This window comes from Aegilops tauschii, chromosome 5, assembly GCF_002575655.3.
Source record: "Aegilops tauschii subsp. strangulata cultivar AL8/78 chromosome 5, Aet v6.0, whole genome shotgun sequence".
Taxonomy (NCBI): domain Eukaryota; kingdom Viridiplantae; phylum Streptophyta; class Magnoliopsida; order Poales; family Poaceae; genus Aegilops; species Aegilops tauschii.
Genome location: NC_053039.3, coordinates 348533670 through 348603597, shown reverse-complemented (window position 1 = coordinate 348603597; position 69928 = coordinate 348533670). Strand labels below are relative to the sequence as shown.

Below are 69928 nucleotides of genomic sequence, written 5' to 3'. Positions count from 1 at the left end.
GATGGTTAGACCAGGTGGTCGTGGTCGTGGTGGCGATGCCCCACCACCACCTGAGTACATGGCTGGTATGATCCAACAGTTTGAACTGAACCGCCAATTCATGGAAAATATGATGGCTCAGTTTCCTCGCCCCAATATGAACCAGCAGCCAGCCCAAGTGACTCTTCAAGATTTCATACGCCTCAACCCAACCATCTACCGCAGCTCAACTCAGCCTCTGGATGCTGATGACTGGCTCTGTGACATCACCTATGAGATGGAGTCTGCTGATGTAGCCCCTGCCAGCTATGTCACCTTTGCTTCCTTCTTCTTGAAGGGACCCGCAGCTCAATGGTGGGACAGCCACAGGCATACTCTGCCAGCTGGAACAATCATCACATGGCCAGACTTCCAAGCTGCTTTCTGTGCCCGCTTCATTCCTCAGGGAGTCATGGACCGGAAGAAGCGTGAGTTCCGCAACCTCACCCAAGGCAACAAAACTGTCGAAGCTTATCAGCGGGAGTTTCTGGACTTGTCCCGCTATGCTGAAGAAGACATTGCAACTGATGCACGCAGACAGGAGAAGTTCCGTGATGGCCTTCAAGCTGACATCAAGCTCGCACTTCTAGTGCATGACTTTGCTGATTTCGCCACCTTGGTGAACAAGGCCATCAATGTCGAAACTGGTCTGCAGGAATACCAGAGCTCTCACAAGCGCAACCGTGACACGGGCTCATCTTCGGGCCCGCCCTCACAGAAGCGTAAGATATGGATCCCGAATAGCATGTACCGTCCAAATGCACCTGCCCCAAGGCAGACATATGCTGCACCTCGTCTGCCTCCACCACCATCTAGGCAGTCAAGACTTCCAGCTCCACCATCCCAAGCTCCTGTTCCCACTCCGAATAATGGCTTGTGCTTCAGGTGTGGTCAACCAGGACACCGTGCTAAAGAATGCAACCAGAACCAGAATCAACTGGCCCTTCCAGCAACTGGCCGCGGTAACAATCAGCCCCGCAACAACAATGCTAAGTCTTATGGTCGTGCTCATGCCAACCACGTTGATCTCAACGAGGCTCAAGACCAGCCTGCTACTGTGATGGGTACACTCCTCGTAAATTCAGTACCAGCATCCGTTTTATTTGATACAGGTGCATCGCATTCATTCATGTCAGAAGATTTTGCATACAAGCACGACGTTAAATGTGAGGAGATGAACACCTCTGTATTGGTCAAAACCCCCGTGGGACAGTGTCAAACCTCCTTGGTTGGCATCGATGTCCTAGTGGAAATCGAAGGGCTGGAATTCTATGCCTCTCCCATTATCCTGAAGTCGTCTAACATCGACCTCATTTTGGGTATGGATTGGTTGAAAGCGCATACTGCTTCTATAGTTTGCGCCACTAAGACCGTCCATCTGCTACACCCTTCAGATGAAATAGTTGCTTACCAAGCTCATCTGGTGCAAAATGCCGAGGCAAGGCTCTATGCATTGAATGCATTGAACGCTGCACCACTAGAGGGCATTGAAAACATTCCCGTCGTGCGTGAATTCCTCGACGTCTTCCCTGAAGAACTTCCAGGGATTCCCCCTGCTAGAGCTGTCGAATTCATCATCGACTTGAAACCAGGCACCACTCCTATAGCCAAGCGACCCTACAAAATGCCGCCGCATGAACTCCTTGAGCTTAAGGCGGAAATCGACAAATCTCTTCGCAAAGGATTCATTCGCCCAAGTTGCTCTCCTTGGGGAGCACCTTCTCTCTTTGTCAAGAAGAAGGATGGGACTAACCGATTGGTTCAAGACTACCGTCCTATAAACCAAGCTACCATTCAGAATAAATACCCTCTTCGTCGGATCAATGATCTGTATGATCAACTGGCGGGTTCGTCAGTGTTCTCTAAGCTCGAATTGAGGTTGGGCTACCATCAGATCCGTGTTCGCGAAGAGGATATCCCAAAGACCGCCTTCGTGACTCGCTATGGTTCATACGAGTACACCGTCATGTCTTTCGGTTTAACCAATGCTCCAGCCACCTTCTCTCGTCTGATGAACTATATATTCATGGATTACCTCGACAAGTTCGTCGTGGTTTATCTGGATGATATCCTGGTATTCTCAAAGAACGAAGAAGAACATGCTGAACATCTTCGACTTGTGCTGGAAAAGCTACGAGAACATCAATTATATGCCAAGTTCTCCAAATGTGAATTCTGGCTACCGGAAGTAACCTATCTTGGTCATGTCATCTCTAAGGATGGTATTGCCGTCAACCCCGAGCGAGTTCAGGCTATTCTTGATTGGACTCCTCCCAAGAACATTAAGCAAGTCAGAAGTTTTCTCGGTCTCGCCAGCTATTGCCGTCGATTCATCGAGAACTTCTCCAAGATCGCCAGGCCTCTGACTAACCTGTTACATAAGGGCGTCAAGTTCCAATGGACAGACAAATGTCAGGAAAGTTTCCAAGCACTCAAAGACAAGTTGACTTCTGCTCCAGTTCTAGCTCCACCTGATACTAAGAAGGACTTCGTCATTTACTGCGACGCTTCCCGTCAAGGATTAGGCTGTGTCCTAATGCAAGACCGCAAAGTGATTGCTTATGCCTATCGGCAATTGCGCCCTCACGAAGAGAACTACCCAGTTCATGACCTCGAACTTGCTGCTGTCATTCATGCGCTGAAGCAGTGGCGACATTACCTTCTCGGTAATCGTTGCGGGATCTTCACTGACCACCAAAGTCTGAAGTATCTGTTTACGCAGCCAGATCTGAACCTCCGTCAACAGAGATGGATGGAGCTTGTTGCAGACTTTGACTTGGGTATTTCCTATACGCCAGGCAAGGCTAATGTAATGGCTGATGCCTTGAGCCGCAAGTCTTACTGCAACCACCTCCAAGTTCATAAAGTTCAGCCCTTGCTTGTTGAAGAATTCAGGAAGCTGAACCTCCATATTGTTCCTTCGGGTGCACTCACTCCCCCTCCTAAGGAGTTTGGCAAGGTGAACCTCCACGTTGTTACCCAGGGTTCCCTCAATACCCTAGTTGCTAAACCAGATCTCGTGGATAGCATCAAAAGGCTACAGAAGTATGACTCTGAAGCCCACAAGATTAAGCGCTACCTCGTAGAAGGAAAGCCCTCATTCTTCACCATTGCTGAAGATGGCACCCTATACTTCAAGGGCCGCCTAGTGGTGCCATGTGCAGAGAAAAACCTGGATATGACACAGGAAGTTATGAAAGAAGCTCATGATACACCTCTGTGTATCCATCCTGGTAGTACAAAGATGTATCAAGACATCCGTCAGAGATTCTGGTGGTCTAATATGAAGCAAGACATTGCTCGTTATGTTGCTGAATGTGACGTTTGCCGTCGTATCAAAGCAGAACATCAAAGGCCTGCTGGAACTCTGCAACCTATCTCTATTCCTGAATGGAAATGGGACCATGTTGAGATGGACTTCGTCACTGGATTTCCCAAATCACAGAAAGGTAATGATGCTATTCTTGTCGTCATTGACCGGCTTTCCAAAGTTGCACATTTTCTGGCAGTCAAAGAAACGATCACTGCTAGCCAGTTGGCAACGCTCTATATGACCAGGATTGTTTCACTCCACGGTATTCCATTGGTTATCAGCTCAGACCATGGCAGCTTATTCACTTCAAGATTCTGGGCAAGTTTCCAAGAAGCTATGGGAACTCATCTGTCATTCAGTACTGCGTTTCATCCTCAATCGCAAGGACAAGTTGAACGCGTCAACCAAGTTCTCGAAGACATGCTTCGAGCTTGCGTTATTTCCTTCGGCAAGAAATGGGAGGAATCTCTCCCGTATGCTGAGTTCTCTTATAATAATAGCTATCAAGCTAGTCTGAAGATGGCCCCCTTCGAAGTGTTATATGGACGAAAGTGCCGAACCCCTCTGAACTGGTCAGAAACTGGGGAACGTCCACTCTTCGGTCCGGATATTATCCAAGATGCCGAAGAACAAGTCCGCATTATTCGTGAGAATCTCAAGACTGCTCAGTCACATCAGAAGAGTCAGTATGACCGTCATCATAAAGACATGGTCTATCAACCTGGCGAAAAGGCTTATCTTCGAGTCACACCTATGAAGGGTGCTCACCGCTTCGGGATCAAGGGCAAACTAGCTCCTCGCTATATTGGCCCATTCACTATTCTCGAAAGGCGTGGAAAAGTGGCATACCAACTGGAGCTACCGCCGAACCTTTCTCAGGTTCACGATGTGTTCCATGTGTCACAGCTCCGCCGTTGCTTCAAGGATCCAATCCGAGCTGTGGATCATGAAGTGCTCGAATTGCAGCAAGACCTCTCCTATAAGGAGCATCCGGTCCGCATTCTCGACCAAGCTGAACGCCGCACACGTCAGAAGGCGATCAAGTTTCTCAAAGTCCAGTGGTCGCACCATTCTGAAGATGAGGCCACTTGGGAACGAGAGGATCGTCTGCGCGAAGAATACCCCGCACTGTTTCCTTCTACCTCCTAAATTTTGGGACGAGATTTCTTGTAGTGGAGGAGATTTGTAACACCCCGAGAATCATGCTACAGTAACTCCCTGTGATTAAGCTAATCATGTTGCTAAACAGGGCTTGATCACATTTGAATCACATTCCTTTTCAAACTCCTAATTCAAACTTCAATTAAATTTAAAAGTGGAAAATAAAAGTTTTCAAAAATTTAAACAAAAATGTTCGGGCCCTGCCAGAAATTGCACTGATAATTATTGTGGAGAAAACACATTTTTATAAAATGCCTAAATACTTTTAAATGAAATAAAACAGAAAAGAAAATAAACAAATAAAAAAACAGAAAACAGAACAGACAAAGAAAAAAAAAGAGAAGGCCCTCCCCCCCACTGGACCCCTGGCCCAACTGGGCCGACCCCCGGCCCAGCCGGCCTAGCCCATCTCCCACTCCCCCTCGCCCCCTTCCCTGTTCCCCCGACCGGGGTCGGAACAGGGGCCGTCCCCGCCGCACCCCCTCGCCGACGACGGGGAGGATAAGGACGCCAGCCCCCCCGCCTCCTCGGGCCCCTCTCCCACTCACCCCCCGCTCTCCCTCTCGGCCGCTGCGCCTCCCCCGTCAGATCCACCTCCCTCTCCCCTTCGATCCCCACTGCCCGAGCGTGCTCGCCGCCGTTCACCGTCGTTCCCGCGGCCACCGAGCCCCAATCGCCACTTCGCCGTGTCGTACGTCGTCGCCGCCCTCGACTACACCACCTCCACCTCTCCGTTGGAGCTCCGAGCCACTGCAACGGCCTCCCCGAGCTCGTCTTCCCCGCACGGCCGCCGTCGATCGCCGTCCCGTTTCGCCGCCTCGAGCCTCCCCGAGCACGCTGCCGTCCCCCTACAGCCTCGCCGTGAGCCTCTCCCCCTCCTCCCCTGTCCTTTCTCTCTCGCGCGCCCCCTAGCGGCTTCCCCACGCGCGCCCGAACGCCGCGCCGCGGAGCTCGCCGCCGGCAAGGCTCCGGTGACCTTTTGGTCACGGGCTCAAGCCCGTTGCACTCCCCACCTCGCGTAGATGCCCCCCAGCCCCTCCGCTTGCTCGATAGCCCGCCGTAGCCTCGTTTCCGTCGGGCACCCGTGCGCGCCGCCGCCTCCGACGCTCGCCGGCGCCGATTCCGGCCAAGTCCGGCGAAGCCCCGGCCACCCCTGGATGCGGCGCTGCGAGCCCTTTCGAATGGGCCTAGCCCCCCTCCTCCCCGAGCCCCGTAGCGCGATTCCGGCCAACTCTGGCGAGGGGCCGCCGCTGTTTTGGTCGCCGGAGTTGCTCCGGCGCCGGCCGCCGACGTGGCCGGCCTGGGGCCACCCCAGGGCCACTGCCAGTGGGCCCCGTGGGTCCCAGTTGACTGGGTTGACCCAGTCAACTGCTGACTGGGCAGGCCCAGCCACTGACATGCGGGCCCCGCCGCAAAATTAAAAAAAAGAGAAAAGAAAAATGTTTTTATAATTAAAACTAATTAATTAATCTAATCACTCACTAACAGGTGGGCCCAGTAGTTAATTAACTAAAAATTAATTAGTTTAATCTTCTGTTAGCCCACTGTCTATGACAGGTGGGGCCCACTGGTCAGTTTGACCTGGTCAGCCGCTCTGTTGACCTGATGACGTCAGCATTGCCTTATGCTGACGTCATAATTCATTTTTGCTTAATTCAAATAATTCCAGAAATTCAAATAAACTTTGAAAATTCATATCTTTTAAACCGTAGCTCGGATGATAATGTTTTCTATATGAAAGTTGCTCAGAACGACGAGACAAATCCGAATACGCAGTCCGTTCGTCCACCACACCTCCCTAACCTATCGAACTAGCAACTTTCCCCCTCCGGTCCGTCTGTCCGAAAACGCGAAACATCGGGAATACCTCCCGGATGTTCCCCCCCTTCACCGGTATCACCTACTGTCGCGTTAGGACACACCTAGCACCGCTCATTGTCATGTCACGCATCGTCATGCTTATGTTTGCATTGTATTTACTGTTTCTTCCCCCCTCTTCTCTCCGGTAGACTACGAGACCGACACTGCTGCTGTCCAGTTCGACTACGGAGTTGACGACCCCTCCTACTTGCCAGAGCAACCAGGCAAGCCTCCCCCTTGATCACCAGATATCGCCTACTCTTCTCTATTCTGCTTGCATTAGAGTAGTGTAGCATGTTACTGCTTTCCGATATCCTATCCTGATGCATAGCCTATCCTTGCTACTACTGTTGTTACCTTTACCTGCAATCCTACATGCTTAGTATAGGATGCTAGATTTCCATCAGTGGCCCTACATTCTTGTCCGTCTGTTGTGCTATACTATCGGGCCGTGATCACCTGGGCGGTGATCACGGGTATATACTTATATACTTTATACATGACACATGTGATGACTAAAGTCGGGTCGGCTCGTAGGAGTACCCGCAAGTGGATCTTTGTGGCGGAGCGACAGGGCAGGTTGAGACCACCCAGGTGAGAGGTGGGCCTGGCCCTGGTCGGCGTTCGCGGTTACTTAACACGCTTAACGAGATCTTGGTATTTGATCTGAGTCTGGCCATTTGGTCTATACGCACTAGGCATCTACGCGGGAGTAGTTATGGGTATCCCGGCGTCGTGGTATCAGCCGAAGCCTTCTTGACGTCAGCGACTGAGTGGCGCGCGCCGGATTGGACTGGAACGCCACTAGGCTAGGTCTGCTTCCGGCCGCGTACGCAACGTGCAGGTGTGCATAGGGCGATGGGCCCAGACCCCTGCGCGCATAGGGTTAGACCGGCGTGCTGACCGCTCTGTTGTGCTTAGGTGGGGCTGCGACGTGTTGATCTTACGAGGCCGGGCATGACCCAGAAAAGTGTGTCCGGCCAAATGGGATCGAGCGTGTTGGGTTATGTGGTGCACCCCTGCAGGGAAGTTTATCTATTCGAATAGCCGTGTCCCTCGGTAAAAGGACAACCCGGAGTTGTACCTTGACCTTATGACAACTAGAACTGGATACTAAATAAAATACACCCTTCCAAGTGCCAGATACAACCCGGTGATCGCTCTCTAACAGGGCGACGAGGAGGGGATCGCCGGGTAGGATTATGCTATGCGATGCTACTTGGAGGACTTCAATCTACTCTCTTCTACATGCTGCAAGATGGAGATGACCAGAAGCGTAGTCTTCGACAGGACTAGCTATCCCCCTTTTATTCTGGCATTCTGCAGTTCAGTCCACTGATATGCCCCTTTTCACATATACCCATGCATATGTAGTGTAGCTCCTTGCTTGCGAGTACTTTGGATGAGTACTCACGGTTGCTTCTCTCCCTCTTTTCCCCCTTTTCTTTTCTATCTGGTTGTCACAACCAGATGCTGGAGTCCAGGAGCCATACGCCACCGTCGACGACGACACCTACGACACTGGAGGTGCCTACTACTACGTGCAGGCCGCTGACGACGACCAGGAGTAGTTAGGAGGATCCCAGGCAGGAGGCCTGCGCCTCGTTCGATCTGTATCCCAGTTTGTGCTAGCCTTCTTAAGGCAAACTTGTTTAACTTATGTCTGTACTCAGATATTGATGCTTCCGCTGACTCGTCTGTGATCGAGCACCATTATTCGAGCCCTCGAGGCCCCTGGCTTGTATTATGATGCTTGTATGACTTATTTATGTTTTAGAGTTGTGTTGTGATATCTTCCCGTGAGTCCCTGATCTTGGTCGTACACATTTGCGTGCATGATTAGTGTACGGTCAAATCGGGGGCGTCACCTGTAAGCAGCTTCACCGAGGTCTTTCTTTGAAAAACTCCTTTCAAACACTCCTTTATGCTTTCCATAAAATTCTACATCATTTCCGATCAACAATATGTCTTTCACATATACTTATCAGAAAGGCTGCAGTGCTCCCACTCACTTTCTTGTAAATACAGGCTTCACCGCAAGTCTGTATAAAACTGTATGCTTTGATCAACTCATCAAAGTGTATATTCCAACTCCGAGATGCTTGCACCAGTCCATAGATGGATCGCTGGAGGTTGCACACTTTGTTAGCACCTTTAGGATTGACAAAACCTTCTTGTTGTATAATATACAACTCTTCTTTAAGAAATCCATTAAGGAATGCAGTTTTGACATCCATTTGCCAGATTTCATAAAATGTGGCAATTGCTAACATGATTCGGACAGACTTAAGCATCGCTACGAGTGAGAAAATCTCATCGTAGTCAACACCTTGAACTTGTCAAAAACTTTTTGCGACAATTCGAGCTTTGTAGATAGTAACACTACTATTAGCGTCCGTCTTTCTCTTGAAGATCCATTTATTCTCAATGGCTTGCCGATCATCGGGCAAGTCAACCAAAGTCCATACTTTGTTCTCATACATGGATCCCATCTCAGATTTCATGGCCTCAAGCCATTTTGCGGAATCTGGGCTCATCATCGCTTCCTCATAGTTCGTAGGTTCGTCATGGTCTAGTAACATGACTTCCAGAAAGGATTACTGTACCACTCTGGTGCGGACCATAATCTGGTTGACCTACGAGGTTCAGTAGTAACTTGATCTGAAGTTTCATGATCATCATCATTAACTTCCTCACTAATTGGTGTAGGAATCACTGGAACTTATTTCTGTGATGAACTACTTTCCAATGAGGGAGTAGGTACAATTACCTCATCAAGTTCTACTTTCCTCCCACTCACTTCTTTCGAGAGAAACTCCTTCTCTAGAAAGGATCCATTCTTAGCAACAAAAATCTTGCCTTCGGATCTGTGATAGAAGGTGTACCCAACCGTTTCCTTTGGGTATCCTATGAAGACACATTTCTCCGATTTTGGTTTGAGCTTATCAGGTTGAAGCTTTTTCACATAAGCATCGCAGCCCCAAACTTTAAGAAACGACAGTTTAGGTTTCTTGCCAAACCACAGTTCATATGGTGTCGTCTCAACGGATGTAGATGGTGCCCTATTTAACGTGAATGCAGTTGTCTCTAATGCATAACCCCAAAACGATAGTGATAAATTGGTAAGAGACATCATAGATCGCACCATATCTAATAAAGTACGGTTATGACGTTCGGACACACCATTACGCTGTGGTGTTCCAGGTGGCGTGAGTTGTGAAACTATTCCACATCATTTCAAATGAAGACCAAACTCGTAACTCAAATATTCGTCTCCGCGATCAGATCGTAGAAACTTTATTTTCTTGTTATGATGATTTTCCACTTCACTCTGAAATTCTTTGAACTTTTCAAATGTTTCAGACTTATGTTTCATCAAGTAGATATACCCATATCTGCTCAAATCATCTGTGAAGGTCAGAAAATAACGATACCCGCCGCGAGCCTCAACACTCATCGGATCGCATACATCAGTATATATTATTTCCAATAAGTTAGTTGCTCGCTCCATTGTTCCGGAGAACAAAGTCTTAGTCATCTTGCCCATGAGCCATGGTTCGCAAGCATCAAGTGATTCATAATCAAGTGATTCCAAAAGCCCATCAGCATGGAGTTTCTTCATGCGCTTTACACCAATATGACCTAAACGGCAGTGCCACAAATATGTTGCACTATCATTATCAACTTTGCATCTTTTGGCATCACTATTATGAATATGTGTATCACTACGATCGAGATTCAATAAACCATTCACCTTGGGTGTATGACCACAGAAGGTTTTATTCATGTAAACAGAATAACAATTATTCTTTGAATTAAATGAATAACCGTATTGCAATAAACATGATCCAATCATATTATGCTCAACGCAAACACCAAATAACATTTATTTTAGGTTCAACACTAATCCCGAAGGTAAAGGGAGTATGTGATGGTGATCTTATCAACCTTGGAATCACTTCCAAAACACATCGTCACCTTGCCCTCAACTAGTCTTTGTTCATTTTGTAACTCCTGTTTCGAATTACTAATCATAGCAACTAAACCAGTATCAAATACCCAGGGGCTACTATCAACACTAGTAAAGTACACATCAATAACATGTATATCATATATACTTTTGTTCACTTTGCCATCCTTCTTATCCGCCAAGTATTTGGGGCAGTTCCGCTTCCAGTGACCATTTCCTTCGCGGTAGAAGCACTCAGTTTCAGGCTTTGGGCTAGCTTTGGGCTTTTTCATGGGAGTGGCAACTTGCTTGCCATTCTTCTTGAAGTTCCCTTTCTTTCCCTTGCCCTTTTACTTGAAACTAGTGGTCTTGTCAACCATCAACATTTGATGCTTTTCTTGATTTCTACCTTCGTCGATTTCAGCATCACGAAGAGCTCGGGAATCGTTTTCGTCATCCCTTGCATATTATAGTTCATCACGAAGTTCCAGTTACTTGGTGATAGTGACTAGAGAACTCTGTCAATCACTATTTTATCTGGAAGATTAACTCCCACTTGATTCAAGCGATTGTAGTACTCAGACAATCTGAGCACATGCTCACTGGTTGAGCTATTCTCCTCCATCTTGTAGGCAAAGTACTTGTCAGAGGTCTCATACCTCTCGACTCGGGCATGAGTCTGAAATACCAATTTCAGCTCTTGGAACATCTTATATGCTCCGTGGCTTTCAAAACATTTTTGAAGTCCCGGTTCTAAGCCTTAAAGCATGGCGCACTAAACTATCAAGTAGTTATCATACCGAGCTTGCCAAACGTTCATAACGTCTGCATCTGCTCCTGCAATAGGTCCGTCACCTAGCGGTGCATCAAGGACATAATTCTTATGTGCAGCAATGAGGATAATCCTCAGATCATGGACCTAGTCCGCATCATTGCTACGATCATCTTTCAACATAGTTTTTCTCTAGGAACATATCAAAAATAAACGGGGAGCTACATCGCGAGCTATTGATCTACAACATAGTTATGCAAATACTATCAGGACTAAGTTCATGATAAATTAAAGTTCAATTAATCATTTTACTTAAGAACTCCCACTTAGAAAGACATCCCTCTAATCATCTAAGTGATCACGTGATCCATATCAAGTAAACCATGTCCGATCATCACGTGAGATGGAGTAGTTTTCAATGGTTAATATCACTATGTTGATCATATCTACTATATGATTCACGCTCGACCTTTCGGTCTCAGTGTTCCGAGGCCATATCTGCATATGCTAGGCTTGTCAAGTTTAACCCGAGTATTCTGCGTGTGCAAAACTGGCTTGCACCCGTTGTATGTGAACGTAGAGCTTATCACACCCGATCATCACGTGGTGTCTCGGCACGATGAACTGTCGCATCGGTGCATACTCAGGGAGAACACTTATACCTTGAAATTTAGTGAGATGTCATCTTATAATGCCACCGCTGAACTAAGCAAAATAAGATGCATAAAGGATAAACATCACCTGCAATCAATATAAGTGATATGATATGGCCATCATCATCTTGTGCCTTTGATCTCCATCTCCAAAGCACCGTCATGATCACCATCGTCACCGGCTTAACACCTTGATCTCCATCGAAGCATCGTTGTCGTCTCGCCAACTATTGCTATCACGACTATTGCTACTGCTTAGTGATAAAGTAAAGCAATTACATGGCGATTGCATTTCATACAATAAAGCGACAACCATAAGGCTCCTGCCAGTTGCTGATAACTTTGTTACAAAACATGATCATCTCATACAATAAAATTTAGCATCATGTCTTGACCATATCACATCACAGCAAGCCCTGCAAAAACCAGTTAGACATCCTCTACTTTGTTGTTGCAAGTTTTACGTGGCTGCTACGGGCTTAGCAAGAACCTTTCTTACCTACGCATCAAAAACCAAAACAATTTTTCGTCAAGTGTGCTGTTTTAACCTTCAACAAGGACCGAGCGTAGCCACACTCGATTCAACTAAAGCTGGAGAAACAGACACCCACTAGCCACCTGTGTGCGAAGCACGTCGGTAGAACCAGTCTCGCCTAAGCGTACGCGTAATGTCGGTCTGGGCCGCTTCATCCAACAATACTGCTGAATCAAAGTATGACATGCTGGTAAGCAGTATGACTATTATCGCCCACAACTCTTTGTGTTGTGCTCGTGCATATTACATCTACGCATAGACCTAGCTCCGATACCACTGTTGGGGAATGTAGTATTTCAAAAAAATTCCTACGATATGCAAGATCTATCTAGGAGAAGCATAGCAACGAGAGGGGAGAGTGTTGTCCACGTACCCTCGTAGACCGAAAGCGGAAGCGTTATGACAACACGGTTGATGTAGTCGTACGTCTTCACGATCGACTGATCCTACTACCGAAAGTACGACACCTCCGTGATCTGCACACGTTCAGCTTGGTGACGTCCCACGAACTCTAGATCCAGCTGAGTGTCGAGGGAGAGCTTCGTGAGCACGACGGCGTGATGACGGTGATGATGAAGTTACCGACGCAGGGCTTCGCCTAAGCACTACAACGATATGACCGAGGTGGAAATCTGTGGAGGGGGCACCGCACACGGCTAAACAATCAACTTGTGTGTCTATGGGGTGCCCCCCTCCCTCGTATATAAAGGAGGGAAGGAGGGGAGGGCCAGCCCTCTCTATGGCGCGCCCTAGGGGAGTCCTACTCCGACCTGGAGTAGGATTCCCCCCCTTCCCTAGTTGGAGTAGGAGAGGAAGGAAGGAGGAGAGAGGGAGAAGGAAAGGGGGGGCCCCCCTTCCCAATTCGGATTGGGCTTGGGGGGGCGCCCCCACCTTGACCTCCTCCTCCTCTCTCCCACTAAGGCCCATTAAGGCCCATGTACTCCCCGGGGGGTTCCAGTAACCCCCCGGTACTCCGGTAAATGCCCGAACTCACCCGAAACCCTTCCATGTCCAAACATAGCATTCCAATATACCAATCTTTATGTCTTGACCGTTTCGAGACTCCTCGTCATGTCCGTGATCTCATCCGGGACTCCGAACAACCTTCGGTACATCAAAGCACATAAACTCATTATACTGATCGTCACCGAACGTTAAGCTTGCGGACCCTACGGGTTCGAGAACTATGTAGACATGACTGATACACATCTCCGGTCAATAACCAATAGCGGAACCTGGATGCTCATATTGGCTCCTACATATTCTACGAAGATCTTTATCGGTCAAACCGCATAACAGCATACGTTGTTCCCTTTGTCATCGGTATGTTACTTGCCCGAGATTCGATCGTCGGTATCACCATACCTAGTTCAATCTCGTTACCAGCAAGTCTCTTTACTCATTCTGTAATGCATCATCCCGCAACTAACTCATTAGTCACATTGCTTGCAAGGCTTATAGTGATGTGCATTACCGAGAGGGCCCAGAGATACCTCTCCGGTACACGGAGTGACAAATCCTAATATCGATCTATGCCAACCCAACAAATACCTTCGGAGACACCTGTAGAGCATCTTTATAATCACCCAGTTACGTTGTGACGTTTGATAGCACACAAAGTGTTCTTCCGGTATTCGGGAGTTGCATAATCTCATAGTCATAGGAACATGTATAAGTCATGAAGAAAGCAATAGCAAGAAACTAAACGATCATCGTGCTAAGCTAACGGACGGGTCTTGTCAATCACATCATTCTCTAATGATGTGATCCCGTTCATCAAATGACAACTCGTGTCTATGGCTAGGAAACTTAACCATCTTTGATTAACGAGCTAGTCAAGTAGAGGCATACTAGTGACACTCTGTTTGTCTATGTATTCACACATGTACTAAGTTTCCGGTTAATACAATTCTAGCATGAATAATAAACATTTATCATGATATAAGGAAATATAAATAACAACTTTATTATTGCCTCTAGGGCATATTTCCTTCAGCACCGCACACGACTAAACAATCAACTTATGTGTCTATGGGGTGCCCCCTCCCCCGTATATAAAGGAGTGGAGGAGGGGGAGGGCCGGCCTCATCGGGCGCGCCCAAGGGGGGGATTCCTACTCCTAGTAGGAGTAGGTTTCCCCCCTTCCCTAGTTTGAGTAGGAGAAGAAGGAAGAGGGAGAGGGAGAGAAGGAAAGGCCCCCCCCCCCAATTCGGATTGGGCTTGGGGGGCGCGTGCCTCCCACTTGGACGCCTCCTCCTCTCTTCCACCATGGCCCATTAAGGCCCATTAACTCCCCGGGGGGTTCCGGTAACCCCCTAGTACTCCAGAAAATGCCCGAACTCATCCGAAACCTTTCCGGTGTCCAAACATAACCTTCCAATATATCAATCTTCATGTCTCGACCATTTCGAGACTCCTCGTCATGTCCGTGATCACATCCGGGACTCCGAACAACCTTCGGTACATCAAAACACATAAACTCATAATACCGATCGTCACCGAACGTTAAGCGTGCGGACCCTACGGGTTCGAGAACTATGTAGACATGACCGAGACTCATCTCTGGTCAATAACCAATAGCGGAACCTGGATGCTCATATTGGCTCCCACATATTCTACGAAGATCTTTATCGGTCAAACCGCATAACAACATACGTTGTTCCCTTTGTCATCGGTATGTTACTTGCCCGAGATACGATCGTCGGTATCTCAATACCTAATTCAATCTCGTTATCGGCAAGTCTCTTTACTCGTTCCGTAATGCATCATCCCGCAACTAACTCATTAGTCACATTGCTTGCAAGGCTTATAGTGATGTGCATTACCGAGAGGGCCTAGAGATACCTCTCCGACAATCGGAGTGACAAATCCTAATCTCGATCTCAACAAACACCATCGGAGACTCCTGTAGAGCATCTCTATAATCACCCAGTTACATTGTGATGTTTGATAGCACACTAAGTGTTCCTCTGGTATTCGGGAGTTGCATAATCTCATAGTCATAGGAACATGTATAAGTTATGAAGAAAGCAATAGCAGCAAACTAAACGATCATCGTGCTAAGCTAACGGATGGGTCTTGTCAATCACATCATTCTCTAATGATGTGATCTCGTTAATCAAATGACAACTCATGTCTATGGCTAGGAAACTTAACCATCTTTGATTAACGAGCTAGTCAAGTAGAGGCATACTAGTGACACTCTGTTTGTCTATGTATTCACACATGTACTAAGTTTTCGGTTAATACAATTCTAGCATGAATAATAAACATTTATCATGATATAAGGAAATATAAATAACAACTTTATTATTGCCTCTAGGGCATATTTCCGTCAGCTGCTACTTTCCAAAGGTTTTTGATGCTGCATGTGAAACTTGGTGCTGCTGTGTAATGGCGTAACTGAGTGCCAAAGCTATCTGATATAATTCGATTATAAAATCCTGGTTGCTTTTATACTGATATGAAATATCTAGCGTGTTTTATAAGAAATATCAGTTTGATTAGTACATGGATTATCAATAATAGGCTAATTACCCTGCTTATTGGGGTTTTCTATTGCAAACGGTTACTCCGACGGCACCGTGGGGGATGAACTCAAACAACCCGCATGGTTTCTAAAAAGTAGGCATGTTCGATCAACTAACAATCACACACGGATTCCGGCAGCGAACTATTTGCGTTAGGCCACCTTGCACAAACGTTTCCACACAAAGAACTGTGCGGGATGTACATACCTACGGAAATGATTTTCTGGGATTCACCGTGTGGGATGTACATACCTACGGAAATGATTTCTGGGATTCACCGTGTGGGATGTACATACCTACGGAAATGATTTCTGGGATTCACCGTGTGGAATGTACATATACCTACGGAAATGATTGGGTTTCGATGCCTCGCCCGATCGCACACGCCCCAACCTGGGTCCCAGGAGGGCCTATCCCCGACGATTTCTGGGTCGTGTGGGAAGGCCCCCCTATCGCCCACACTCACTTGGCGACGGTTCCAAATGCCGTCGCGGAAAGGGGTTAAAAACCGTTTGTTTAGCACGTTGTTGTACTAGTGATAGACATGCAAAATACTATCAGGTACTAAGTTCATGATAAATTAAAGTTCAATTAATCATCTTACTTAAGAACTCCCACTTAGATAGACATCCCTCTAATCATGTAAGTGAACACGTGATCCATATCAACTAAACCATGTCCGATCATCACGTGAGATGGAGTAGTTTTTAATGGTGAATATCACTATGTTGATCATATCTACTATATGATTCATGCTCGACCTTTCGGTCTCAGTGTTTCGAGGCCATATCTGCATATGCTAGGCTCGTCAAGTTTAACCCGAGTATTCTGCGCGTGCAAAATTGGCTTGCACCCGTTGTATGTGAACGTAGAGCTTATCACACCCGATCATCACGTGGTGTCTCGACACGACGAACTGTCGCAACGGTGCATACTCAGGGAGAACACTTGTACCTTGAAATTTAGTGAGAGATCATCTTATAATGCTACCGCCGTACTAAGCAAAATAAGATGCATAAAAGATAAACATCACATGCAATCAAAATAAGTGATATGATATGGCCATCATCATCTTGTGCCTTTGATCTCCATCTCCAAAGCACTGTCATGATCACCATCGTCACCGGCTTGACACCTTGATCTCCATCGAAGCATCGTTGTCGTCTCGCCAACTATTGCTTCTATGACTATCGCTATCGCTTAGTGATAAAGTAAAGCAATTACATGGCGATTGCATTTCATACAATAAAGCGACAACCATATGGCTCCTGCCAGTTGTCGATAACTGTTACAACACATGATCATCTCATACAACAATTTATATATCATCACTAGCCCTGCAAAAACAAGTTAGACGTCCTCTACTTTGTTGTTGCAAGTTTTACGTGGCTGCTACGGGCTTAGCAAGAACCGTTCTTACCTACGCATCAAAACCACAACGATTTTTCGTCAAGTGTGTTGTTTTAACCTTCAACAAGGACCGGGCGTAGTCACACTCGATTCAACTAAAGTTGGAGAAACAAACACCCACTAGCCACCTGTGTGCGAAGCACGGCGGTAGAACCAGTCTCATGAACGCAATCATGTAATGTCGGTCTGGGCCGCTTCATCCAACAATACCGCCGAATCAAAGTATGACATGCTGGTAAGTAGTATGACTATTATCGCCCACAACTATTTGTGTTCTACTCGTGCATATAACATCTACGCATAGACCTGGCTTTGATACCACTGTTGGGGAACGTAGTATTTCAAAAATTTCCTACGATCACGCAAGATCTATCTAGGAGAAGCATAGCAACGAGCGGGGAGAGTGTGTCCATGTACCCTCGTAGACCAAAAGCGGAAGCGTTAAGTAACACGGTTGATGTAGTCGGACGTCTTCGCGATCCAACCGATCCAAGTACCGAACGCACGACACCTCCGCGATCTGCACACGTTCAGCTCGGTGACGTCCCTTGAACTCTTGATCCAGTTGAGGCCGAGGGAGAGTTTCGTCAGCACGACAGCGTGGTGACGGTGATGATGAAGTTACCGGCGCAGGGCTTCGCCTAAGCACTACAACGATATGACCGAGGTGTGTTTTTGTGGAGGGGGGCACCGCACACGGCTAAAAGATCAACTTGTGTGTTCTAGGGTGCCCCCCTCCCCACGTATATAAAGGAGGGGGAGGAGGAGGCCGACGAAGGGAGGAGGCGCGCCATGGGGGGGAGTCCTACTAGGACTCCAAACCTAGTAGGATCCCCCCTTTCCTATTCCAAGTGGGAGAAGGGGGGAAGGAGGAGGAGGAGGAGAGAAGGAAGGAGGGGGGCGCCGCCCCCTCCCCTTGTCCAATTCGGATTGGGGCAAGGGGGGCGCGCGCCACCTCTTGGTTGGCCCTCTCTCTTCTCCACTAAGGCCCATGAGGCCCAATAGCTTCCCGGGGGGGGGAGGGGTTCCGGTAACCCCCGGTACTCCCAAACTTATCCGAAACGACTCGAACCATTCCGGTGTCCGAATATAACCTTCCAATATATGAATCTTTATGTCTCGACCATTTTGAGACTCCTCGTCACGTCCGTGATCTCATCCGGGACTCCGAACAACCTTCGGTCATCAAATCACATAAACTCATAATACAAATCGTCATCGAACGTTAAGCGTGCGGACCCTAAGGGTTCGAGAACTATGTAGACATGACCGAGACACATCTCCGGTCAATAACCAATAGGGGAACCTAGATGCTCATATTGGTTCCTACATATTCTACGAAGATCTTTATCAGTCTAACCGCATAACAACATACATTGTTCCCTTTGTCATCGGTATGTTACTTGCCCGAGATTCGACCATCGGTATCACCATACCTAGTTCAATCTCATTACTGGCAAGTCTCTTTACTCGTTCCGTAATGCATCATCCCGCAACTAACTCATTAGTCACATTGCTTGCAAGGCTTATAATGATGTGCATTACAGAGAGGGCCCATAGATATCTCTTCGATACACGGAGTGACAAATCCTAATCTTGATCTATGCCAACTCAACAAACACCATCGGAGACACCTGTAGAGCATCTTTATAATCACCCAGTTACGTTGTGACGTTTGATAGCACACTAAGTGTTCCTCCGGTATTCGGGAGTTGCATAATCTCATAGTCTGAGGAACATGTATAAGTTATGAAGAAAGCAGTAGCAATGAAACTGTAATGATCATAATGCTAAGCTAACGAATGGGTCTTGTCGATCACATCATTCTCCTAATGATGTGATCCTGTTTATCAAATGACAACACATGTCTATGGCTAGGAAACTTAACCATCTTTGATAACCAAGCTAGTCAAGTAGAGGCATACTAGGGACACTCTGTTTGTCTATGTATTCACACATGTACTATGTTTCTGGTTAATACAATTCTAGCATGAATAATAAACATTTATCATGATATAAGAAAATATAAATAACAATCTTTATTATTGCCTCTAGGGCATATTTCCTTCAAAATTATTCATCGAGCGCGTGATCACTTGTCGTGTGACTGATGCAATCTACAAAATGTGTGGCTTCTTACAGCTATGGAGACTGCTTAGCAAGCGGCGTGATCGGGACGTCATCGACAACATCATCTCGGGTCTCCGCTCTTCGGCCTCGGCATTAGCTCCACCACCACCACCCCCTCCTGAGCCGGATTAGATTCTGTTTTTTTCTCTTTGTTTGGGGCTTGTTTTGTTGTGCCCCCAGCGCCTTTGTGAGACTTGATTGTACTTGTACCGATCTTGACTTGTTGGATGCTTGGTGCGGTTGCTTTATAATATAAAGCGGGGGAAACCCTTTTTCGTAAGTATAGCAATGCTACCACAAAGTACATGTTCACTACACTAGAATGTACAAATACACTATACACAGGGGGTATAAATACACGTATTACCATGAAAAAAGGTTATTATGCTGTTTGGGTAGATATGTGACTTTGTTGCTTTTTTTAAAAAAAATTGGCTAGAGAACTGAAATAATAGGAAAAAAAAACTTGTGCAAAAAGACGAAGAAAGAAAATAATATGCTTGGTTTATTGCAAGAAAACTGAGCGAAAACCTGAACAACATGCTTAGCTATTCTCTGTTTTTTTTGAGCTTTTTTTTGAGACGCCTGTTTTTTTTAGCTAATGATCTTACCTATTGCAAAACATCGATTGCTCAAAAAAAAAAACCTATTGCAAAACATCATTACACAATGTTGTGGTAAGTTCGGCCCAACTCCTCCTTCCACGGGTCTGGGCCGCTACTCCCACCGTCTTGACCGGCCTCTGAGAGCGTCCTCGGCAACAAAAAAACACCGCGACATGGCGCGTTTGCAGAGCCTCGCCGCCCTCGCCGCGGCGGCGGCGGCGGCCGCCGTCCTAGCAGGTACTTCCCCTTTCCTCTAACCTCGTGATCCAAGTGTCAAACACTTGCCTCTCCTTCCTCACCGGCGCACCTACTCTCCGCAGGCCTGCTCTACAAACGCAAGTGCGGCCACTTGACCGCGCGGGTCCGGGAGCTAGAGGACTCCCTGGCCGACGCCGTGGAGAAGGCCGCCGCAGAGCGCCGCGGCAGGGTTCGGGCTCAGCAGGTCGGCCCTCCACGAAGCTCCGCAGGTCCAACTTTGCGCATTTCATCTCATATGCTTCGCTTTGATTCTGACAGTCACTACGGAGGGCCCTGAGCGAGCAGGGGGCGAGTCCGGATAAGGGGAAGCCGGCCACGGCGCCGGCGTCGTATCCGATGGCGCCGATCGGCACCGTGGAGTCCTGCTTCTCCACTAGGTGCTGTTCTGTCACTCAACGAGTTTGATTACTCGGAGTTGGTGATGTATGCGTGAAGGCTTGTGGTCTTATGTGTATGGGTGTTTGTTTCTGCAGGAATGGTACACCGAGACAGCCTTTGGTGGTGCCGCTGGCCAGAGCGACAGTGGTGCTTAATCCTGCCCGTGTTGCGGCCGAAGCGCTAGAGGGACTTGCTAGTTACTCGCATTGTTGGATCCTCTATGTGTTCCATCTGAACACTGATCTTGATAAAATGTGGAAAGACCCTGCTAGATCCAAGCTAAAAGCAAAGGTGTGATCTGTTGTTGGCCCTTAGCTGGTTCTAGTTGTTGTTCTGAATGTTATCGTGGATATGGGGCTGAACCAGTGAATTCTTCTGTTTTCGTGGAAGGTGAGAGTGCCTAGACTGAAAGGGGGCAAGATGGGGGTTTTGGCAACTAGAACTCCACATCGGCCTAATCCAATTGGACTCAGTGTAGCAAAGGTAAGCAATAAGCATCTTTCTGGGACCCAGCCTTTTCTTCTTATTTTTACTGTCCCTAATTACCTATAGTCTGCGTCGCATAAGGATGTAGTGGAGGTGTTACACAGAAATAGCACAATGTATATGTCCAAATATTATTGCTATTTGGAACATATATTGATGGGCCATGACATATAAGTGTACTTAGATTTAGGACTGCTAGCATTTGCGGAACTTGTAGAAAGTAATCTGAAAGATAATAATTATCAGTTTGTTGCTTACATTGTGTGTAAGGACATCTTTTGCACTACAGGTGTCCACACAGAGATGCTATCTGGAGAGGTTGTATTCTGACCAATGCTGCAATGCTTGCTACACTGTCACTTCAACTATAAGAAAAGTAACTAATGCGCCTGATTGGATATTGACGAGAACTGAATCACATGCCTCTGTATAACCTTGTAGGATAGACCACAGTGTGCAATATTTTATTAAATTGGATTATTGCCTATTTTGGCCATTCTTGCTTAGCATTCTATTATGCCTTGAGATTTTTTATGTCTTAACTTTTACTTGAGCCTTTTCTAGGTGGAGGCAGTGGATGGACATGCAATTTTGCTTTCTGGAGTAGATTTGGTTGATGGCACGGTACTGCATTAAGTGCTTATGTTCCCCAGCATTATACAACTGATTTGAACAAATTCAGCAATGTTAGTTGAGAACTCTTCCTAATATATTGCACCTCCATCTACAGCCTGTACTTGACATTAAACCATATCTGCCATATTCTGATAGCGTTGAAGGCGCAACTATTCCTAATTGGTTAGAGGTACATACTATATGGCATGTTACTCCATCCATTATTCTCTTGATCTTTACAGTTCATTTATTTTTCTGTTCATTCTTCAGAACATGCTCATTTTGTACTCCTTCGAGATTATATATGTTTATAGCTACTCTTCTGTATTCAGATGATGATTTCTCTTACCTAACATCCCTACATGACCGGAAATATTTATTCTTCACCCTTTAGGCAGTTTTACACTTCCTTTTTTATCTTACAAACTTCTCTACTTTGATACTATTACTTAGAGGAAGCTCAGTATCTTGAAAATCCAATAGATGCATCTTATTTATCGTTTATAGGCCGAAAGTTCAGTTTTTGTGCTTTTGTCAAAGTTTCACATATAGTTTATTTGCTACATATAACCTTGATGGCGGCAGGGGCACTGTGGACCTCTTATGGCTATGTTCCAATCGGCTTACTCCTGGATTATTTGCCATCTACTAATGCTGGATATTTTGTTCAAGCAGGTTGATGGTGCATTAGCTGTGGAGTCTATCCACTTTTCTGAGCACTTCATTTCTTCACTTTCCAACTGCTGGGCGCATGTAGTAAGTGTTCTGGTTGTTCAGAAAATTTTGTATCTTCTTTGTATACTCTCTACCAAATGTTGTTATTTTGGTCAATATACCGTAAAGCCAGTTTCTGACTTGGAAGTTCATCAAACTTAATTTGTTTCAGCAAAAGCAGGCACTCTATGCCTCAGCAGACGAGTTTCAGGACCTGATCAAGGAGGTGCTCTCCTGGGACATAAGATCATTGTCTCAGCGACTCCGCCCTCACCAGGTGACCATTGAAAGCAAGGCGGATGATTGTGGTAGCAAAGCTGATAAGGATTGCAGAAACAAAGAAGATTACCAAGCCGCTGACTCCTGCTCGATCGTAGTCTACCACCTTCATCTGGAAGGCATTGATGTGTCATACAAAATCGATGAAAATTCCAACATCATTGTTGACAATGCAGCCCTTCTCCCCAGTGCTGCAAACCAAAACAGGTGTAGCTACTTAACATGGAGGGATAAACTTAGTACTTTGTAGGAGAGTAGTATTACATAAAACTTTTGGTAAGTCGCAGGAGCACAAGCTGCAGAACGCTGTACAATATCATGAGGCTGATGAACTCAGTAGCAATCAGTACTCTATAATGCACCTGAATTTGTGGAGAATATATAATGATTTGCCATATAATCATCGCTCTTTCTAAACTTTGGATTTATCTTTGTATGCGTATTACATAGCATAAACATGCGTCTATTTTTTAATGTATATTGGCTTGAAAACTTAAGTGGTTGACAAGTAGAAAGTTCAAAAGGCGATTCATAACATTAAGGATCAGAAACGTGGAAGAGTAAATCGGCAAATGGAATTAAGGCTAACAGCTTGAGCAAGACCGTTATCTTCAACGCTGATCAGCTAGAAGGTTTCCACTGTCAAGGTTAAAGTTCCTGTAAGGTATGCATCTACTAGGTTACCCATTTCAGCTAGGATGCATGCTATAATTCACCATCTCACTGTAATAACCTTAACCTGTTCTGTCTGGATATGCTATTGGCTTATCAATCTCATAAAGGATGAGTGGCGTTCAATCAATATCTCATGACACCACATCACTTGTAAAACCATATGCCAGTTACATACATAAATTGTTGAAATTGCAGGGATCATAAAGAAGCAGTTTGGAAATTCACGATGAATCCAATTAGATGAGCTTGCCTTTGGGGGTTTAATCAAGCTATACTTGAGCAATACAGGAGATTGGTAGCCAGTCAAATAAAATGATATTCTGCAGTTCTAATTGTTTACAAGTTTAAACCCTGGCACAAATGACTATTTATATTACACATGTAGCTCAAGAATGCTAATTTCCAGGGTTGAACATATTAGCTTAGGGAGCTCGCTGAGATAACAGGGAGCTAAAAATGTACTGAACTTTAGATGAGTTCCACTTGCAGGCTAGTATTTTTTTTATTTTACCCCTGAAAACGACAGTTGACCCATTGTTGGGCATAACAATGCTTGTCTGTCAGTTGTCTCAGATACCACTTCTAAACTGGTCTGTTCTTCTAGCCCACTTTCCTCCTGGCCTGCTTGCTGTGTATTTTGTTCATCTCCTCCTTGATTTCCTTCTTGGGCCTCACTATTTTCCTCATTTATTCCACTTTCTTCTGGTCGATTCCCATTGTCTAACACAATATTTATTGATTGCTTCTTTTTGTAGAAATAAATTATCAATGCTATCAAAAGGGAAGAAGTTGAAGCAACTCCAGTAAGGATAAATAATCCCCTGAAGTTGGCAAATGTGAGTCTGCTTGAACCAGTTACTGGGCCCAAGTTCTGGCAATTGTTTCGATCTCCAATCCATTTCTTCTCAATTTGAATCATAGTATCACCCCCAGTTACGTTGAGGATTGCCTTGGAGATGTCTCCAATCAAGGGATTTCCCTTTGATAATGCCTGTGCAAGAAATATGACCACGTTATTGACTCATTTACCGGATGGAGAACAGACAACACTGTATCTTGTGTTGTCCGATGCAAGTAAAAGTATAACTTACAGGCGTAATCGGACTTATTAGTACGTTTCAGTAAATCCATCTGGCTACGCAAGTTTGTTATTAGGCAGTAGGCACAATAATTTTGTAGCTTATTTTAGACCAACATAGTTATAGGATGTTCAAATGTATCTAATGTGATTGCTAACTAGCATTTTTTTCTGGGGAAACCAATTGATTAACTTATGTTTACTTTCTCTATAAAGATATTGTGCAAAAGCGCATTTAATGTACTTCAACTTACATATCCAAAACCTGCAGCCTTATAAATTGGTCCCACCATAGTGTACCCTTTGCAGTGATTTGCCAGAAACAGTTTAATGTATGGAACCTCATGCACAAGTGCAGCAATACCACCATTGTTGCTTCCTCTTGAAAGTGCGTTGTGAAAATCTTCAGGGGAATTATAGGGCTTGATCTTCGACCTGTCAAAACCAAGTTCTTCCAAAAGTCCCTTGACGTAGGAGCCACGGTGGTATCCTACATATTCTCCACTTTTTAGGAGTTCGTGCACATCTGTTACAGTTGGCTGAAGCTGCTGTACTGTTAGCATTGATGTCAAGCTTGCAGTGTAACTTGATGTAAGTACCATCAGGAAAACCAACCAAATGATCAAAACTATCCGGGACAGAAAGCGTTGCACAAGCTCCTCTGCACAAGTTAAGAAAATAAATTTTAGTTATACTTTTGCCATCTCGAATCTGAAGTTGAAAACTATTATATTACTACAGTGTTGTAATGAGCTACCACATTTTTAGAAATACAAAGTTACCCAAATGTGTTTTGAGAAATTTCACATGCATTCCTCATTTTTTAAATTGTGGAGCTGTGTTAGACCGTTAGTTGCATGAGGCTTCTGTAATTGTCTTCCCACTCAGACCTCTCAGCTTGATACTAAATGCTCTATTTTATGCACCAACATGGAAATGGATGTATCGTGGTAAGTATACTCAACTCTCTTCAAATATGGAGAAAAAGATCATAATCCCCAACTGTCTTGGAATTGGACCACGGACATTCTCGTTATTGCCTAGAAACTCCAATATTAATACGACCACACCAGTGTAGATGAAGAATACAATGCTTCCAAACCACATTCCAGGTTCTAGTGGCTTCAAGAAAATCCATGTATTCTTGTTTATGCTATCCCTGACTGGAACAACCATTGCTATTCCTGATTCTGTGTATGGCAGAGTGAAGTCAGCATAGAATGTTCTGTTATACCTTATTGTTATGTCTCCAATTACTATATCATATTTCTGTGAAGACAAAAAAAAAATTGTTAGCTGAGCAGATAGAAAATAATTTGAAATATGCCTGGTTAAGAAATGATTTTTGGAATATGGAAAACTAAATAAGGTTGGCACTCAGTATATAGTTGCACTTGCTCTATGTTCTTGTAAATTAATTGTCTATACTATCTTCTGTCATCCAATAGGAGTTTCCCATGGTATCCAAAGTTTATTACCATAAATCCGTAACTGGTTCTGCATACTACAAAATCATTGGCATGCTTAGGTTGGTTGCTAATGAGAACTACTATAAATAGATGATGAGACTAGCATATATGAACAGCAACACAGCATCCTCTTTCTTTTTGGGAATGAACAGCGTCCTCAAAAGTAGTGAAGGATGACAATAATGGGTTTACAGTACTGCATGGAATACGTTTAGGGTTATCTTCAACATCCATCATCATCCAATTTAAATATTAAGTATAATGCTTCTAATTTGAAATGAAATGTGTGCAAGTTCAGTTTGATGCTTCAAGGCCTCAACTGTTTATACTAACTAAAGAAAATCAAGTAGGGAATACAGATGAATGTGTGCAAGTTTGGTTTCATGCTTCAAGGCCTCAACTGTTTACCAACTAAAGAAAATCAAGTAGGGAATATGTAGTACTTGAAATCTTTCATACCTCAAGATAAACTTGGTAGACAAAATCATTGTAATCTTCGGCACTTCCATCATCCTTGGTACTAAATAGGACATATTCATAAGGGACTGCATAAGGAAGTCTCTTAACTGCCTCTTCAAATACATCCACTGAAAAACCGATTGCTTTAGTTGCACCTGTGATATGATCCTTTTCGACCTTCACAAATTCCGGATATCCACTTGTGCACACACCAACTTGAAGTTTCTTCCCGCTTACAGGAATCTTAAAACCTCGGGGTATTTCTATGGACTCTCCTGGCCAGATAACTGGATTTAGATGTGTTGTTGCCTGTCTGGTTTTATTTAAGTGCTGTGAGAGTTCATTTTGTGCAGTCCAGAATCCAATATCTCTCCATCCTTTCCCTACTACATTTATTATCCGAAATGTTGAAATTTGCAGCTGCCTATTTGAAAGGTCAATATTGCCACTGAGGCCTCTAAATTTATTCTGCAGGATTGCTTGCAACAGTTTTGGACCATTACTAGATGTTTCCAAGGTTTCCAAACTTATTGAATTTCTTGTGGCACCTGGTTTCTGAAATGTGGCATTTGCAATTCCAACTTTTGCTGCGGCATGTGCTACTGCCCAGATTGTATCATAGCCCCATAGTCCAAAGATGTTTAATTTCAATGGTGGATCGGTTGGGTTGTCAATCTGGAACCTCATATTCCATCTCATGGCGAAGTCATCAAGTTCCTTGGTTTTGGGAACATAAAACTCAACACCTATGGCACCATTCAACGATTCTAGGACAGAAGGATTCAGTGAATCTATTAGATTAGTTACTCCATCTGTCATGATCCATGCATATCCTTTGTTCATCATCCCTACTTCTCTTGCCTTTATGAAGAAGAGGGAGGCCAAGGTAAATGACATATGTACAACAAAGACTGTCGTTTGCATTGTCATCAGCTTATAGAGTTCTAGAGTAATTTGTTCACTAGTTGCTGACAAAGGGATCACACTTTGGTAGGGAACACGGGCATCAACTTCTTGTAGCACATCAACAAGGTATGGTATGATACCTCTACCATAGTCAGTGTCTTCATAGATAGGCACCACCTCTCTCCACCCATAGGTTTTAACCATGGAGGCAATGCAATTTACCTGTGCCGAGTCATTTATTGTTGCTCGCACAAAATATGGAAGAGTTTTAGATGATAGAGATGGGCTTGTTGCCGTGAAGGATATGACTGGGACATGACTTTTGTTTCCAAGTTTTGAGATAAATATAGCTTGCGAAGATTTCTGAGGACCAATGATGACTTCTACATTGTAATTCTCTAGCAGGTCAATAGCTGCATAATTGCACATTGAGACAAACTTTAGTTGAACATCGTACATTGAACGAAATTCATAATATGCATAAATCCCAAACAATTGCAGATAATCCAACTGCCGGAGCGTGTGTTTTCAGAAATGTTACCACTTACATATATGAACAGTATCTAGAGGAGCGAAATAGGTGATTACCTACAAAAATAGTTGCCTGATTTCAAATTTACGATAATTTATCATATATTATATTTGTATTGCTTCCTCTTGATGGCTCTGAAATATTACTTCTTGGTGCACAGTGGATTGTTTGTCACTCTGTGATCTTGTGAAAATATATACTATGAAACAGATGCTGCTTTATATTTCAGAATAGTACCGTAAGTGACAAGGAGACATATAGGTCTTTTGTCCAGACATTAGGATAGCTGATATATCACTTCTTCCGTGGTTTGCTGGTATTCATAGTTTTTCTAGTTTTTGCATTTGTGTTACTGGCTCTTTTTTCCCCTTGGTAGATATTAATGTTACTATATCAGCTTTATTATCGTTTTTCTTCAATTCTACATCTCACTAATCTCATCCAACAGTATACTATATGTTTTCACTGTACTTGATTCATCACCCCTAGTTTTTGTTAACCTGCAGGAATTAAGCTAGGTCTCACTCCTTGCAGCTGAAAGCTGGAACATGCAACCGTGTGCTCATTTACACAGCAACAAAACTGACACCTGTGGTCCTGATGCAACACCCCTGGTGAACAGAATGCAATAATTCTTGGACATTATCTTTGGAATAGTTTGATGTGATGTGGAAATCCAGTTGCTCTTAATAGTAATGTTATGTGATGCGCAGTTGCTTCCTAATTGTACTTGTTGGTATGATTCAGTTGTCATTAAGTGGGTCATGTTTGCTTGCTTCTCTCCACAAGTAGTGAAATATGAATATTTATAGTTTCTTGATTTCCATGGTTTTGTTGACCTTTCTTTTTTATATTTTGTTTCTCAGCAGCATAACAGAATGAGCTGATGCAGTGACCTAACAATTGAGAACATGTACCTTGAGATGCAGCTTGGACATCATCACTCATGGAATCTCTGATGTGGAGGACAAGCTTGGTGCTATAGTTCCGATGAACAGCATAGAAGTCCTCCATAGCCAGTGAAACGCTGGTCCGTGCCATTTTGCCAACAATGGACCCCAAGTCAAGGATAACCCCAACATGGAGTTCCTGTGCTTCTTCTCTAGAAGTGTTTTGGGCGACAGCAAGGTTGATTGTCAGCAAGAGGAGCATGATGACATTTTGCAGCTCCATCTGCTGAGCCGTGAGGTTTGCAGACTCTCCTTACACTTAGTTATCAAGACATTTGAGGAGGCACTCAACATCTGTCTCAGTAGTTGACTACACTACCTAATGGTAGTTGATCTCATAAAAAAAATGTAACTTAAGTTGAAATTCACTTGCCTCCTATTGAATGATGGAAACGATCCCATTGACGCGTTGTTTCCTCAAAGCAGGTCAGAGGCTTCTACTGCACGTCTTTTCTATTGGCTCCTGTGATGGTTGACTTGGATGTATTAGTGAAATGCTCTATGTGTGATGATTGACAGACTTTGAAATGGTCTTTGAAGTTATGATTGGCTCAGTGTGATATTCTTTACCCCAACAGGTATTTACTTTAGTTTGGTTCACTTCTCAGCAAAATGCACATGTCCAACTTGGGAGAAGGAAGTCCTATGGACTGATGTCACTACTATGACTTTATTTCCACTTGCTGATACAAGAGGAAAGGAGCCAAGGAGTGCTGAGGTCAGATGGTTTCTCCCCTGCATACAGATAACTGGACCCTTGTCCATAACAAGGAAGTGAATTATTGCCCCTTCTAAAACAAGGTAACTCTTAAGTCAAACCTTCTCTTGGCGGAGGGTTTTTTCATCTGTGAACTACGTCTTAGATACATCTGTTTGAGGGACAAGTAATTCCGGACAGAGAGAGTAGATAATTGCCCATGCGTTGCAACATGACATAAATATTCTAGCACATTAACCTGTGATTTACATGTTCATATTAATATGATTGTGTAAATAAATGTTTACTAAATCCTGTCCGTGATTTATGTACCTAAATAATTTTTAAGATTTTACTCCCTCCGTCCCAAAATAAGTGTCTCAACTTTGTACTAGCTCTAGTACAAATTTGTACTAAGCTCAAGACACTTATTTTAGGACGGAGGGAGTATCTGGTAATCATTTATTTGGTAAAAACTTATTGGCTTACAAAAGATAATTTGGCAAGTCAAAAAAAGGCCAAGACATTTAAGGCGGTTTTCAAGGAAAACTAATGAAAAAAAACCAAAGGTGGGAGAAAAGAATCAAGGCAAAGAGAGGGAGGGAGGAATGTACTTAAAATTGAACGAAGGATGAAGTGGAAGACAGAACCTTACAATTCTATTTGTGTGTAGGAGAGATTGGGATGGACGCAATGTTTCTTACCTCGTGTCAACAGTAAAATCAGAAAAAATGAAAAATAATAATAATAATAATAATAATAATAATAATAATAATAATAATAATAATAATAAAATTCTGTTTTTTTGGGAAACATTGACAAATGTTTTGAGTGCTTGCAAAATTTTATTATGGAATGACTCGTGGAAGTTGTGACCGAAAAGTCGATGCTCCAAAGACGATCTTGTATCATGGAGTGCAAGAAAACAACTTATAATATCAAGATTCAACACAGAAGCAAAATATAGGTCTCTTGCAAACGCAACAACAAAAGTAATTTTTGGAGCATTGTTACACTCCCTTCCCCGCAAAAAAAAGTGATACGGGTTCAATCATTGTTACATTTTTTTTTGAAACTTCAATCATTGTTACAACAGCTTGGTGTTTGTCACCCACAAGCAGCAACCTTATGGTGTGATAATATTGATGCCAAGTATCTGTCAACAAATCCTATGGTTCATGCTAGAACCGACAGGGCGTTTTGGTGCCCGAGCCCAGCTGAACCTGATATCTTCACCTTCCATTCTGCGCTCGGGATCTGTGAAAAGAGGTCTGCCGTGTCAGGCGCGGGTCGCAGAAAATAGGCAGCGAGGCGAAATACGGTAGGAAACAGTGCGCTAGCAGTCGGCCAGGGGCGTGCGTTTTTTACGGAGCAGGCGCGGGCGTGAACTGGTCCGTGGACCAGGACGTTAGTGTTTTTGCGTTCCATGGATCAGATAAGGGGAACAGGCCGGTGCCGAGAAACTGAGCCGTCCGTCTCACACGTTTGCGACACACGTGCGTCTCGGTCGTTCTGGAAAACCCTTGCCGCCCAACCACCCCCGGCCGCCACCATCCGCCGGCCGCCACACCACGCTGCGACGACCGGCAAGAGTATTTCTTGCGGCGGCGATAGCTGGTCGACGGCAACCGCTACGTGAGCGACATGGAAGATGCTGGATTGGACTTCTTCCTTGATGCCATTGACAGGTAAGCGATTTTGGATCCGAGCAAATCTACGGGGGGACTAGCTTGTATGCCAACTGACTGTCAATGGCCGCCACCATTGGCATCTTTTTTTATAGGTTCCCCCTGCAGGAATTCGCGGACAGCCACGAACACCCAGATTCAGTTCCTCTGATTTTGTTGGCGAGCGGCGGAGTAGGAGCGACGGCCCCTGCTGATTCCAATGCTTGCTCCGGTTGTGGTCAGCAGAGCGGCGGCGACGGCAGCGAAGCTGCGCGTGCTGGGGTTCGGCGACGACAGGAGTCATCCCCGACGAGGTCCACAGTCCACCGACAGAGTCAATCCCCAGGCCCCTCTGGTTGCACAAAAAGGTAGGAAAACAAGATTTCATGGTTTTGGTAGGATTTTCCATTGTGTGCATCCCTGGTTGGACATGGTGGATTAGTCGGAAGTTTCAGACAGGATATAGGCTATTGGAGTAGATGTGATGTAGGCAACGAACACTTTGAAACATGAAATTTCATGGATTCAGCACGTTTTTTGCAACCCCCGAGAAAATGTTATTGCATTACTGAATGAATAATGACAACCTGCGTGTTGCCAGGGTAATCACAAACAAAACCCAGAGAGAAAGCAAGACAACGAACTGAATTTTTTGTCTAATATCTGAACTGCAGATTAAGGCTGGGTAGTGCGTCGCCCGACCGGATGCCATGTCCATCCAGAATGATTTCTATGGATTGGAATAGTCGATTTGCAAATAAGCAGAGGAATCAACAAAAAGTGTGACAAGGCCTGAACTAAGTTTCAGTTTTTATTCCTTTGGTGAGTCTATGCATTTGTTCAATATGGGTCAAACTCAAACATGTGAGATTATTAGGTTGTAAAGCAGTGTAATAATGTAGACCTCTGACATTTGTTGTGTTTGGCTGAAAAAATGATTATCATCACCGAATTAGAGTAAAGTTTGGCAAACCCTGGTATTTGCAGGCTGAGGCTCGGTAGCACCCTCCCTGATAGAACCCCATGCGCTTCCCGGATGAGTGTGCTGGTGCGATTCGGAAATTTGTGGAGAAACCAACAAAAGTGTGATCAAGCCTGAGCTGGGATCAAACTTTGACTCCCTCGGCGAGGCGTACAATTTCTACAATTGTACTTGTGGGAAGTGGGATTCGGGATAAGATATTATAAAAGCAGATTGAACGCGGAGAGGGAGAAATCAATGCAGGAAATTGTGTGTGAATGCTCAGTGAGTGATGCGATCCCAAACTGCACATAATTTCTAACTTCTTCAGTGTGTTCTGGTGAATTGGGTGCAGTTGTAGTCTAATATTGGATTATCTTTGCAGGGAAAGCCTGAAGTCGGGAACAACCGGTCTTGCAGATGTGAGTGTCCGACGCTGATCAGGCTCCTGAGTCCTGAGTGTCAGACATCAGTTGTTTTTTAACAGAGCATCGTGTGAAACATAACCACTCAATGTCTCTGATGATGGGAGAGAAAGTGCATTAGCCATCAGAAAGTTGTGAACCACATGCTCACAGTAAACGAGATTGAAAATGCCTGGACTATATTGATGGAAAAGTATAATCTGAAACAGCACCCATACATGATGGAGATATATGAGATCAGGACCAAGTGGGTGAACCCTTATTTCAAGGGGGTTCTCTGTGCAAGAATGACAAGCACACAACACAACAAGAGTGCTAAATAATATGCTGAAAACGTATATGCCTCGTGCCATTGCAGTGCACATGTTTGTGAGCCAGTACATATGGCTCCAGTTTGACCGTGAACGTGATGAGAGCTACAAGGAGAAAAGAACAAGGATTTTAAGTCAGTGTCTTCCCTTCTCTGTCATTTGATCAGGTATTTCAGAGTCCTCTAACAATTGTCCCCTTGTGCAGAGTGGAGCAAGGATTGTAAGTCAGTGTCTTCCCTTCTGTCATTTGATCAGGTGTTTCAGAGTGCCCTAAGAATTGTCCCCTTGTGCAGAGTGTAGCCGTGCGGCGTATAAACCCTGTGATCGAGAGGCATGCAATCAAGGTTTATACTCGAGACATGTTCTAGTAGTTTGGTCAGTTCCTTATTGAGGGAACTGCATATAATGTGACTGAGATTGACAAGGGTAAGAAGTATGTGACGACATATAACCATGCGACCAACCGGGAGAAGTGGAGTAGCGTAGTCTACGAGGTGAGAATAAAAGATGACGGCACTGAATACGAGTGCGAGTGCGGACAATTTGAACACATGGGAATATTTTTGCTGCCATGTGCTCAGGTTAATGGTCATGTCACATATTTTGCTGCTGCACTAACATGTGAAAATGACCCAACACTTGAATGAGAAAGCTTACACGGGCTCTCTGTTTTTGATTGCGCAGGTGATGGACGTATTGAATTTGGCTGAAATACCGGAGAAGCACATTGTTAAGTGTTGGAAAAAAGACGCGGGGGATATACTACCCAGACATCTGGTCCATTACCAGAAGAATGGAGCAGTGAACCATTCATTCACTTGTAGGCACTCCACAGTGACCTACAAGCGATTGATATTGTTAGAATGAGTGATGAGAGTGCGGAAGAGTTTGATCGCATGTTGAGGAAATGAAAGCAGTAATGCTGAGTTGTGCTCCTTTGGCTGAGAAGAGGGATGAGCCCGATTTTGAAGACCAGCAGACAACATAATCTGCTTGAAGGAATGCCGGTAATGGCTAGGTTGCCGCAATAGGAGATGGTCCTCCTACTGAAAAGCATAGTTTGGGATTCTCCGGTGGTGTAAATGCACGGCAGGGACTAGCGCCAGCGGCAAAGGCAGAGGGGAGCTGGTAGGCTGACAAACAGCTGTTACAAGGCTCCTTGCGAGGGTTTGAGCGAGCGGACGGGATTCTGCAGGATCTGCCGAAGGCAAGGGAACAAGAGAACAACTTGCCCTGAACGCGGGGATGCCCCGAAGCAGCCTTGCAAACTCGGGAAGTGCAAGAATTGTGGAGTTGAGGAGCACATGCGTAACAGTTGCACAAGGCCTCTGCGCGACAATTGGTGGAAAGAATAAGATGAGGTTGATATTTGTATGATTCCATTAGCATTTGAGGATTTTCTAGCAGTGCTTGTGTATGCATGGCTTAGAAAGCATATGTGAGAGTGCAAGTAAATGATGATACACTGTTGCATTTAGTGGGTGAGTGTTTCAATTTGAAAATTGAACTTGGGTTGCACTGAATGCAGTTTCAATATTTTTTTTTGAACTTGCAGTTTCAAAATTTGAATGAATGGAAGCCAACGTGTATAGAGCTATAAGAGGAGGGAGGGTGGGTCTGCTTTGGTACGTGACCGTTAGGGCCTAATCAGGCTTGCACGGCTCAGTCCGGCTCAAATCTTTTCCTGGACCGTGCCAAAACTACTGGGGCCTTATTTGGTTCGGCAGGAAAATCATAGCAATAGGAAAGTCATAGGAAATGAGATGACATATATTTTAAATCCTATGAGTAGGAATAGGAACGGAGATGCCCTTTGATTCACATTATAGGATTTTTTTCCATTGAGTCTAAGCTAATGTTTATTTTCTTAGGAAATGTGGAGGATAGGAAGAATCCCTCCATAGGAATATGATTCCATTCCTATAAAGCAAAGGGCTCTAAAGAAAATTTTCCTATAGAAATCCTATCCTATGAAATTCCTACAAGATTCCTCTAAACCAAAGGAGGCTTGAGCCGCTGAACCCATTTGCTGTCCTGTCATTCATAAAGACTGCATGACCCATTCTATTTTTCTTTTAGAATATAAGCTACATACACACCAGAATACTACTAAAGGCCCAAATCCCCATGCACATGAAGGGTGATGATATCAGGTGCATCTGAGCCTGGGCTCAGAAATGAGTTTTCGCTAGAACCAAGCCTATTGTAGTAGACTATCACTTTGTCAAAGAAAGAGCAGAAAACAAGTTACTCAACATTCATTCTATATCCAAGGCGATCAAGTTGCAGATGGGTTTTCAAAGCCCTTGATAGTCAAACAACAAGAAGTTTTGACGCAACCTCAACTTAGATAGTTTTTTTTTTGAGGAGCAACGGTCCCCCACTGACTTTTATAAATCAGCAGACAGCAGCATCCAAGGGGCATGTTTGAGATGCCTTTACGTATTCCGTGCGTGTATAGTTTGTTAGGATTGTTGTATATTCTGGTTCGGTTAGTGTAGATCTATGTCTTGTATAGTTTTTGTATGGATCAAGTCTACCAGAACCAAAGTAACCATAATGTAAATCCTGACCATGCACCCCATATATACACGAACGAGTCCCTGCTAGCCGATACAGCAAACTCATCCACCAATGTCTTGTACTATTACCATTTTTATGAACAGTCTTTAATTAGTAGTACTGCAAAGAATACAAGGATGATCAGCTCTCATCATTTACATGTCCTACTAGTACTAGCTACAGGTTGTGTTATCCGGTCGAGACAACAAAGCTAGTTTACACGTTGATAAAAGGCGCGCCGGTGATGATCTCGGTGGCGGCGAGCGCGACGAGGCCGAGCATGGCGAAGCGGCCGTTCCAGAGCTCCGCGTTGGCGTTCATGATGGCGCCGGCTCTGCCCTCGGCGCTCTCGCCCTGGAGCAGCGGCACCAGCGAAGCCACGGACAGCACCGCCACGGTGTAGGCGAACCACGCCTGCCCGGTGCCGCTGCCGAGCTGCGAGAGGAGCCCGTCGCCACGGCCTGCCTCCACCGCAAGCGCCGTCACGAAGCCCACCATGGCCAGCCGTCCGTTGATGCGCTCCGGCGCAGGGCCGCTGAACGCCAGCGCGTCCCAGATGGAGGTGCTCGCCTTGGGTTTGTTTGGCGGTGGTGCGCTCGGGCCCTCGGCCTGTGCCCTGACGACGAGTGCGCGTCGGCCCAGTGCCGGCAGAGACCGGGCGCCGAAGCGCTGCCCAGCTGAGCCCCGCGGCAGGACGGCCACACCGGCGAAGGAGCTCATGGCCATCACAGTCGCCATTAATCTGCCGGGGACGGAAGGTGCACGAATAGAAAGAAAAAAGCTACAGATGCTGCAACTGGCAAATATGATTGCTAGTACAGTTCTGGTTGTTGTTGTGTTGTTTCGAGAGAGCGGGCACAATTTATAGGCCGTGCTCCGCGAGAGCCAACCCGTGACGAGCCGCGCGCGGTAGCCGCGGCAGTGCCCACGTCGCGAGCTGCTCCCGGCCGTGAATTACCCTCTACGTGGAGCGAGGCAGCGGCTACGCGGACGTGGAGGCCACCGTGCGGAGGGCTCTGAAACGCCAAACACACAGACAAGTTGCGAAGGAGGACTCCAGAATTAATGGACAAGAAGCTTGTGTCGACGCTCCGCACAATGTGATGTGATTCGGGTTTTGTTTCTAGCTCAAGCCAACCAAAAGCACCAGAGACACACGTATCTGTGTACATAAGCGAAGCCTTGCATGCAGGAAGGCAGCATGTAAACCTTTTTTTTGTATGGATATGTGAACTTTATTCTTGCCGGTAAAGTGGTAACTGTTTTTTCTTTTTATGAAAGGGATCTCCCGACTTGTTTAACAAGACGACCACATAGTGATAGTGCTTTCACAAAAAAAACACGACCATTAGAGGTTTTTCTGGCCGAAAAAAATCATTAGGCACTGTCCCAAATACGATATCACAGTGTTGATCATTGAAGCGTTTTCTGGTCTTAAGGTGTTCAAGACGATGCACTGTCTGCAAACACCTAGTCATCACCACGACGAGTCTTTTGTATTCTCGTTGGAGAAACACCGTCGCTTTTCCTTTTAGACACCGGTCCAATCATCAATGTAACGGCATATCAAGTGAATGAGGTCAAATAGCTCCCTCGGGAACACCCTCATAGAAGCACATTTTGTTGTGCGTCTTCCAAATGTCCCATATCACCAAAGCCACTCCAACCATTGTCATTCTCCGAGAGAAGCTCGCAATAATGTGTACAATGAATGTCACCCATTCCAATCTCGGCCCCATGTTGCTCCCGCGAGCGACCCGGGCGCCAACCCTAGCGCCGCCATCCCCTCCCCTTCCCTCTCCTTCTTCTTCCTTGCGCCGCCGTGCGAAGCCCGCGTGGTTGTGAAGGCGGCGGGCTTCTTCTCCCGCCTGCATGTCTTTTCGGGTAGCGGGGCCTCAAGCGTGTGGGGGGAGGGGGGGCGATCCTAATCTGGTGGCCAGCGGCGGCGTGGCGGCTAGGCGCATGTGTGTGTGGACGCGGCGACAACGCAGTGGCGGCGTGGATGTGTGGGTGGAGTGGCTCGCACATGGCCGCGACCGTTGCTCCTGGCCTTGGAGGCGCGCATTGTTCACCTCCTGGGCGGCGTGCGGCAAGGGGCATCGTTGGGTAGGGCTGGCTCACGCAGCTTGGAGCGCGTCTAGCGTGGTGCTTGGGCGGCGGTTCCTTGCTACATAGGCGGGGCTCCTCTGGTAGCGGAGGACGTCTGTCGGCGAGCAGGTTCAGAAGGCTGACTTGTCTGCGCTAGTTCGTGCTTCCGCGTTGTGCTCTCCTGACTCATGGTTCAGTTGTGGTGTCGGTCTGGGTTGAGCTCGCTTGCGCGGCTGTGTCATTGGCGGATCGGCGTTGATCGCCATGGGCATGGCGGCGTGCAAGCTCACATAGGCCATGGCCAGAGGGCTAGGGGCGGGACTTGCTTAACGGTGGTCGTTGACAGCCATTGGTTTGTGTCCCCCCGTCCAGCGGGACCGGTTGCTTCATTGTTTTATCTTGGAACTTTTTCTATGCTCAACATACATTATCACATGTTCCAAGCCACAATTTGGCATTTTTCAGGATTTCTATATTTAGATCATTTAGTGCATTTCCAGGCATTTAGTGAATATAATTCATCTTTGAATTGTAACTGCACGCAAAAATTGGCAAAATTGGATTGAAAAATACTATTGGTATTCTTTAGTATGTGTGTAGGCTTTATTTAAGAAAAGAAAATGAATTCAAACATCTGGGTGCCAAGACTCAACCCCGGACATGGAGCTTATCGATTTTTAGTTTCTAGAAAAAGAGAAACAAAATCTAAAAAACATGAAACCTGACATGGTATGATCATATGGCATCAATATGCAAGGTAAAAATTTGAGAAGTTTTGCAAAAGTTATGACATATACTGCATGGAAATCGGTCCAGCTTGGAGAAATAATTTAAGTTTCGAGAGGGAATGTGCCAGATTTGAAGGTGAAGTGTCGGTTGATTCATCGTTTGACCTTAAAATAAATCTAAACATACACCATCGCAATTTGACCTTCTTCGAGGATTGTTTGATATATTTAAGTCATAGAGTGAATTTCCAGACATTTAGTTAATATATTTTAAATTTAAACTGCACGTACATGAAGCTTATTGATTTTTAGTCTATTGGCGGTCTTTAGTCTATGTGCCAATTTTTTCATACAAAAAGTTTCGAACGAGGAACGAAGCAGCTCCGATAGTATAAACTGTCTTTAATTAGTATAAGCACTACAAAGAATATGAAAGATGATCAGTTCTCATCATTTACATGTCCTACCAGCTACAGGCTGTGTTATTCGATCGGCAACAAAGCTAGTTTTAGACGTTGATGAAGGGAGCGCCGGTGATGATCTCGGTGGCGGCGAGCGCGACGAGGCCGAGCATGGCGAAGCGGCCGTTCCAGAGCTCTGCGTTTGCATTCATGATGGTGCCGGCTCTGCCCTCGGCGCTCTCGCCCTGGAGCAGCGGCACCAGAGACGCCACGGACAGCACCGCCACGGAGTAGGCGAACCACGCCTGTCCGGTGCCGCTGCCGAGCTGCGAGAGGAGCCCGTCGCCGCGGCCTGCCTCCACGGCGAGTGCAGTCACGAAGCCCACCATGGCCAGACGCCCGTTGATGCGCTCAGGAGCGGGGCCGGCGAACGCGAGCGCGTCCCAGATCGAGGTGCTCGCCTGTGCAGGAACAAATATCAGAAACCTGGCACTGAACCGAATAACACTATGTAGAGGCTTAATTGATACCGCACCGTGTTGCTTATGTGGATACGTACCTTGGGTTTGTTTGGCGGTGGTGCACTCGGGCCTTCGGTTTGTGCCCTGACGACGAGGGCGCGTCGGCCTAGTGCTGGCAGAGACTGGGCACCGAAGTGGCCGGCCGAGGCACGCGGCAGGACGGCGGCACCGGCGAAGGAGCTCATGGTCACCATGGGTGCCATGAATCAGACGCGGAAGGTGGACGAAGGAGAGAAGGGAAGAATTGGCTAGATGATTGCTACTTGTTGTTTGTGTGTGTCGCCGAGTGTTTGCTGGTGTATTGTTTTGAGTGCGTGGGCAGAATTTATAGGCCACGCTCCGCGCGAGCCAACCCGTGACGAGGTGGCCGCGGCGGTGCCCACGTCGCGAGCAGCTCCCGGCCGTGAAATGAATATCCTCTACGTGGAGCGAGGCAGCGAGTACGCGGACGTGGAGGCCAACCTGCGGAGGGCGCTTCTTTCATAACCCGCCAAACAGAGAGGTCGCAAAGCATCGAGGACAAGCTTCTGTCGGCGCGCAGCACTATGTGATTCGGTTTTTGGTTTCTCGGCCGAGCTAATCAAAAGCGCTTTGAGAGACACGTACGTGATGTAAATTTGGGAACCTCGCAGGCAGGAAAGCAGCATGTACAGTTTCTCCTCGACGGTAATTGTTGTACTCACGTGAGTATCATTGCCGCATGCATACGAGTTGATCTGATGTAAGTGGTACTTGGTATTCAAGAAACTATGAAGATTATTATTTTTCTTTACAATGGCCATCAAGCCTGCGCCACGCCCGACGATATGTCAATAGTGGTACTAGGGCCATCAAGCCTGCGCCACGCCCGACGATATGTCAAGCGGGGCGAATTCACCATCCATACCGAAGTCGCATGGGCCCAGAGTCGGCATGGTTGTGGCGCTCGGCCGCGAGGAACCTCCTTGGCAACAGTTCGCCTTGGTCGACACAGAGGAGGAGGAGGCCGCCCGCTGCGGTGGGTTCGGCCAGCCCGCAACCGGTTGTATTCCCGCCGTAACTAGTGCTAAATAATTTAGTAGTTTAGTGATAATTGTTGTTCAAGAGACATCTACCGACAACGTATATCCTTGACAATGTGTTTTCCAATGAGTAGGCGGGGGCGAGGGTGGTGTACAACGATTTTATAGTGAAGATCGTCGTGCATATGACAAAGTGACACAATGATGAATAGGTTCAGCCGCCTCATTGGAGCACGACATACATCCTATGAGGCGAGCTGTCAAGAGTGGTGCTCGGTGCACGAAACACTTGGAGTGTTGCCGCTTCTCAAGTCCCACGACTCTTGACTAGTCCGAGCCTTACTAGGTCTCTCGTACTCTTATTCTCAACCTCCAATCAGCCTTGCGCTAGAGAGGGGGGAGAGTGGCCCGTCCTCTTGAGTTTATGAAAGTGGGAGTGAATGAGTTACTCGCCCATGAGGGGCCTTGTATAGCCTAATTGCCTAAAGTAGGATCGAAGCCATTATCACAACAAGAGTCCCTTAGAGTCTGAGTCATCAAAGTCTTTTTTGTGTCTTCGAGTCAATAAACTTACTAGGTCTTGTCGAAGTTCTTGAAGCCTTGACAGGCGTTTGATGAGCATTGGTGACGCTTGTTGGCGATGTCCGGGGTAAGGTACTCATCGAGGAAAGGAGGGCAACAACTTGCCACTTGCAAGTCCCCATGACATTCTTGGCGATCTTCCCTATCATCACAGACTCTTTGTGGGCATCTTCATGGCTTCTGTGAAGTCCATTTTAACTACAAGAAATATTCTGCGGGAATCTGGGTCCTCCTCTAATTTTAAATATATCCTAGTTCAGAAATACCTTGCTAAAAATGTGGGCCCCTTCTGCAAATCATATAGCGATGTCCGATTATGGAAATACCTTGCATGAATTTGTGCCCCTCTGCACATTATATAGCCATATATTCATGACTTTGGAAATATTCTGTGCACTGAGAAATCGATGAGCTCCTCGGACTTACAACATCTACATGAAACTTGAAGCGAAGAACGTAATATACATGCAAACTTGTCCAACGTGTAAAGCAGTTCTCTTGTATTCATAGCAGTTATACATTCTTCAAGGGAAGGGACACACCATTAAAGGTCATATTAATGGCGTGCAGAAAATAACTATCAAAAGTGAAGGTGTGAGCATGAGATCAATCTGTTCCTCCTCCCCTTCTTCCTCAATACATTCTTCTTTTATCCATGCACATTTGATTGTGTATTCTTCTTTTTTCCAAACACACTTGATTGTGTTGAGTGTGCTGCTCTTCGTCAACCTCATTATTTTCCTGCAAGTTAATTTGGTAAGTGTAGATTTCATCATTTGATTTTCCCAATTATTGCATCAGAGGTTTTCTTCATGGTGTACATCTTTTTCTTCATTTTTCTATGAGGGCTGCAAAAGATTTGTTTTCCCAAGGCGTTTGCAATCCACTCTCGGTCATTGATCACTTATGCATTATCATATAAATTAACTAAGCAGAAGCAGTGAATAGGATGCACTTCATTATAGATCATACTAAGTAAGATGCATTCTACCCTCATATTTCTTATTTGATGTAGAGTCTCAGCGACACATGCATAAATCACTAATTCTATGACCTTCATACTATGATTGCATTTCTCACAACTATTATAAGTTGTTATATTATATCTGTACTATACTCACCTTGATCATTGAGATGCTCTTCGGATTCGCAATTTTTGCATTGCAATGGGTATGAAGCATATATCATGGATGAATAATTGTTTTTTAAAACAAGGCGCTTGCCCGGACTTAAACTGAGGCCCTTACAGATCCAACAAGTCTACTAAAGTGCAAAGACAACAGACAAAAAGAAAAACAGTAGCAGGGGTACATGCCCTAGGGCCGATACATGGCGATGCAGCGCCAAGAAAGAGGTAAAGAAGAACTGGGAAGCTGTCGAGGTAGCGAAGGCCGGCCCCCTGCCGGTGATATCCCCTATACCGAACATCGCAGGCAGGATGAATAATCATTCACAACCATTCTTTTCTCTTCACATCACTAGTAACCAATCTTGGTAGACTCATGTCTCTTGTTGTCCGTTAGAAATTTTGTCTGTTTAGGAATAGTTGTCTCTAAAAACATGATTAAAAGATAATTTTTACTTTTTTCAAATAAAAACAATAATATAAGTAGAAACCATGTGCCTGTATCGCACACGATGAATCAAACTGAAATGTGTGTGAAGCCCCCATCATCACACTCGATCGGATATGCAGAACACTGTGCTTGACGTCGCCCACGTTTTGCTTTTGACGACCATATGCGATGATATCAGTCGTCGGACGCAAATCGTGCGCGATGGATCAAACATCGCACATTGTCCTTTTCTTTGAAGTCCCCAAGCTGCTTGTTCATCCGCTCGATATCATCCCTACGTGTAACCTCGAGCCAGAAACGTGCATCCGGGAGTAGTCGTTTTTTAAAATATAATATATGTTCCTCAGTATAGGTGCGGGTCAAGTTTTTTTTTTTAGGATCGGTGCATGTACAACTTAGAAGGGGTTTGTTTAGGGCACATCTAGATGTGCCCTAATTATCGCACATCTAAGTGACTCAATCAATCTAGAAAGAGAAAAAAGGACAAAAAATTTGTCAGCACGAACTTTAGCGTAAAATCAATAACATAAGACTTAGATGTGCAATACTTAAAGCATATCTAGATGTACTTTAGCAAAACTGATACATATTCAAAGGAACCTACATGTCTTAATAACGTGGTAGAAAAATGAATTCATGTCAGTATATTTCGAGTGAGAAAAAGGAAGGATGAACCGTCTTTAATTAGCAGTACTACAAAGAATACGAGGATGAAGAACACACACTAAAACAAAGCTGCACGTCATGTCCTACTAGCTAAGTACAGGTTGTGTCCTAGTACTAGCTAAGTACTCCCTCCGTTCCTAAATACTTGTCTTTCTAGGCATTTCAACAAATGACTACATAAGAAGCAAACTGAGTGAATCTACACTCTAAAATATGTCTACATACATTCATATGTGGTAGTCATTTGAAATGTCTAGAAAGACAAATATTTAGGAACGGAGGAGTACATGTTGTGTTATCCGGTCGACAACAAAGCTAACTTATTCTACACGTTGATGAAGGGCGCGCCAGTGATGATCTCTGTGGCCGCCAGAGCGACGAGGCCGAGCATGGCGAAGCGACCATTCCAGAGCTCCGCGTTGGCGTTCATGATGGCGCCGGCTCTGCCCTCGGCGCTCTCGCCCTGGAGCAGCGGCACCAGCGACGCCACGGACAGCACCGCCACGGAGTAGGCGAACCACGCCTGCCCGGTGCCGCTGCCGAGCTGCAAGAGGAGCCCGTCGCCACGGCCTGCTTCCACGGCGAGCGCAGTCACGAAACCCACCATGGCCAGACGCCCGTTGATGCGCTCTGGCGCAGGGCCGCTGAACGCCATCGCGTCCCAGATGGAGGTGCTCGCCTGTGTCAGGAACAAATATCAGAAACTTTGCCACTCGACTGCGTTTAGCTACGGCTTACGGCGCCGTGCTGCCTATATGGCATGCATACCTTGGGTTTGTTTGGCGGTGGTGCACTCGGGCCCTCGGTTTGTGCCCTTACGACAAGGCCGCGTCGGCCCAGCGCCGGCAGAGAATCGGCGCCGAAGCCGCCAGCTGAGCCCCGAGGCAGGACGGCGACACCGACGAAGGAGTTCATGGCCATCATAGTCGCCATTAGGCAGCCGCGGAAGGTGCACGAAGGACGCAAGGAGATGCTGCGACAAGCGATGAACTGCCTAGATGATTTGCTAGTTGTTGTTTTATGTCTCGCCGAGTGTTTGTTGCTGTATTGTTCGGAGCAAGTGGCCAGAATTTATAGGCCGTCCTACGTGCGAGAGCCAACCCGTGACGAGCTGGGCGCGGTGGCCGCGACGGTGCCCACGTCGCCAGCGGCTCTTGGCCGTGAATTTTACCCTCTACGTGGATCGACGCAGTGAGCACGCGGACGTGGAGACGTAGAGCTTCCTTCATAACCGGCCAAAACATCGAGCCCACGTGAACTAATCAAAAAGCACTTTGGAGACACACGTGGAACATGATTATGTACTATTGAGATTCAGACAAAGTGGAAATTCAAAAGAAATGGACCCAACATTACTTTACTATCGAAATTAGTAATCCATTTATTTTTCATCTATTATAGTGGACTAGCAAAAGTGCCTGTGCGTTGCAACGGGAGAAATAAATTATCACCCCTAGCGTCCCCATTCCAGTTACCACTTCTTTTCTTTGTCATCATTGTCGGTAACGATGTCCACTACACGACGAACATTCCACCTAAGCTTGAAACCAATAAAAAATTGCATCACCTACATGGACAGACCAGCGAACGGTCGCGTTTGAGATCCCGGTCACATGACCCACATCTGCACAATCAAATACTTGTGCCATGTGTTTATGTTATCTGGATTCCAATCCGTGAAGGACACAAACAAAAACTAAATTCAATTTTATTTTAAAATAATCAACACTTTTTTTGTCGGGTAACACAATCAACGCCAAAAACACTGGAGGTTGTGAGTTTGATTCCAGTAACGGTCAACTATTTTTTTGCCTCATCTCCTAAACAGGGTGGTGGGTTTGATTTGTTGGGCTAGATAGCACGGACATGTTTGGAGGGCACGTTTCTTTTTTACTGGTGGAACGTTACGCGGGCAAACGTGGCAGAGGCCAACTGGCCCAAGACAGACGATTGGTAGAATAGCCTAGCTCAATATGAGGAAACACCATGGACATACGAAATGGGAGGACCAATAATATTATACCTCCATTTATATATTAAAAATAGTATATATGCCCATGGGTTAGAATGGTAGAAACAATTGACATAAATTTAGTGAGGATTGTATGTGCAAACATAATGTTCAATGTGCCACCTCCACATCGTGCTGGGCTTGATCTGCCGGATCAACCGTGGCGGTTAACAGGGCCGTCATCTTGTCCGTGAGATCCATCAGTACTTGAGCCGGAGAAGGCATCGGGTTTCCCGCTCCAGCAGCGGGGTTCTAAACAGGCTGCGCACCAGCCATAAAGACTCCAACCTGACTTGGCGGCTCAAACGGGTCCGGAATACTGTCACCATCGGAACAACCCATGAGCCTGCCATCTTGAAGTTGATACAACGAGTTTGACTCATCGGTGGCCGACTCACCGTCAGAGCCGGCGGCCGTCTCATCACCAGATCCAGATCGATCAAAGAGTCCTCCATGGATACACCCCACAAAAGCATGCCTTAAGGCAGGCCGGGCCCGCAGCGCAGAGATCCGGCTCACCAATCTTGCCAATGAAAACATGAATTCCGCCGAAGGGGACCCGGTACCCGTACTCAATTGAGCCGGCGTCGGGGCCCCAGTCTGCATCGTCGATGTAGAGCTTGCCGCGACGACTCTTGGTCATCCGGCCCACAGCGTATCCCTTGAGCCCTTCGAAGCTGCCCTTCAAGAACTCAAATCCACCGTGCGCTTGCCCCACGGTGGGCGCCAACTGTCGTGGAATTGTCACGGCAGATGTCCTCGAGTTAGGACTTAGTCGTGGAGCCATCGCAACTAGGAAGCTTGAAGGGGTTAAGTGGGACAAGGAACACGAGGGTTTATACTGGTTCGGCCCCTTACGGTGAAGGTAAAAGCCTACGTCCAGTTTGAGGTGGTATTGATTAGGGTTTCGATGACCAGGGAGCTTAACTGCTATGCCTGGCTTTCGATGAGATTGTTGTCGTCCCTAAACCGCTGCCGGGTCGTCCCTTTATATAGGGAGGCTGACGCCCAGCAGCTCTCAGAGTCCCGGCCGGCTCATAAGAGTGTCCGGCTCGGACTCTCAACTATCCTTGCCTTACACTACAAGTTCTAGCATAATAATGATTGCAACTACGGGCTTTAAGCCATATCCGGGTCTTAAGCCCATCTTTAGCCCACCATCTTCAGGCTTGGCGCCGGGCTTCTGGCAATGACCATATGAGTAACCCGGCCCCTCCTGGCGGGTAACTCTAAGGTCTATATCCTCAACATTAGGCCCCAGATTGATTTGAGCCGGCTCATGTCAATCTTCAATCCCTTAGACAGAAAATCGCCGGCTTACAATTGTGTGAAGACCATAACCCGGTGTGACGTCATCCTCTGGACTCCGGATAATCCGCCGTGACGTCATCTTCCATTAAGCCCGTTTTTTACTCCGCCAGATCCGCAACGGATCTTTACATTTACTGTCATCCCGAAAATCGAGGCGTCTCGTGAGGAGATAACCACGCCGGGGTCTCCTTGATTCTCGCGCCCACTTATGGGCTCTCCCTTATAAATAGGCCGGCCCGACGGGCTCTCAGCCACTTCTCTCTCCTTCATCTTCTTCCTCGCGCCACTGCTCCCCTGCCCGAGCTCTGCTACTACCGCCGCCGTCGCGCCCCCGGTCTTCGTCAACCTTGGCCGCTGCATCACCCTGACTCGGTCCAGACAAACGGCGGCAACCTCCGCTCCTCCTCAGCTCCGGTGAGTCCTCGCCACTCCATAGAGCAGCTCCGCTCTAGGGCTTCATAGTTCTTCCTCTGTTCTTCGTAGTTCATCACGGCTCTCAGTAGATTTGAATTTTACTGCCCCTTTTTGATCTTAGCTATGTATAGATTTACCGCGGTAGACGTTGAAGACCCATTTCTCATGCAAATATCCCTCTTTTTACTGCATAAGAGCCTTGTTCAAGCTCAAGAACCTCCTCTCGTCTGTTTCTAGGTCTAGAAACTTTTCTTTTACCCGACCATTTTGATCCAAATTTTTTACTGCGATGTGTGAAACCTGTTTACCACACTTAGTAAAAAACTGCAATCATTGAATCTCGGCGGTTTACAGTTCCGGTTTAAAGAAACCACGCGCCGTAGAACCCTTCCGGCTTAAAGAAAACCATGCGCCATAAAATTTTCCGGGTCATCTGTGATAAGGTCGTAGACAATCTGAGTTACCCTCAGGCACACCAGCGGCTTAGATGACCTGACGCACTTAGACATATATCATTAGTCCCCTCCATAAGCCGCCATATTAAACCTTAACTTGTAAGTCTCCTCCGGCTCATTATTAAACCGGACATTTCTTCCCTGTATCATAGGCTTCCAACAGTCACCATGCCTCCCAAAGCTCCTAAAGCCTCCATCACCTGCAACTGGATGAGGTCCAACGTCACCAATGAGACCCTAGCAGATTTTGTCAAGTCTGGATATCTGCCCAAGAAGGACGTCATGTCCTACCGTGCCCCTGACCCGTCAGAAGAGAGACCACAGCCAAAGGACGGGGAGGTAGTGATATTTGCGGATCACATGAGCCGGGGCTTCGCACCGCCCGGCTCAAAGTTTTTTAGAGACATTCTAAACTTCTTCGACTTGCGGCCTCAGGACATAGGACCCAACTCCGTGTCCAACATCTGCAACTTCCAAGTATTCTGCGAAGTTTACCTTGGAGAAGAACCTAGTCTGCTGCTCTTCAGAGAGCTTTTTTATTTGAACCGTCAGAATGAGTGCGCCAATGGGCCAAGTCTGGAGTTAGGTGGCATCTCCATCCAGCGGCGAAGAGACTGTCTTTTCCCTTATGCCGAGCCGCCGAGCCACCCAAAGGACTGGAACATGACTTGGTTCTATTGCCAAGACACGTCACCGGCTGATGAAAGTCCGCTGCCCGGCTTTCGCCCATCGCGTCTGGAGTCAACACACCCACTGTCAGACAAACTGACTCCGGCGGAGCGCCAGCCTCTGCTCCCCACTATCAACAAGATCAAGGCTCTCCTGGGCAATGGTCTGAATGGAATCGATCTGGTCCGGGTCTGAATCTTGTGGCGGGTGATCCCATTGAGCCGCCGCCCCGGCTTAATGTGTGAGTACACGGGCTGAAAAGACGACCCTCAGAGACACAGCCGCAATGATCTTCCTGAAGACGTTGCAGAGGAGATGACCAAGGCTCTTTTAAACGAGAGCCTGGCAGACTGCGGAAGGACCGGGTTAGCCCCCTTCTGCAAGACCAACCCAGCCCCAGCGGTAAGCCGCCAATCTGATCATCCTATCTTCTTCTGTATATAACTTTCATCTAAATCGTTTGAACAAATCATCATTGTATTTTTCAGGCTGACGACAAGTTCTGGCGGGTCAAATATGACCATGAGGCGGCCAAGAAGGCCAGAAAGGTGAAGAAAGCCGCCAAGAAAGCTGCCCCTCGCAAGAAAGGAAGCAGGCCTACTGCTTCAGAGCTGATGCAATTAAGCGACAGCTCCGAGTCAGAGGTAACCCCTGAGCCTTTAAGTCCTTGTTGTATCTGTTGTTTGTTGCTGTCCGCCTTATCAATACTTGTTCATTGACAGGATGACACCGGCGCAAGTAACCCGGTGGTTGAAGAGGTAATGTCACTTTCCTCCGACTCGGAGCCCTTGCCAAGGCTGAAAATCCGAAGGGTAACCCGGAAAGTAAGCTTTTCACATCCTTCAGCTTATCAAGATCTTCAATTTATTTTGAAGCGACAGGTTCATGAGAGCCGGCGTCACACCCGGACCAACAAGGACACCGACCTCTCCTCCGGGTTACCTGACGCATCAAGGAAGCGCCGAACTGAGGTTATTTCTCACTTGTACCCTTTTCATCCGTTGGCGGGTGTTATACGTCAGCCACTCAATTCTTCTGACTCAAATTATCAGGAGACTTCCCCCTCTTCCGGCGACTCTATGCAGTCAAGTCTGCCGGCTTTCAAGACCGTGCCCGGGTAATGATAACCCTCTTATATTTGTTCTGGTCTTTGCTCATACTTTTTATACTAACCTTTTTTGTTCTTTCAGTGCCCAGGCAAATCTCACCAAGAGGGCGAAGAAAACCAAGTCGGCTGGAGAGCCGGATTTGCCTGAGCCGGAGGTGACGGTCCAAGAACCGCCAGCTGCCTCCGCCCCCGAAGCCACCACTCCAATGGACACGGCACCTGTAGAAGCTTCTGCTGACCCGGAGGCCTCCGGCTCGGCTCAACCAACAAATGACCCGGACGTGGTAATCACCCGGACGGAATTCGTTGAGCCGGGGAGACCTACCGTGCTGGCCAAGTGCTCCTCTAAGGGGGAGTTGCTGCAGCCCCACCGGGTGAACCTGGACCTCTCCGACTACACCAACCTGAGCATCGGAGAGCTTGTCTCTGGCTACATCAGCCAAGTGCACAAGAGCCGGGACGCAGAGGTTGCCATGGTGAACCAGATCCAGCAGAAGTCTGAGGTATCATTCTGCTGTCCTCTTACTTACTGCATAGTTACCTTTACCATGCTAGCCCCCAAGTCGACGACTTATGATTGAATATGTTGTAGACTTAGGTTCCGGCTTACTCAAATGAGCCGGCAGTTTGTAGATAGATACGTTCAATATGCATTAGCCCCCAAGTGCCAAGTGTCTTTGCTTGGAAAACGCTTGGGACTTATATAGTAGTTGTTCATGTCATAACCCGGAAATGTATGCAGGCTGCTGGCAAGAAGCTAGAGGCCGACATGGCTGATCTCAAGAACCGGCTGAAGATGCAAGAGATCGAGACCCGGAAGGCAAACGCCAAGTTTGTATCCAGCATCGCCGCGCAAGAGAAGCTGAAGACAGAGTTTGATGCTGAGCGGAAGGCGTGGGCCGAAGAAAAGGCCGCATTGGTGAACCGGGCTGAACAGGCGGAGAAGACTCTCTCCGAGAAGACCGCCGAGCTCTCCGGCCTAAAGCGCCAGGTGTCCCAGATGGTGGCCGCCATCTTCGGTAAGTCGTCTCGCCGGCTTTCATCAAGTTTAGAATGTGTATATCTCATAATTTCATCCTTGTCGGCGGCTTATCTGTCTTTGTTAAACAGGTCCCAGAAGTGCCAACCTGAATCAGAGTGTGGTGACCAAGCTGAAGGCCGTATACACCCTGGTGGAGCAACTCTACACCGGGTCACAACGTGCCTTGGCTGTGGTGGCCCTCTCCAACGAGGTGCCGACTCACCTGGCGGAAGTCCTTCGCCGGCTCGCCGTTCTTCCTCAACGGATCCAAGAACTGCGACGAGCCTCTGCAAGAGCCGGAGCGATCGCTGCGCTCAGCCGGGCTAAGGCGTTCTTGCCAGAGCTAGACCCGGCGGACATCGCCCTCGGCTACCCAAGTCTGAAGGAAGACGGCACCGCCTTTGATCAGAAGGACTTTGCAGCTTGCGTGAAGGCCGTACGCCCGGTGGCCACTCTTATTGGCAACGATACCGATCTGACCAAGTACCAGCCGGGCTACGACGCAGAAAATCAGAGGATTCCTACTCCGCGCTATGAAGCCCTCAACTTGATCCCGCCGGCTCGTCAGCACACTTTCGCCCCGGAGATTGACCCGGCCGGGTTAATTGACGAGGAAGCCCAGTTTGAAGCTCTCAGCGGCATCGACTGGAAGTCATCAACCTTCCGGGTCTTGGGAGCAGCCGGAGAAGAAGGAAGAGATGAGCCGGAGACTTCCACCCAGCAAGCGTCTTAACTTCCGCAGCCGGTTTACCAAACAATGCTCCACCCTTTTGGACTTGATGAGTTTTGTAATAGAGTAGGTGCAACAGTTTATCTCTGCCGTGCCATCGTGCACGTATTGAATGCTGAAGTCTTTTGAAGTTGTCTCTTTGATGTTTCTCCGGGTCATAATCAATCCTTTGTTTTTCTTAACCTCAAAAGAGCTGCCTTTAATTATCCTGCATAGAATGGCAAATCACAAGTCTCGAGGCGGCTTACCGCCCTGAGAATCATAAGTTTTAGATAACCCGGAATATGAATCAAAAAGGACTTGTCTTCAATGATATCCTGAATACAGCCGTAAGAACATACTTAACGGCCTGCAAGCATACTTCCGGTTTAGATAACCCGGATAAGAAGGTTGGTACTGCAACTCCGGTTTACCTGTCTTATAACACCCATTGCGTTCAGCAATACTGTAAACCAAAGTTAAGCCAGCAAAGTGAGACCCGGTCGTACACACTTGGAAATAATCAGACGGAACTTTGCTATAAGGCAGAGGAACTTAGGGGCTTCCGGTTCGAATATGACCAGAGGCCCGGCCCAAAGGGGTTATGCTAGGATTCGAATACGATCATATAGCCCCCAGTGGGTGTGGCGATGCCAGTCAGGAGGGTATCGACAGCTATGTTCTCTTTGGTTCGAATACGACCCATGTTTGAACAGGAAGCCCCCAAATGACTTTAAGAATTGTTTAACGACGCTGATTCGAATACGATCCACGTCGGTTCTCAAAGGGGTTAAACTAAGATTCAAATATGATCAAAGAAAAACTCCCCAATGAGCTCGGCACTTTGCCAATCAAATGGGTATCAACAGCTATGTTCTCTTTGGTTCGAATATGACCTATGTTTGAACAGGAAGCCCCCAAGTGACCTTATTGCTTAGCTAGATTCGAATACGATCATAAGCCGGATCCTCCTTCAAGTTATCATGTAATCTTGTAATGAAAACAACACGTGCATATTTGGAGGAAAAAAGGACAGAGGTCCTGCTTTATTGCTTATCATAATAAATACATGGCTGAGGGAAATATGTACATTATGAGAGCCGGTGGCTCAAGTGTAGTAAGACCGAAGCTGAGCTATGTTCCACGGCCGACGGGTCTCTTCCTCCGACTTACGTGAATCTTTGTGCTCCCGAATATCAATGAGGTAATATGACCCGTTGTGTAAGTTCTTGCTGACCACAAAGGGCCCTTCCCAAGGCGGGGATAACTTGTGTGCATCTGTTTGATCCTGGATGAGCCGGAGCACGAGATCGCCTTCCTGGAAGACCGGGATTTAACCCGGCGGCTATGATAACGGCGCAGGTCTTGTTGGTAAATCGCTGAACGGGCTGCTGCCACATCACGCTGTCCGTCCAACAAGTCAAGAGCATCTTGGCGTGCCTGTTCATTATCCGCCTCAACATAAGCCGCCACTCAGGTGAATCATGACGGATGTCACTGGGGAGGACGGCCTCTGCTCCATAAACCATGAAGAAAGGCGTGAAGCCTGTAGACCTATTAGGAGTAGTGTTGATGCTCCATAATACGGAGGGAAACTCCTCCACCCAACAACCCGGCGTCCGTTGCAAAGGGACCAAAAGCCGGGGCTTGATGCCCTTCAGAATCTCCTGATTAGCTCTCTCAGCTTGACCATTGGATTGAGGATGAGCAACTGAGGAAACGGCAAGTCGGATATGCTCTCGTTGACAAAACTCTTCCATGGAGCCTTTGGATAGATTGGTGCCATTGTCAGTTATAATGCTATGCGGAAAGCCAAAGCGAAAAATCACCTTTTTCATAAATTGAACCGCCATGGCCGCATCGCACTTGCTAACTGGCTCCGCTTCCACCCACTTTGTGAATTTGTCAACTGCCACCAAGAGGTGGGTCTTCTTATCCTTGGACCTTTTAAAAGGCCCAACCATATCAAGCCCCCAGACCGCAAAGGGCCAAGTGATTGGGATCATCCTCAGCTCCTGAGCCGGCACATGAGCCCGTCGTGAGAACCTCTGGCAACCATCGCATTTACTGACCAAGTTCTCCGCATCAGCATGAGCCGTCAGCCAATAAAAACCATGGCGAAAAGCCTTGGCCACAAGAGACTTTGAGCCGGCGTGATGGCCACAATCCCCTTCATGAATCTCTCGCAAGATCTCTTAACCTTCCTCAGGGGAGACACAACGGTGAAATGCTCCTGTAACACTGCGGTGATGCAACTCTCCATTGATAACAATCATTGACTTAGCCCGCCAGGTTATTTTTCTGGCCAAAGTTTCATCCTCAGGAAACTCACCCCGGGTCATGTAAGCCAAATAGGGCATCATCCAGTCCGGTATGATGTGGAGAGCCGCCACCAGTCACGCCTCCGGGTCAGGGACAGCCAAGTCTTCCTCTGTAGGCAGCTTAACAGAAGGATTATACAGGACATCCAGGAAGGTATTAGGCGGCACCGGCTTTCGATGAGAGCCTAACCGGCTTAGAGCATCCGCCGCCTCGTTCTTCCTGCGATCGATGTGTTCCACTTGGTAACCCTGAAAGTGCCCAGCAATGGCATCAACCTCGCGGCGATAAGCCGCCATGAGAGGGTCCTTGGAATCCCACTTTCCTGATACTTGTTGAGCCACCAAGTCTGAGTCGCCGAAGCACCTTACCCGGCTCAAGCTCATATCCTTAGCCATCCGAAGACCATGGAGCAAGGCCTCGTACTCAGCCGCATTGTTAGTGCAAGGAAACAGCAACTGTAGGACATAATGGAACTTGTCACCTTTAGGGGAAGCCAACACGACTCCAGCTCCCGAGCCCTCCAGCTGCCTGGACCCATCAAAGTGGATAGTCCAATATGTGTTATCCGGCTTCTGCTCGGGCACTTGTGACTCTGTCCAGTCATTGATGAAATCCACCAAGGCCTGAGATTTAACAGCAGTGCATGGCACGTACTTGAGACCATGAGGTCCGAGCTCTATAGCCCACTTAACTACTCTCCCTGTGGCCTCTCTGTTTTGAATGATATCACCAAGAGGGGCAGAACTGACCACAGTGATGGGATGACCCTGAAAATAATGCTTAAGTTTCCGGCTCGCCATGAACACACCATAAACAAGCTTCTGCCAATGCGGATATCGCTGCTTGGACTCAATGAGCACTTCACTGACATAATAAACCGGCCGCTGAACCGGATGCTCCTTACCCTCCTCCTTGCGCTCCACCACCATAGCCACACTGACGGCTCGTGTGTTCGCCACCACATATAATAATAAGGGCTCCTTATCAACCGGAGCAGCAAGGACTGGAGGCTCTGCCAGTTGCTTCTTCAAATCCTCAAAGGCAGTATTAGCTGCATCATTCCAGACAAAGTTATCAATTTTCTTCATCAACTGATATAATGGCATGGCTTTCTCACCCAAACGGCTTATAAACCGGCTTAAAGCAGCGATGCGACCCGCCAAGCGCTGAACGTCATTTAAACACGCCGGCTTAGCCAGGGAGGTGATGGCCTTGATCTTCTCCGGGTTAGCTTCAATGCCTCTGTCAGAAACCAAAAAACCCAAGAGTTTGCCTGCAGGAACACCAAAGACACACTTGGCTGGGTTAAGCATCATCTTGTAGACCCGGAGATTATCAAAGGTTTCTCTCAAATCATCTATCAGGGTTTCCTCCTTTATGGATTTAACCACAATGTCGTCCACATAAGCATGAACATTACGCCCAATCTGTTTATGAAGACAGTTCTGCACGCAACGCTGATAAGTCGCCTGTGCACACTTGAGTCCAAAGGGCATGGATACATAGCAGAAGGCTCCAAAGGGAGTGATGAACGCCGTCTTCTCCTGGTCCTTAACTGCCATTTTAATCTGATGATATCTGGAATAAGCATCCAGGAAACTTAAGCGCGCACAACCGGCCGTAGCATCAATAATTTGATCAATACGGGGAGGGGCAAAAGGATCAGCCGGACACGCCTTATTTAAGTCCATGTAGTCCACACACATCCGCCAGGTGCCGTTCTTCTTGAGTACGAGCACCGGGTTAGCCAACCACTCTGGGTGGAAGACTTCAACAATAAACCCGGCCGCCAAAAGCCGGGCCACCTCTTCGCCAATAGCTTTCCGCCTCTCTTCATTAAACCGCCGAAGGAACTGCCTGACCGGCTTAAATTTCGGATCAACATTGAGAGTGTGCTCAGCGAGTTCTCTAGGTACACCTGGCATGTCAGAAGGTTTCCATGCGAAGATGTCCCTAATCTCACGGATGAACTCGATGAGCGCGCCTTCCTATTTTGGATCCAGATTGGCACTGATGCTAAATTGCTGAGATGAGTCTCCTGGAACGAAATCAACAAGTTTAGTCTCATCAGCTGACTTAAATTTCATTGCCGGCTCGTGCTCCGTAGTCGGCTTTTTCAGAGAGGTCATATCAGTTGGGTCAACATTGTCCTTGTAAAACTTCAACTCCTCTGTTGCACAAACAGATTCTACATAAGCTGCATCGCCTTCCTCACACTCCAGGGCCACTTTCCGGCTGCCGTGAACCGTAATGGTCCCGTTGTGACCCGGCATCTTGAGCTGTAAGTACACATAACACGGCCGAGCCATGAACTAGGCGTAAGCCGGCCGCCCAAATATAGCATGGTACAGGCTTCTTATCTTAACCACCTCAGCCCTGTAGTTGTTCTCATCTCCAAAGGCCACTTCCAATTCGATCTTGCCGACTGGATAAGCCGACTTACCAGGTACCACACCATGGAAGATAGTGTTTGACTGGCTGAGGTTCTTATCAACCAGCCCCATACGGCGAAAAGTCTCATAATAGAGGATGTTGATGCTGCTGCCTCCATCCATGAGCACCTTTGTGAACTTATATCCTCCCACTTGAGGAGCCACCACTAAGGCCAAGTGGCCCGGGTTATCCACCCGGGGAGGGTGATCCTCCCTACTCCACACTATAGGCTGCTCAGACCACCGCAAGTAGCGTGGGACCGCCGGCTCAACAGCATTCACAGCCCTCTTATGAAGCTTCTGATCTCGCTTACACAGACTGGTGGTAAACACATGATACTGTCCACCGCTAAGCTGCTTTGGATTGGTCTGATAACCCCCCTGCTGCTGTTGATGACCCTGGCCAGACTGCTGATTAAAGCCCCCTTGACCGTTCTGAGGATTAGAATTTGAGCCGCCGCCCGGGCCATGAAAGCCGGCGGCGCCTGAGCCGCCGCCCGGGCCATTGTAATTCTTAAAGGCCTTCATGATTGCACAATCCTTCCACAGATGAGTCGCTGGCTTCTCTCTAGAGCCATGCCTTGGACAAGGCTCATTCAACAGCTGCTCCAGCGTCGGACCTGACCCGCCGCCTCGGGGAGGGGGCCTCCCCTTACGTCGCTGGTTATTCCCTTGTGAGCTGGCGTTGGCCACAAACTCTAGGCTGCCGTCGGCCTTGCGCTTGCCTCCTCCTTGGTTCCCCGGGTTATGCTGAGGACCCTTGCCATTGCCGTTCTTCTTTCCCTTCCCTGTCCTTTCATCATCTGAAGGGGGATCCTTGGTACCATCAGAATCGGCGTACTTGACAAGAGCCGCCATTAGTGTGCCCATATCATTGCAGTCGCGCTTAAGCCGCCCGAGTTTCATCTTCAGGGGCACGAAACGACAATTCTGTTCCAACATTAAAACTGCAGAGCCGGCATCCATCTTATCTGGTGAATGTATGATCTCCTTGACCCGGCGAACCCAATGTGTCGTAGACTCACCCTCCTGCTGCTTGCAGTTAGTCAAATCCACGATTGACATAGACTGCCTACAGGTATCCTTGAAGTTTTGGATGAACCGAGCCTTCAGCTCAGCCCAAGACCCAATGGAATTCGGTGGTAGCCCTTTCAACCAAGTGCGGGCAGTCCCATCTAACATCATGGTGAAATATTTGGCCATTGCCGCCTCACTGACCTCTAGCAGCTCCATGGCCATCTCGTAACTCTCGATCCAGGCTGCGGGTTGTAAGTCAGCTGTGTAATTAGGCACCTTCCTAGGGCCTTTGAAGTCCTTAGGTAGACGTTCATTACGGATAGCTGGCACTAAACAAGGGACACCCCCGGTCCTGGTAGGGATACCTACGTCGACGGAAGTCGTCGGATAAGCCGGGGGGGGTCTGGTAAGCCGTCAATTGAGGCACTTGCTCCGCCTCTTGCCGCACTCTGTCCTGGTCTGCTGCGTGAAAGGCTCCATTATGAGCCGGGCCATGGCCAGGAGGCGGGTCATGGCGTCGGACGTTACTTGAGCCGGTCGCTGAGACCATGTGTCTGCTATAACTCGGGCTCCGGCCTGGACGAGGGGTCGAGTGGATCCTGTCCCGGCTGTAGTACGCCTCTTGCTGCGCCAGTGCTGTCTGAAGGAGTTCCCTGACCCGGCGGATTTCAATAGCCGTCGGAGAGTCGCCGTCAACTGGGAGAGCCGCCAGCCGTGCTGCCGCAGCGACCATGTTCTCCAGCGGGTTATTATAATGACCCGGGGGTATTGGCATGTACTGAGGCGGGGCAGGGGGCACCTGGGGAGGCCCCATCACTCGTGGCTGAATAGGGGTTCCAGACCCGGGCACTATGACCCCTGGCGGGTTACTACACCCTGCACCTGGCGTGTTGAAGAGGTTGCGTGGATCGTAAACCGGAGGGAGTCGAGATTGGGTCTTTTGGTGCCTCCTTCTCATGACCTCATTGGACGCGTTCTGATCCATCGTGAGTTGGAAGGACTGCGCCTGGATCAGCTGAGTTTGGGCATCGAGAGCCGCCCTCTCCACAGCCATCCTGATCCCTTCCGCTGCAAGATCCTCCTTAGCTTTCACTAGATCCAATTTTAACTGTGCCACCTCCGCATCGTGCTGGGCTTGATCTGCCGAATCAACCGTGGCGGTTAACAGGGCCGTCATCTTGTCCGTGAGATCCATCAGTACCTGAGCCGGAGAAGGCACCGGGTTTCCCGCTCCAGCAGCGGGGTTCTGAATAGGCTGCGCACCAGCCATAAAGACTCCAACCTGACTTGGCGGCTCAAACGGGTCCGGAATACTGTCACCATCGGAACAACCCATGAGCCTGCCATCTTGAAGTTGATACAACGAGTTTGACTCATCGGTGGCCTACTCACCGTCAGAGCCGGCGGCCGTCTCATCACCAGATCCAGATCGATCAAAGAGTCCTCCATGGATACACCCCACAAAAGCATGCCTTAAGGCAGGCCGGGCCCGCAGCGCAAAGATCCGGCTCACCAATCTTGCCAATGAAAACATGAATTCCGCCGAAGGGGACCCGGTACCCGTACTCAATTGAGCCGGCGTCGGGGCCCCAGTCTGCATCGTCGATGTAGAGCTTGCCGCGACGACTCTTGGTCATCCGGCCCACAGCGTATCCCTTGAGCCCTTCGAAGCTGCCCTTCAAGAACTCAAATCCACCGTGCGCTTGCCCCACGGTGGGCGCCAACTGTCGTGGAATTGTCACGGCAGATGTCCTCGAGTTAGGACTTAGTCGTGGAGCCATCGCAACTAGGAAGCTTGAAGGGGTTAAGTGGGACAAGGAACACGAGGGTTTATACTGGTTCGGCCCCTTACGGTGAAGGTAAAAGCCTACGTCCAGTTTGAGGTGGTATTGATTAGGGTTTCGATGACCAGGGAGCTTAACTGCTATGCCTGGCTTTCGATGAGATTGTTGTCGTCCCTAAACCGCTGCCGGGTCGTCCCTTTATATAGGGAGGCTGACGCCCAGCAGCTCTCAGAGTCCCGGCCGGCTCATAAGAGTGTCCGGCTCGGACTCTCAACTATCCTTGCCTTACACTACAAGTTCTAGCATAATAATGATTGCAACTACGGGCTTTAAGCCATATCCGGGTCTTAAGCCCATCTTTAGCCCACCATCTTCAGGCTTGGCGCCGGGCTTCTGGCAATGACCATATGAGTAACCCGGCCCCTCCTGGCGGGTGACTCTAAGGTCTATATCCTCAACATTAGGCCCCAGATTGATTTGAGCCGGCTCATGTCAATCTTCAATCCCTTCGACAGAAAATCGCCGGCTTACAATTGTGTGAACTTTCTCACGTAAACAAATAAAAAGCATATTAGAGACACATGCGGAACATGATTAAGTTACTATCCAAAATTCAAAATTCGGACAAAGTGGCAATTATATTCAAAAGAGATGGATCCAAATTACGTGACTATCAAAATTAGAAATCCTTTTATTTTTGTTGACGTATAAATATATTGCGTAGTCTCTTTCATTAGACGGTCTTTTGGTTGCATTTACTAGAGCATGCACCTCTACATGGTATCGGAGCCAAGAGGTCTTGAGTTCAAGACCCGGTTGGCGCAATTAAGTTGGAGCCCACTTTCGGTCCATATTTAGGCCTGAGGGAGCCACACGTGAGGGGGAGTGTTGACGTATAAATGCACTGCCTAGTCTCTTCCATAAGATCGGTCTTTTGGTTGCACTTCTGCATGGTAACGGAGCCAAGAGGTCTTGAGTTCAAGACCCGGCTGGCGCAATTAAATTGCAGCTCACTTTTGGTCCACATTTAGGCTTGAGGGAGCCAGGCTGGCGCAATTAAATTGCAGTCCACTTTCGGTCCATGTTTAGGCCTGGGGGAGTCACACGTGAGGGGGAGTATTGGCGTATAAATGAACTGTCTAGTCTCTTCCATCAGGTCGGTCTTTTGGTTGCATTTGCTAGAGCACGCACTTCTGCATGGTATCGGAGCCAAGAGGTCACCCGACTGGCGCAATTAATTTGCAGCCCACTTTCAGTCCATGTTTAGGCCTGAGGTAGCCACATGTGAGGGTGAGTGTTTACGTATAAATGTATTGCCTAGTCTCTTTCATCAGATCAATCTTTTGGTTGCATTGGCTAGAGCATGCACTTCTACAATTTTCAACATCTATTAAAGTGTATACAAGTCCTTGATGTACCTGGAAGATTTGTTTCAAATTGTCAAGGAACAATTACTTTCTACATGATCTGATTAGTTAATACTCTCTTCGATCCATATTAATTGTCGTTGATTTAGTACAACTTTAATCGAAGAGAGTAGTAAATGGTAAGGTGAAGCAAATTCGACATACTAGGTAGCGGCCCAAATTTTTCTTAAATATAGGAATTCTAGGATTAGATCCCTTTATCACATTGGGATGTTTCCCGTTCTTGAATAAACCAATTCGAGGACAGTTTGATGCCAACAAAATCATTAAAGACTGGTATTCTTTATTTTGATTCAACAAGGTGCTAAAAGCCTCTTCATGTTGGCTAAGTGATTCACTCTTCGCGTTGGGATAAAGGAATTGATATTGGCGGAATTCTTAGAATTAACTTGCTATTAGCATCAAAAATAAAATTGACAAGTCAAAGCTGGGTTTTTTTCTTGCAAGAGATCATGCGGGAAAGTATTGCTATATATTTTTCCTTTGGCCATTTCATATGTGACTGTAGGGCAAACAGAAAAATACTTTTCCTTGCTCATGAGCTTTTTTGTTGAATATTGACCCATTTTCCCCCTCTTCTTTGGATTCCTTTTGAATCTTTCTTTTTTGTCTTTCTAGTGGTATCAAGCAACCACTCAATGTTTTATCTACCTCTTCAGAAAATGAATATTTTCATAAAATATTTGGAGCGTATGGTTTTCTTTTCACTTCACTCGGACCAGTCCGCCTAGTAGGCTTATTGTCAAGTAAATTTAGGAAGAAGATCTTGGCAATATGCAGTTCTTGAAGAACGAATAGAAAAGAATCAACTTCTGTTTGGCATTTTAGAGTAAATTCTTTTGTTCCTCGATGCTCAATCAGACCTTCTTTTTGTGATGAAATCCTTCTCTATCCTCTCGTATTCGTCTTCCGAGTCTTCCTCTAAAATCATCTATTTGTCCTCTGAGCAATCCTCGGGGTCTCTTCCGGGTCTTCCTCTAGAGTTCCATATTTGTCATCTTGGGTCATATAAATCCTTTCTGGGCTCTTATATTCATCTTCTGAGTCTTCCTCTAAAGTCATATATTCGTTCTCTGGGATCCCATATTTGTCTTCTAGGGTTTCATATTCACACTCCTCTTTTTGGATTCCGTATATTTAGATTCTTCTAGGCTTTCATATTCGTCGTGTTGAGTCTTGTATTTGTTTTTTAGGGTCTCATAATCCTATTTTATAAATTTAAAAATTCTCGAACCCATTTATATTTATAGTATCATGCAATACGCAAAAAATGGTATTTCTACTTAAAATACCCATAAAAGGCGATTTCGGTCAAAATCCCGAACATGATAATGTTTTTTTTTCTCTTGTTCTTGATGATATTGTAATAGAATACCGAAATAATTTCTACACTTTTTGGCGTAAAAATCTGTATTATCATGAAAAATAGAAGGATGGATAAATTTCAATTGGTTGCATTAAGTGATAAACACAGTGTGCATGAAATGTACTGTACTAGTTAATTGTAAAATCAACTTTGTGTGAATGCTACAAGAGCAAAGTTGAAGTTTAAGACTCTCTCTCTCTCCAAAATTTTGGATGCGGGATGAGCCATGCATCCCCTATCTGACTATGGGGCATTTTTATGGAATCCAACCGTATAATTTCATTTTTGAGACCTGAGACAAGGTACCTTCATAAGCCTATTATATTCCAACCCATCTCTTATTTTTTAGAAGATTTCGAATGACAAACAATTCAGCTCCTGGTAGCATATGAACTATGTATCTTTAATTAGGAATAACCACGACGTGTTGTGTGGTGCTGTGTACTGGTCGGACATGGATCAGCACGCACAGTCCGAGTAGTACTCCTACTACGTAATTAACCGAGTAGATTAGCTTCTAGCTGCTATATATACTCTGTATCCCCATGTTGTAACACCAGATCAGAAGCAATACAAAAGAACTACCAGGCTCGAAACGAGCCTGTAGGTATCACCAAAAATCTCCCGATCAGTTTTCCCGTCTGCGTTTGCAAGTTCCATCGAGACGATCGATTGATCTAGCTAGCTAGCTCAGGTCGAGTTCATGTACACGTCTACGTGTACGTGTGTGTGTGCAGCTTAAGAATCAATCAAGCCATGACTAACTAGCTTTGCACTTCATGTGCATAGTTTCTGGGTGGTTTTGATCTAGAGTTCAAAAGTCAACAATTGGTATCAGAGCATCGACGATCTACGATCTACGATGACGGACAGCGATGCTGAGTTCGTCAAGTCCGGCAACGGGGGTTCCAAGGTGAACAAGTCCGTCAACGGCGGTTCCAAGGCGAACAAGAACGGCAACAAGGTGAAGAAGGGCGGCAAGTCAGCAACCAGTGGTGGCGGAAAGGGCGGTGCCAACATACTGGCGCATCGCAACATCCCCATCCAGTACTCGATGCTCACCGACGCCAACTACGGTGTGTGGGCGGTCAAGATGAAGATTATTCTCCGAACCCTTCGAGTGTGGGAGGCCATCATGGACGACGACGTCGACGAGGAGTCTGACGAAGGTGCCTTGGCCGCCATAGCCCAGTCTGTGCCGGATTCCGTGCTGATGACATTGGCGGAGTTCGAGACAGCAAGAGAGGCGTGGAACGCACTCAAAGAGATGAGGATTGGAGAAGATCGCGTCACGAAGGCTCGGGCACAAGTGCTGAAGCGCCAATTTCACAAGTTGCAGATGGAGGAAATTGAATCGGTGCACGACTATGCCATGCGTCTGACTACTTTGGTGGGAGAGATCCGCGCGCTTGGTGCAAAGCTCGAGGAGACCGAGATTGTGGAGAAGTTTTTTAGTTCGGTGACTGATAAATTCACATACATCACCGGCACGCTCGAGCAGCTTTACGACATCGACGACATGACCATAATGGAGGCGATTGGACGCTTGCAAACATGGGAAGAGAATGCTCGTGGCTGTCGAAAAGGCAACGGAGGAGGTAGTGACCAACTCATGTACTCGCGCGCAGATTGGGAGTCCCCAAGTAGCAAAGGAAGGCGCAACGTTGGCGAAGGCTCAAGCAACGCGAAGAGCGGCGGACAAACCGGAAAAGGCAAAGGTAAAGGCAAGTCACAAGGTCGTGGTAAGGCGGACCGATCTAAAGAGCAGAAGCCACGAAACTTGGATATGTCCGAGGTCAAGTGCTAACTGCAACGAGATGGGTCACTTTGCTAAGGATTGTCCGGAGCCTAACAAGCGGGAGATCAAGGCAAATTTGGCGAAGTAGGAAGACGAACGTCCAGGTCTTCTGATGGCCGAAGTTTGTGATCTCGTCCAAACAGCGGTTGTGAAACCAAACCGGAAGGTGCTACTTCATGAGAAAAAGGTAACACCAAAGTTATCCGGGAGCCAGAACGTGTCATGGTATCTAGACACAGGTGCCAGTAACCACATGACGGGGTGCAAGGAGAAGTTTCTCGAGTTAGAATATGATGTTCAAGGCTCGGTCAAGTTCGGTGATGGTTCAAATGTGGAGATTTATGGGCAAGGTTCTGTCTTCTTCGAGGGTCTCATAGGAGAACATCGCATACTCACCGGAGTGTACTACATCCCACGGCTTCGCAGCAACATCCTCTCTTTCGGAAAACTTGACGAGAATGGATGCAAGGTGGATATTGAGAACGGAGTGATGACGATCTTCGACAACCTCCGAAATGTGCTAGCGCATGTGAATCGCACACGGAACAGGCTCTATATCCTCAACCTTGATCAATCTCAACCGGAGTGTTGGCTCGCCAGGAGTGATAATGATTCGTGGTTATGGCATGCTAGATTTGGACACGTTAACTTCTACGCCTTGAAGAAGATGTCGAAGATGGAGATGGTATCTGGGATGCCATTTATCGACCATGTTGATCGAGTATGTGATGGGTGCTTGGTTGGAAAACAGCACCGCAGGCCATTCCCTGCTCAGTCTACCTATCGTGCAAGTGATGCACTTGAGCTGCTCCATGGTGATCTATGTGGCCCTATCACCCCAGCAACTCACGGAGGAAAGAAGTATTTCTTCCTAGTGGTAGATGACTACTCTAGATATATGTGGGTCGTTCTCCTACGATCTAAAGATGAGGCGTTTGAAGCGTTTCAGAAGCTGAAGGCTGCAACAGAGATGGAACACAAGATGAAGGTTCGCGCTCTATGGACAGATCGCGGCAGAGAGTTTACGTCGAACGAGCTCAACGACTACTGCGAGAAGATTGGCATAAAAAGGTTCCTTACGGCACCTTATACGCCACAGTAGAACCGGGTTGTTGAAAGGCGCAATCAAACCGTCGTTGACATGACGAGAAGTTTACTCAAGAGCAAGGACTTGCCGGGGACTTTTTGGGGAGAAGCTGTCTCGACGGCGGTCTGTCTTCTCAACCGGGCTCCAACGAAGGCAGTGATCGGCAAGACTTCGTCTGAAGCAATTTACGGACGGAAGCCGAACGTGTCTCATCTACGGACGTTTGGGTGCGTGGCACATGTGAAGACGGCGGAGCCGCATCTCTCAAAGCTTGTCGATCGTAGCACCAAGATGGTGTTCATCGGATACGAGAGGAGTTCCGACACCAAGGCATACCGCTTCTACGATCCACAAACCAAGCGTCTACGGATTTCATGCGACGTCGTGTTTGAAGAAAATCAAGCGTGGAATTGGAGCGCAGCAGCCAACGATGCTCCAAACGGTAACATATTCACATTTGAATTTCCAACTCATGATGATGCAGGGGAGGATGTCCAGGTGGTTGGCAAGACGCCCAACCAAGGTGACCGCAATGGCAGTGATCACCATGGTGCCGACACCGACGACGACGCGCATGGGTCACAAGGTGATAGCAACAACGACGCGCACGACACGGGCGGAGATCTCGACAACGAGGTGCATAGTGACGATGACAATCAAGATGATGGTCACGGTCACGACGACTACGCCGACGACGAGGATGCCAACGATTCAGCATCTACCACGCCCGAGACTCAACGGTCTTCCTCAAGTGCATCGACGCCGACACAATTTGTGTCGCCCCCTTCACAAGCCACGACGGATTCTTCCGGGCCTCGTCGCTACAAGATCCTCAAGAAACTCTACAAGTACGTAAAGTCAGTTAAGCTTGAGTACTCTGATTTGTGTTTACTCGGAGTTGAGGAGCCAGCGAACTTCGTAGAGGCGAGCAAAAGTTGAAGTTGGATGCACGCCATGGATGAGGAGATGAAGGCGATCGAAAGCAATGGCACGTGGACTTTGGTAACCCGACCACCGAACCAAAACGCCATAGGTTTGAAGTGGGTTTACAAGTTAAAGAAGGACACGAAGGGGACCATTGTGAAGTACAAGGCAAGACTCGTTGCAAAGGGCTACATACAACGTCAAGGAGTTGACTATGAGGAGGTGTTTGCACCGGTTGCTCGACTCGACACGGTGAGAGTGCTCCTAGCTTTGGCAGCACAAGAGAATTGGAAGGTTCATCATATAGATGTTAAATTCGCTTTCCTCAACGGTGACCTCACAAAAGAAGTGTACGTGGAACAACCCCTCGGCTATGAGAAGAAAGGCGAAGAACGGAAGTTTACAAGCTCAAGAAGGCACTTTACGGGAAGCAAGCGCCAAGAGTTTGGAACTCAATGTTAGACCGAAGTTTGGTCTCGCACGAGTTCAAAAGATGTCTCCTCGAGGATGCAAAAGACAGTCAACCAAGCACCAAAGTACAGGTGAAGGTTGAAGACACGGCCAGCGAGGAGAGTTGGCGTCAAGCTATGGATGAGCCGACGACAAGAAAGACGATCCCCGAAATGCTACAAGGAACGACGAAGGCAATGCCGACAATGAGTAGTTGTCGTCTCATTTGGGATCCATTTCGCACTGAAGGCGTCGTGTCTAGGGGGTGAATGTAGGAATAACCACGACGTGTTGTGTGGTGCTGTGTACTGGTCGGACACGGATCAGCACGCACAGTCCGAGTAGTACTCCTACTACGTAACCGAGTAGATTAGCTTCTAGCTGCTATATATACTCTGTATCCCCACGTTGTAACACCAGATCAGAAGCAATACAAAAGAACTACCAGGCTCGAGACGAGCCTGTAGCTATCACAAAAATCTTCCGATCAGTTTTTCCGTCTACGTTTGCAAGTTCCGTCGAGACGATCGATTGATCTAGCTAGCTACCTCAGGTCGAGTTCACCTACACGTCTACGTGTACGTGTGTGTGTGCAGCTTGAGAATTAATCAAGCCATGACTAGCTAGCTTTGCACTTCGTATGCATAGTTTCTGGGTGGTTTTGATCTAGAGTTCAAAAGCCAACAATGATCAGTTCTCATCATTTACATGTCCTACTCAGTACAGGTTGTGTTATCCGGTCGACAACAAAGCTAGTTTTACACGTTGATGAAGGGTGCGCCCGTGATGATCTCGATGACCGCCAGAGCGACGAGTCCGAGCATGGCGAAGCGGCCGTTCCAGAGCTCCGCGTTGGCGTTCATGATGGTACCGGCTCTGCCCTCGGCACTCTCTCCTTGGAGCAGCGGCACCAGAGAAGCTACGGATAGCACCGCCACAGAGTAGGCAAACCACGCCTGCCCGGTGCCGCTGCCGAGCTGAGAGAGGATCCCGTCGCCTCGCCCTGCCTCCACTGCAAGCGCCGTCACGAAGCCCACCATGGCTAGCCGTCCGTTGATGCGCTCCGGCGCTGGGCCGCTGAACGCTAGCGCGTCCCAGATCGAGGTGGTCGCCTGTGCCAAGAACAAATATATCAGAAAAGTGCCACTCGGCTGAGTTTAGCGAGGGCGCCGTGCCGCTTACACGGTTGGTACGTACCTTGGGTTTGTTTGGCGGTGGTGCGCTCGGGCCCTCGGTCTGTGCCCTGATGACGAGGGCGCGTCGGCCTAGTGCTGGCAGAGACCTGGCGCCGAAGCGGCCAGCCGAGCCGCGCGGCAGGACGGCAGCACCGGCGAAGGAGCTCATGGCCATCATGGTCGCCATTAATCAGCCGGAAGGTGCACGAAAGGATAGAAGGAAGGTACAGTTGCTGCAACAGGCAAAGATGATTACTAGTACAGTGCTGCTGGTTGCTGTGTCGCCGAGTGTTTTACTGGAAATCCTGTTTACTGATGTATTGTTCCGAGTGAGTGGGCACAATTTATAGGCCGTGCTCCACGCAAGCCAACCCATGACGAGCTGAGCGCGGTGGCCGCGACGTTGCCCACGTCGCGAGCGGCTCTCAGCCGTGAATTATCCTCTACGTGGAGCGAGGCAGCGAGCACGCGGACGTGGAGGCCACCATGCGGAGCGGAAAGGTGCGGCTACGCTCGAGTGCACCCACGCAGCTTATCCCGTCCGTCGGTATTCTCTGAGATTCGTGCCACAAACTGTCACAGTGCAGGTCATTTGCAGTGGGTGGCTGTTGTCCCGGTCCATTAGTATATTTTACTCCTTGCTACTCCGTCAGGCAGTGCCAGGCAGTAGCCCGCAGAGGGCGGTGCTGTCAGGTGTCAACGCTGACCAATGTAGCTGATGTCTCACTTCGTGATGTATCAAGTCAAAGCGCCGGGCCCATGTTTGTCCATACGTATCATTTATCCATCACGTTCTGTCCATTCCATTGAATAACATCTGTCATCTATAGCACAATGTAGCTTATTTCACTTTATTTTTTGGAACAGACAGTGTAGCTTTTTCAAAAAATATGTTTCAACTACGCTAGATCACAAGGTCGTGACGGCTGTATCAGGCGTATGTGTTTTGTACCAAGACTTTAATCACGGTGTCCCATGACCAGTAGTATATGGAAACGTTAGTAAGCATCTGTCATGACATATGCTGTAAGAAGTTTCTTACCAGAAGCTAAATTGTGTTGTTAAGCTCCTTCGATGCAGTTTTATCAAATGTTTTAGAGTCACGGGCTGACAAGTGGGTAGCGGGTTCCTCTCGAGATGTCAATCAGCTGGATGTGACAGGCGTGAACAGTGGCCTAGGGAGGCTTGCGGGTTCCAAATTTCTTTACTTTTGCCGCCGTTGTCACTCTGCAACTTGTCTGTAACACACTTCGGCGCCAGTTATTAAATCGAATCTCGAGGCTGGACACCAGTCTACCAGCGGCCAGGATAAGGTGTGTGCATACACCCGGAAGTACAAAATCCGGTCTCATGCGGATGAAATCTCTGTTTTGACCTTATACGTGAAGATTAGCACGATTTAACCTTGTTCAGAAAATATTTTTGAATCTCACCTTTTTAGGTCACGCCAGCATCCCTGGCGTTTTGATTGCATTGGAAACGCCAAGGTCAATGGCGTTTGGCCCTGACCCACTCTTTACTAGATGACGCTGATGTGGCATGGAGGAAACGCTAGGAAGGTTGGCGTTTGGTGGCGCACATTTAAATATGTCCTTGCGTAGCCTAGCTAAAGCTAGACGAGAGTTGGCTGGCTTGATAGACAACACACATAAATAAATACTCCTTCTTCTAGATACATCTATTTTCGAGACAAGTAATTCCGAACGGAGGGAGTAATACGTAGCAAATAACTAAAGTGTAGTTTCATGCCTCTTGCTACATTCAACAGTCGATCATATGTTTTCCATTTTAGAGTGTGACATATGCTATGTGTAAAAATAGTCATAGGAAACCGGAAGTAAGTAATAAGGGCATCTCCAACGCTGACTTCTCAAATGATACTGTAATTGTCAACGGACTGGTCTGAACCAGTGCACGGGCACGGATACAGGAGCCGGCAATCCAATTATGATCGCATACTTAAGAATGTGATTTCAACAAACAGGCAAATTTCATGCAAGGCCGACGAAATTCGATTAAGCTCAGACATAATTTACATAAACACTGATGATATTTCGTCGCTCGACTAAAACTAAAAATATATATTTAAACTAGCTTGTAGCGGACGGTGACCTCGTACGCGTGACCGGTCTGACCAGCGGGACCACCATCCTCGTCCGTATCGTCGTCGCCATCGTCGGAGTTGTCCTTCCAACGGCGGAAGGGCACGGGGGCGCGGCCACCGTGCCTTGCCACCGCCTGGCACTCTCGAAGGAGCCGCTCCGCTCCCTTTTATGTCGTGCCAAGAGCCGCCTCGGCTAATGCCGACCCTGTCCGGGGTGCCCTGGTGGCTTTGCCCCTGTCGACCGCGGCGGGGGTGTCGCTGAGCGATTACTCCTTGCTGATCTTCGCGAGCACCCCGTCAAGGAAGCTACAATGACGCACGGCTGTCTCCGCCGTGGTCAGTGATGGGGCCACCTACTCAGGGTAGGGTCAAGGACCTGCATCCTGGACCCACCTAGGGCCCCATACCATCAACAAAGGGTTCCTGAGCCATAGGTGCATCTAGATGCCCACTTCTGAATACTCACTCGGATGCGATCCATCCTCTCGGATGGAGGTAGCTTACTCGAACGCTTACTGCCACTCAACCCCGCTCGCCGGCACTCGGACACGGAAGGCGAACGGTCCACGCGGGACCTGGAGCGTCCAAGGAGCACATCGCTAGGCTTCAAGTGTAGTTAAGATGTTAGTTACCAGTAACGCTTGTAATCAACTCCCTCCTTCATCTCTCTTGTAATGTAGCGATAATGAGGGGTGACACACTCTATATAAGCCGCACCTTGTAATTCAGCCACAAAGAAATCATAGCCTTTGGGCTCGAGACGTAGGGTTTTTACCTCTCCGCGAGGGGCCTGGACTCGTCAAATCCGAGTGTCACACATGTGCCATAGCTAGCATCAGCCCTTCTTCGTACCCCTAGTACCCATTGTCAGGTGTGAAATTGAGTGCTCGCCGTGTCGCATGCCTCACCGCCGTGATGATGCTCGATGAGGACAATGGGCCACCGCGGCCACCGAGGCAGTGGACAATTTATCGATGGTACTCCTCGTCTGGCGTTGCCGCCGAAGCGGCCACCAAGCGCACTGACCGACATGACCTCTCGGCAGCCGCCGCTTCAATGCGGACGCATGTTTCCGAGGAACCAACTTCGGCCGCTGCACCGCATTGAAGCGGACCGCCCCTTCGCATAGGCCTCGCCATGGCTGTTTAAACCGTGCGCCGAAGATGCACAAGAGATGCACCACCCCTGATACATATTACATATATATGTATGTTGTCAGATCGTCTCTGTAATAGTAGTAGCTTGAATTGTCCCTTGAATCATCTCTTGCCCTACCCACACTCTAATTACCGCCAGTACATATTATATACTTATGTGTGTTGTCAGTTATTTAGCCAGCCAGCTCTAGTTTAGCTTTAGCTAGGGCAGACAAGGAAATACTTACACGTGCGCCACCAGTCTTGTGGCGTTTCCTCCAAACGC

General features: G+C 47.3%; 6 protein-coding genes across 8 annotated transcripts; 2 read left to right on the top strand and 4 right to left on the bottom strand.

The window, feature by feature from the left end:
- The first annotated feature begins 20021 nt into the window (after window positions 1-20021).
- On the top strand, window positions 20022-34319 carry LOC109779054 (uncharacterized). Its single transcript, XM_073500377.1, has 22 exons — window positions 20022-20173; window positions 20257-20378; window positions 20453-20571; window positions 20668-20863; window positions 20963-21055; window positions 21623-21682; window positions 21789-21863; window positions 22349-22429; window positions 22560-23330; window positions 24097-24177; window positions 26822-27233; window positions 27342-27379; window positions 28292-28521; window positions 28652-28973; window positions 29162-29313; window positions 29429-31120; window positions 31216-31467; window positions 31774-31921; window positions 32087-32345; window positions 32446-32963; window positions 33090-33377; window positions 33481-34319. Exons 1-9 carry the CDS (start codon window positions 20110-20112, stop codon window positions 22914-22916), a joined length of 1167 nt encoding a protein of 388 aa, XP_073356478.1. The 5' UTR covers window positions 20022-20109; the 3' UTR covers window positions 22917-23330; window positions 24097-24177; window positions 26822-27233; window positions 27342-27379; window positions 28292-28521; window positions 28652-28973; window positions 29162-29313; window positions 29429-31120; window positions 31216-31467; window positions 31774-31921; window positions 32087-32345; window positions 32446-32963; window positions 33090-33377; window positions 33481-34319.
- LOC109778878 (glutamate receptor 2.8) lies at window positions 23345-28958 on the bottom strand. The gene is made up of 5 exons (XM_020337498.4): window positions 28703-28958; window positions 26348-27666; window positions 25385-25688; window positions 24674-25080; window positions 23345-24332 (listed from the first exon to the last, which is right to left on the bottom strand). Exons 1-5 carry the CDS (start codon window positions 28956-28958, stop codon window positions 23844-23846), a joined length of 2775 nt encoding a protein of 924 aa, XP_020193087.1. The 3' UTR covers window positions 23345-23843.
- On the top strand, window positions 31077-33663 carry LOC141022854 (uncharacterized). The gene is made up of 7 exons (XM_073499127.1): window positions 31077-31120; window positions 31216-31381; window positions 32446-32482; window positions 32844-32930; window positions 33052-33140; window positions 33222-33377; window positions 33481-33663. The coding sequence occupies exons 1-7, from the start codon at window positions 31077-31079 to the stop codon at window positions 33661-33663; spliced, it is 762 nt and encodes a 253-aa protein (XP_073355228.1).
- Window positions 34320-35410: 1091 nt separating the features above from the next.
- Window positions 35411-36179, bottom strand: LOC109779108 (low molecular mass early light-inducible protein HV90, chloroplastic). Its single transcript, XM_020337744.3, has one exon. The coding sequence runs from the start codon at window positions 36094-36096 to the stop codon at window positions 35575-35577; it is 522 nt and encodes a 173-aa protein (XP_020193333.1). The 5' UTR covers window positions 36097-36179; the 3' UTR covers window positions 35411-35574.
- A 2377-nt stretch (window positions 36180-38556) lies between these two features.
- On the bottom strand, window positions 38557-66903 carry LOC109778792 (low molecular mass early light-inducible protein HV90, chloroplastic). Of its 3 annotated transcripts, none has more exons than XM_040390400.3 (2): window positions 66425-66903; window positions 38557-39036 (listed from the first exon to the last, which is right to left on the bottom strand). In XM_040390400.3, exons 1-2 carry the CDS (start codon window positions 66587-66589, stop codon window positions 38683-38685), a joined length of 519 nt encoding a protein of 172 aa, XP_040246334.1. In that variant the 5' UTR covers window positions 66590-66903; the 3' UTR covers window positions 38557-38682. The 3 variants fall into 3 exon arrangements, with proteins under 3 accessions (XP_040246334.1, XP_020192993.1, XP_040246333.1); XM_020337404.3 differs by lacking the exon at window positions 66425-66903 and adding an exon at window positions 39135-39382; XM_040390399.3 differs by lacking the exon at window positions 38557-39036 and adding an exon at window positions 65874-66339 and having other exon boundaries at window positions 66425-66874.
- Window positions 42915-43960, bottom strand: LOC109737431 (low molecular mass early light-inducible protein HV90, chloroplastic). The gene is made up of 2 exons (XM_020296566.4): window positions 43691-43960; window positions 42915-43601 (listed from the first exon to the last, which is right to left on the bottom strand). Exons 1-2 carry the CDS (start codon window positions 43853-43855, stop codon window positions 43248-43250), a joined length of 519 nt encoding a protein of 172 aa, XP_020152155.1. The 5' UTR covers window positions 43856-43960; the 3' UTR covers window positions 42915-43247.
- Window positions 66904-69928: the final 3025 nt, after the last annotated feature.

Coding starts and splice junctions, on each gene's coding strand:
- LOC109737431 (XM_020296566.4), bottom strand. CDS start 43,855: ATGGCGACTATGATGGCCATGAACTCCTTCGTCGGTGTCGCCGTCCTG. Junction 43,602..43,690: donor CACCGCCAAACAAACCCAAG/GTATGCATGCCA, acceptor TTCCTGACACAG/GCGAGCACCTCCATCTGGGA.
- LOC109778878 (XM_020337498.4), bottom strand. CDS start 28,958: ATGGAGCTGCAAAATGTCATCATGCTCCTCTTGCTGACAATCAACCTT. Junction 27,667..28,702: donor TGTCCAAGCTGCATCTCAAG/GTACATGTTCTC, acceptor GCAATTATGCAG/CTATTGACCTGCTAGAGAAT. Junction 25,689..26,347: donor TCTACCAAGTTTATCTTGAG/GTATGAAAGATT, acceptor TTGTCTTCACAG/AAATATGATATAGTAATTGG.
- LOC109779054 (XM_073500377.1), top strand. CDS start 20,110: ATGGCGCGTTTGCAGAGCCTCGCCGCCCTCGCCGCGGCGGCGGCGGCG. Junction 20,572..20,667: donor GAGTCCTGCTTCTCCACTAG/GTGCTGTTCTGT, acceptor TTGTTTCTGCAG/GAATGGTACACCGAGACAGC. Junction 22,430..22,559: donor CCAACTGCTGGGCGCATGTA/GTAAGTGTTCTG, acceptor AATTTGTTTCAG/CAAAAGCAGGCACTCTATGC.
- LOC109779108 (XM_020337744.3), bottom strand. CDS start 36,096: ATGGCGACTGTGATGGCCATGAGCTCCTTCGCCGGTGTGGCCGTCCTG.
- LOC109778792 (XM_040390400.3), bottom strand. CDS start 66,589: ATGGCGACCATGATGGCCATGAGCTCCTTCGCCGGTGCTGCCGTCCTG. Junction 39,037..66,424: donor CACCGCCAAACAAACCCAAG/GTACGTACCAAC, acceptor GTTCCTGCACAG/GCGAGCACCTCGATCTGGGA.
- LOC141022854 (XM_073499127.1), top strand. CDS start 31,077: ATGGAAGATGCTGGATTGGACTTCTTCCTTGATGCCATTGACAG. Junction 32,483..32,843: donor GAACAACCGGTCTTGCAGAT/GTGAGTGTCCGA, acceptor GTGCCATTGCAG/TGCACATGTTTGTGAGCCAG. Junction 33,141..33,221: donor TCGAGAGGCATGCAATCAAG/GTTTATACTCGA, acceptor GAGATTGACAAG/GGTAAGAAGTATGTGACGAC.